The sequence below is a fragment of the Symphalangus syndactylus genome, chromosome 12, assembly GCF_028878055.3.
Source record: "Symphalangus syndactylus isolate Jambi chromosome 12, NHGRI_mSymSyn1-v2.1_pri, whole genome shotgun sequence".
Taxonomy (NCBI): Eukaryota; Metazoa; Chordata; class Mammalia; order Primates; family Hylobatidae; genus Symphalangus; species Symphalangus syndactylus.
Window position 1 is genome coordinate 58585427 of NC_072441.2, and position 72089 is coordinate 58657515.

The 72089-nt window shown below is 33.5% G+C and overlaps 1 long non-coding RNA gene across 1 annotated transcript; it reads right to left on the reverse strand.

The window, feature by feature from the left end:
- Positions 1-21000: 21000 nt before the first annotated feature.
- Positions 21001-53952, reverse strand: LOC134733757 (uncharacterized). Its single transcript, XR_010117363.1, has 4 exons — positions 53831-53952; positions 40497-40651; positions 23113-23218; positions 21001-21274 (listed from the first exon to the last, which is right to left on the reverse strand). It is a non-coding gene; the product is annotated as an uncharacterized lncRNA (long non-coding RNA).
- Positions 53953-72089: the final 18137 nt, after the last annotated feature.

Sequence of the window (72089 nt, forward strand, 5' to 3'; positions counted from 1 at the left end):
ATAATCCATTTCCTGTTTTTCCCAATTTCTGGAAACCACCCACTTTCTTTGACTCAAATCCCTTTCATTCATCTTCAAAGCCAATCACTTCAAAGTGAGTCCTTTCCACACCATCCTGTCTCTGGATCTCTACCTGATTTTCTCTTCCACTTTTAAAGGGCTCTTGTGATTACGTTAGGGCTGCTGAGGTAATCCAGGATTACCTTTCATTATAATAACCTTAACCTAATCACATCAAGAAAGTTCTTCCCCCCAGGTAAGGTAACAAATCCACAGGCATTTTTTACATATTCTTATTTTTATTTATTTATTTATTGAGTTGCAGTCTTGCTCTGTCACCCAGGCTGCAGTGCAATGGCAGGATCTAGGCTCACTGCAATCTCCACCTCCCAGGTTCAAGCTATTCTCCTGCCTCAGCTTCCTGAGTCACTGGGACTATAGATGCACACTACCACTCCCAGCTAATTTTTATAGTTTTAGTAGAGACAGGTTTCACCATGTTGGCTAGGCTGGTCTTGAACTCCTGACCTCAAGTGATCTGCCTGCCGTGGGTTCCCAGAGTGCTAGGTTTACAGGCGTGAGCCACTATGCCCCGCCACATATTGTTACATATTTATAGGTAATTGCTTCAGCAACACTTTGTTTCCTGGTACAAAAGCTGTATTACTTTCCAACTGCTACTATAAAAACTTACCAGACAATTAGTATTACTGTGTTAGAATCAAAGTATCACATGATTACTTCCTTTCTGAGGAATCTAATGGTGTGCATTTGTCAGAGTTCTCTAGTAAAGCAGAACCAATAGAAGATTGTGTACACACACACACGTGCGCGCACACGCACACACGGGGACATCAAAAAGTTTGTGGAAAAATGGAATTAAACCAGAAAACAATAAAATAGAAAAATGATTTCTCAACATAATCTCCGTCAATTTCATGACACATTTCTAAGTAATGACACCAGCCATTTAGTCCATCCCTAAAGAACTGAGGTTCCTTGGGATTTAACCATGTCAATGTAGTCTTTTTTATACTATTAACTGGAAAAAATATTTAAATATGTTTTTAAGATTAGGAAGAAAAATAACTCAGAAGGAGCCAAATCAGTACTATATGGTAGATGCCTAATGATTCTCAAAACTCATAAAATTGCCGTTATTTGATGAAAGGAATGAGCACAAGACTATCATAATGGAAAAGAACTCTCAGGTGAAGATTCCCCGGGCATTTTTTTTTTTTTTTCTGCTAAAGCTTCAATCAACTTTCTCAAAACACTTTCATAATAGTCAAATGTTATTGTTCTTTGGCCTTCCAGAAAGCCAACAAGCAAATTGCGTTAAGCATCTCCAAGGGAGTTTTGCCATGATTTTGCTCCTGACCAGTCCACTTTTGCTTTGACTGGACCACTACCATCTCTTGGTAGCTATTGCTTTGATTATGCTTTGTCACCAGGATATTACTGGTAAAGCGATGTTTCATCTACCGTTATCATTCTTCAAAGAAATACTTCAGGATCTTTATCTCATTGTTTAAAATTTCCACTGAAAGCTCTGCTCTTGTCTGCAGCTGACCTGGGAGCAATAGTTTTGGCACCCATTAAGTGGAAAATTTGTTCAACTGTAATTTTTCAGTCAGAATTATGTAAGCTGAACCAATCGAGATCATCTATGGTGTAGGTTATTGTTTCTGCTGTTAATCATTGGTGCTCTTCAATTAGAGCATGTACAAAATAAATTTTTTTCTTTGCAAATTGATGTGAATTGTTTGCCACTGCAGACCTCATCTTCAACATTATCTTGTTTCTTCTTAAAACGAGGTTGGTATTTGTAAACTGATGATTTCTTTGGGGCATTTCCCACATAAACTTTTGGTAAAGCATTGATGATTTCACCATTCTTCCACTCAAAGTTCACTATACATTTAAGATTTGTTCTTACTTCAATTTTAGCAGAATTCATAATTCATTTGCAGTCAATTAATATTTGTCAAAGTTGGCAAGAAAACATAATAGAGGAAGGAAAGTCTTTTCAATAAATGGTATTGAATAAACTGGATATTTATGTGCAGAAGATTGAAATGAGACCCATATCTTACACCATATAAAAAAGTCAACTCAAAATGGATTAAAAACTTAAATAGAAGACCTGAAACTGCAGAGCTACTAGAAGAAGACAAAGGGAAATCTTTTTGACATTGGTTTTTGCAATGAATTCTGTTTTGGCTATAACCCCAAAAGCACAGGCAACAAAAGCAAAAATAGACAAACAGAACTATGTCAAACTAAAAATCTTCCGCTCAGCAAAGGGACAAATTAAGAGAGTAAAAAGGCAACCTACAAAGATGAGGAAAATCTTTGTAACCATGTATGTAATCAGAAGTTAATATGCAAACTGTAAAAGAAACTCAAATCAATATAAAAAAGACTGAGTTATAAAATGGGTGAAGGAACTGAATAGACATTTCTCAAGAAAAGACATACAAATGACAAACAGGTATAGGGTATAATATACAATGTCACTAATCAACAGAAAAATTAAAATTATAATGAATTATCACCTCTTATATGTCAGAGTAGTTATAAAAAGTCAAAAGATAAACATTGTTGGTAACATTGTGAAGAAAATGGAACTTTTGTACATTGTTTTGATCGTAGTGTAAATTGGTACAGGCATTACAGAAATTTATGGAAGTTCCTCAGAAATTAAAAATAAAGTTATATAATCCAAGAGTCCCATTTTTTGGTGTATATCCAAAATAAGTCAGTATCTCAAAGAGATATCTGGAGTTTCAAACACATTGCAGCATTATTTGTCACAGCAAAGATACAAAGTTAACATAAATGTCTATTTACAGGTAAATTAAGAAAATGTGGCTGGGTGTGGTGGCTCACGCCTTTAATCACAACACTTCGGGAGGCCAAGGAGGGTGGATCATGTGTCAGGAGTTCAAGACCAGCCTGACCAAGATGGTGAAACTCCGTTTCTACTAAAAATACAAAAATTAGGCTGGGCACGGTGGCTCACGCCTGTAATCCCAGTACATCGGGAGGCCGACAGGTGGATCACCAGGTCAGGAGACTGAGACCATTCTGGCTAACACACTGAAACCCTGTCTCTACTAAAAATACAAATAAAATTAGCTAGGCATGGTGGCAGGCACCTGCAGTCCCAGCTACTCAGGAGGCTGGGGCTTGAGAATGGTGTGAACCCGGGAGGCGGTGGTTGCAGCGAGCCGAGATCGCACCACGTCATTCCAGCCTGGGCGACAGAGCGAGACTCTGTCTCAAAAAAAAAAAAAAAAAAAAAAAAAAAAAGAAATAAAATTAGCCGGGCATGGTGGTAGGAGACTGTAATCTCAGTTACTTGGGAGGTGAGGCAGGAGAATCACTTGAACCCAGGAGGCAGAGGTTGCAGTGAGCTGAGATCGCACCACTGCACGCCAGCCTGGGAAATAGAGCGACTCTGTCTCAAAAAAAAAAAAGGAAAAAAGAAAAGAAAATGTATATGTGTTGGTATATCACACATATTTAATGGACTATTTCATGGAATACTTTTTAACCTTAAAATAGGTTAGATGGAATACTATTTAACCTTAAAAAAGAAGGAAATCCTGTTATTTGTTACAAATTGGATGAATGGAGGACAGTATACTAAGTGAAATAAGGCAGGCACAGATACCAAACACTGCATAATCTCACTTGTGTGTGGAATCATCTAAAATTATCTGTCTCACAGAAGCAAAGAGTTGAATGATCATTGTCAGGGTCTGGGATGTAGTGGAAATAGGTAGATGTTGGTCAAAGGACACAAAGTTTCAGTTAGGCAGAATGAATAGTTCTAAAGATCTAATGTACAGCTTGGTGACTAAATTGCATGCTTGTACTTTGCTAAGAAAGTAAAAATCTTAAATGTTTTCACCACACACAGGCAAAATGGTAATTATGTGAGAGATGAACATATTAATTAGCTTGATTGTGGTAATCATCTTAGAACATATACATATCTCAAAATATGGAATACATCATAAATATATACAATTTCAATTTGTTAATTACATCTCAATAAATTGGAGAAAAATGAAAATATAAGGAGATAGAAACATCGAGTTTAGTGTGTGTGAAATCCTTTCTCTCATAATATGGGCCATATTCAGTTAATCTTTCTATTATAAGGTTGTATTAAATTAAGTTGTATTAATAAGAATACTTACATAATTTATATATTTCCTAAGAGTATTAACGATAGAGGCCTTTAAAGTTTTTGCTTACATTTTTGATCTTTGATCTGGTTGCACACTAATGTAGAAGGTAAACATGTATAGCTATATTTTTGTGAGTGATGTTATCAAACGGCTTGATATTTTAAAAATGAGAATATACTACACAATTATTCTGGTTTGTTGTAGTTGTTGTTGCTATTTTAACTTAAGAATACATTCTTGTACTTGCCATAGTTTGCTGAGAATGATGGTTTCCAGCTTCATCCATGTCCCTACAAAGGACATGAACTCATCATTCTTTATGGCTGCATAGTATTCCATGGTGTATATGTGCCAGATTTTCTTAATCCAGTCTATCATTGTTGGACATTTGGCTTGGTTCCAAGTCTTTGCTATTGTGAATACTGCCACAGTAAACATATGTGTGCATTTGTCTTTATAGCAGCAGGATTAATAATCCTTTGTGTATATACACAGTAATGGGATGGCTGGGTCAAATGGTATTTCTAGTTCTAGATCCCTGAGGAATCGCCACACTGACTTCCACAATGGTTGAACTAGTTTACTTTTACACAATAGTGTAAAAGTGTTCCTATTTCTCCACATCCTCTCCAGCACCTGTTGTTTCCTGACTTTTTAATGATCGCCATTCTAACTGATGTGAGATGGTATCTCATTGTGGTTTTGATTTGCATTTCTCTGATGCACGTTGTGCACATGTGCACTAAAACTTAAAGTATAATTAAAAAAAAAGAAACCTCTGCAAAACAAACAAACAAACGAAAGAGTACATTCTTAAAGTCTTTCTAGGCCAGATTGTATTAAGAGTTCCAAATTAGCATGTTACAAATATCACGCTGTTTACCAAAGTCTTCTCTATTATTGAGACTTCAGGTCTCCTGATTTTGCTAACAAAATAACAAGCTTATAAACGTGTTTCTATACAGAGCATATATGACAAATCTTTTTACTGCAAGTGCTTTTACAGCAACCTTAAAATCAAATGTTAAGAGGTAAATTTATTTTTCAATTTGAATATATTATTTCAGATTTCCCTCCTAAAATACTGAAGAAATTGGTCAATCTTTATGCACATTAGAATTATCTGCCTTGTACCTACTAGTGGAAATTATTTTTCTTTGTAAATATTTTGCCATCTAATGGACAATAGTGATAGATCATAATAATTTAACTTGAAGTTCTAATTATTATCAAAGTAGATGCTATATTTTTGGTCTTTATATATTTTGATACTTTTTTACATATTTTTGAATACTTTACCTACTGATAAATAGAGGCTCAAAGCACATTAGGAAAGTGAACTATCTGGTTGCTATTTTGCCATATTTTCCCGTATTATTTTAATTTCACTTATATTGACGTGTCAAAAGTTGTGCATGGTCCAGCTTTCTTGTTATTTATTTTCAGACACAAGAGTAATTGGTGTTTTTTTAAGAAGCATAGTTTTAACCCATATAATAGAATACACTTCTATTTCCATTGAATAGAAATATTGCTCATGGTTATACAATAGTTTGCCAGATAAACATAAATCAATTTATACTGATTGCTGTATTATTTTGTGTTAACATTCAAGACTAACACCTCAAAAAATGTCTCAAAACATCCTGTTGTAAAAAAAAATTTAAGTAAATATTGTATACTTCTCTTTTGTGTCATCATGCTTTACATCTTTAATAATATTTATTTTATATAACAAGTATATATTCTGATAAGTATATTCCAACACCTTTCATAGGTTTTGTCACAATTTTCCAGAGAATAACTTTTCATTTTCTTTGGAACCAACATATTATACTACCATTATTTTAATATATATGCTTTTATCCCTCCATCTTAGTAAGTTATCTTAGTAACTCTAGTAATTTTACAAGGTGTTACTGTTTTTGTCACACAAAATTATATCATTCATAAATCCTGATGATTTGGGTGTTAACACAAGTATGCTAATTATATCATTACAGTAGCTTTAGCTTTCTTCAACCATAGCTAACAGTATTTGTTATAGTAGAAATGTTTATTTTCCTGGAATTTGGATGAAAATTGTTTCAGCATTTTGTTATTTAGTAAAAAATTTCCTGTTGATTTTTGGTAAATTTCCTTTAATATATTTATTTATTTTCATTCTGTTTTACTAACTTACCTACCTCATTGTTATATTCAACAACGAAAACAAAATCCATCGGGCTCTACCTGCCACATTTCTATAATTATTAAATAACTTTATGCATCTATTTGGTGATTAGAATTTCTAATTTTACAGCAGGAAAGCAATATAAAGTAGATAAAATATGCAACATTGCATTTAGGCCTAGAATGTTAGTAATAGAAATACATTAGAAAATATGTAGGTATGTGAACACAAAACATTGTGTCTTTTTGTGTGTATTGGAATAGAAAGTTCTGCACAAACTAATTAGAGGTAAATTTATTTCCACCTCATCAAATGACCTGGAAGGAGAGTCATTATTCCTTCTTTACCCTGCAGAGCAATATATACTGGACGTCAGAAAGATGAAAGATATTTCTATAGGTGTTCTTACTTTTAAATAACTTGTTGAATAAAACTTCACCAAAGACAAATTTTACACATTTTTAATAAAAATAATTTAGTTATTACATCAGTTATTGCATTTTGTTTGTAATACTAACTAAATATGTTTATTTTATACATATAGAACTAGTTTATTCAATAAATATTTCATAAGTGTATACATTATCTTTTCATCTGATTGTAAACCAGTACTGTATATCAGTATTCACAGTCCATTTAACGGCTGAGTGTTTTTGTTTTCTGTTTTGAGATGGAGTTTTGCTCTTTTTGCCCAGGCTGAAGTGAAGTGGAGCGATCTCAGCTCACTGCAACCTCCGCCTTGGGTTCAAGCCATTCTCTTGCCACAGCCTCCCAAGTAGCTGGGATTACAGGTATGCACCATCATGCCTGGCTAATTTTGGTATTTTTAGTAGAGACGAGGCTTCATCATATCGGTCAAGCTGGTCTCGAACTCCTGACCTCAGGTGATCTGCTCACCTCGGCCTCCCAAAGTGCTGAGATTACAGGTGTGAGCCACGGTGCCTGGCCCAGTGTATTTGTTAAACAATGTTAACTTCTTTTATGTTTAACCTAGCAATGTGAATGGCAGTGTCTAAAGCAAGACGACAAGACATTGTCACTGTTACTGGGTAGTTTAGTGATTTTTAATAGTGCAAACCAGTGTAGCTAAATGATAGAATTCTTTACATAATGAGTCTCCGGTTAACAATATGAGTTGGCCTTGGTTTGCTTTAAAATGAAACTTACCCATGCAAAAAGCATTCATTTGCATATAGGCTTGCACACACACTTTTAAGTAACACTTACACTGTATAAAGTGATGTAGATATTGGCCTATTTTCAGATTCAGTTATTTGTGTAAAGAGATGACTTCTATATCTAGATAATGGCAAAGTTTCTTCAATTACAGGCAAGGGAAGAATGGAACATAGAGTTCAGTCGTAATTATTGTAGACATTTCAATGGACTGTCACTATATACAGACTTAAAGTTCATTAGGTTCAAGTGGCAGTAACAATCTAAAATTGTATATAATTCCAAACAATAATCTAACAATGCTGAATAACGTCACTTGACATCAAACATTGACTAAAATTTCTAAAATTATAAGCTTAGTATAGAAAATTTCCACCAAAATACTGCCTTGCAGCAACAATATATTTATATAGTTCTACCACATGTCATCTTGTACTTAAATTAGGTGCATCATGCCCCTAAACAGCCTGTTCTTACAACAATCTTCAAAAGTTATTTTAAGCTCAAACTCCTGTGCACAGTATCAACAAATTTATCACCTACTCTGCTGGTGAATCATGTTGGAAATTGTTTATTTTATTTCATTGAGCTTTGAAAGTGATCATAAATTCTGTTCAATAAAAGGAGAATTCTAAGAATGTAGATTCACATGCCAGGTGGATATAGTAATAAATCTGACAGCTACAATGACTATAATAAAATGAATAGATTTTATTGGCAGGGCAAGACTCTTGTACTAATATGTAAAAGACAATTGCCATAAAATATCTTATATTTCATGATATGGTATGTAAATTTTTTGAAACATGTCATATTCTTTCAGAATCTTGCAATAATTGCTAACCATGAATGTTTACATAAAGTAATTGTATCTTAAGACAAAATTATATGAAAATTACAAAGTTATGTAGCCTCATTGAAGAATATAGAGAATCTGAGTAAATAATTCATTGCTCTGAAATTCCTGATATTAAAATAGTCTAAATAAAGGAAAAGCTTTTTTTTTGTCAACAATTATAAGTTACTGAGAGCCTGAGTATTCTCTCTTGGCCTTTGTTTAACATGTTTTCCCTAGGAAATGAGTTAGATGTAGAGAAAAAGACCTTAGATAATATCTTCCTTTGTTGGGTGAAAGGCTTATCTTGGGCTTTCATTTCGTTTCTGGCATGTACAAAACTTCCAAATAAGCACATGATATCATACCACCAGAAAAGTCTGGACAACTTTAAAATTAATTAATTTTATTGTACCTATCAGAGAACTGCGGTTTCAGAGTAAATTGCAATTCAGAAATTTGGAGAGACGGATGCATATTAGTTCTAGCTGAACTTTGCTTACTTGCAGCCCAGGCCACCAAGTCATAAACTGATATGAACACTTAAATACTAATTTTGATGAGTAGCTGAAGGCTGAGGAAACAGCCGGCATTCATAATACTATAGAGGACCCTTCACTTTCCTGACTTACCTTCAAGAATCCTATCAGATTCTCATGGTGAAGATTCACGAATAACCTTGTCTTACTCTGTTTTCTGTTGCTTATAACAGAGTACCCAAAACTGGATAATTTATACCGAAAATTAATTTATTTCTTACAATTATGTAGACTGGGAAGTCTAAGTTCATGGGGATGCATCTTATGAAAGCCTTCTTGGTAGCAGGGAATCTTCACAGAGTCCTGAGTTGACACAGGGCATCACACGGTAACAAGGCTGTCTGCTAGGTCTGGTCTCTCTTACTCTTCTTGTAAAGCCACCTGTTTCATTCCCTTGATAAACTATTAATCCAATAACCCATTAATCCATAAATGGGAGTATGAAAATTTAATTTCTATAGTTTTCTTTAAAGTAAAACTTTATGAATAGGTTGTGACCATTTTTATCTCTAATAATATATGTGCCATACATTTTAATCTATTAACGTGGTTTAATTAGCATTCTAATGGAAACCATGTGTCTGGCACATTGCTAGTGTTTAGCAAATTTTTTATGTTATTGTGATTAGTTATAATTGGATTTTAATTTACTTTTTAAACATTTTCTTTTGTTATATATTCTTTTCAACGATTTCTCTTTCTCTTGCCTTTCTTAATGTAATGATTTTTTAAACCTTAATCTATGATTATTCTCATCAGATTTAGGAGTTATACACCATGTTACAAATAATTTTAATGGTGAGCATGGAATATAATTCATACAACCTAAGCTTCATGCCTTACACAAAAATTAACTCAAAATGGTTCATGGGCTTAAATGTAAAACACAAAACTATAAAACCTTTAAGAAAATAGAAAATTTGGGGGATCTATGGTTACGCAAAGTTTGGACTGTACAGTTTGGCAAAGAGTTCTTACACTAAACAACAAAGCACCATGAAGAAAAGTTTAAAGTGAAATTCATGAAAATTTTAAAAATTTGTTCCACTAAGGACATTTTTAAGAGAGAATGAAAAGACAAGCTAAAGAGAGAAAGTATTTTAAAAATATTTAGTAAAGAACCAATGTCTAGAATATATAAAGAATACTGATAACAGTAAGAAAACAGTCTCATTAGAAAATGGGCAAAAATGAAATAATAGCTATTTCACCAGAGAATCTATAGTTAGCAAATAAGTTCACAAAAATATGTTCTTTATTATTAGTCCTTAGGGAAATGCAAATTAAAATCACAATGACATGTCATTACCTACCTATCACACTGGCTAAAATGAGAACAAGTGCCAATATCAAATGCTAGGAAAGATGTGGAGAAACTGGATCACTCATATATTGCTAATAGGAATGTAAAATGCTACAACTTTTATTGAAAACAGTTTGGATGGCAGAGCCTTAAAAGTAAACATGCAACCACCATACAATCCAGCAACTGTACTCCTGAACGTTAATATCAGATTAAGTAATGTTCATGAAAAACTTGTGTATGAATAATTATTACAGCATTACTCATTATTGCCAAAATCTGGATAAGTCCAGATGTTCATTAATGGGTCTGTGGTCAAACATTCATAAAACAAGACAATATTTGGGCTGGGCGCGGTGGCTCACGCCTGTAATCTCAGCACTTTGGGAGGCCGAGGTGGGCGGATCACGAGGTCAGGAGATCGAGACCATCCTGGCTAACATAGTGAAACCCCGTCTCTACTAAAAATACAAAAAATTAGCCAGGTGCGGTGACGGGTGCCTGTAGTCCCAGCTACTCAGGGGGCTGAGGCAGGAGAATGGCGTGAACCCGGGAGGCGGAGCTTGCAGTGAGCCGAGATCATGCCCCTGCACTCCAGCCTGGGAGTCAGAGCAATACTCTGTCTCAAACAAACAAAAAACTATTCAGCAATTTAAAAAGAAAATAAAATAATAACCTATTGACACACACAACAATCTGGATGAATCTTGGGGAATTATACAGAATCATAAAAGTTAATTCTGAAAAGTTACATACTACATAAATCCATTCACAAGTTGAAATGGCAAAATTACAGAAATAAAGAACAGATCAGTGGTTTCCAGCATTTTAGAGTGGAGGAATAGGTGTTACTATAAAAAGACATCATGAGGGACCCTGTGGTGCTGGCTCAGCTCCACAGTATCAATGTCATTATTTGTTTATGATGTTGTATTATACATTTCAAGATGTAACCATTGGGGAAAAATAAGTAATGGGTATATGACGATTCTTTTTTTATTTTTAAAACTGCAGGTGAATCTGTTTCTATGTTAAAAAGTTTAACTTTCAGAGGAATCTGTTTATTTCTTTATTAATTTTATATTTTGTTCAACTTTTATTTCGGATTCAGGCACTACATGTGCAGGTTTCTTACCTGTGTATATTACATTACAGGTTTGGAATATGAATGATCCCGTCACCCAGGAACTGAGCACTGTACCCAAATAGATAGTTTTTCTACCCTTGCCCCTCTCCCTCCCTTCTCGTTCTAGTAGTGTCCAGTTTCTATTGTTGCTATCTTTATGTTCAGGAGTACCCAATGTTTAACTCCCACTTATAAGTGACAACATGTAATATTTGGTTATCTATGTTAATTTATACTTAGTTTTCTCTGTTAAATTGTTTGGGATTATGTCTTCCAGATGCATCCATGTTGCTGCAAATGAACATGAGTTTGTTCTTTTTCATGTCTGCTTATTAGTCCATGGTGTATACATACCAAATTTTCTTTATCCAATCCATCACTGATGGACATCTAGGTTGATTCCCTGTATTATTTATTTATTTATATTTTATTTTATTATTATTATTATTTTTTTTTTGAGATGGCATCTCACTCTGTCACCCAGGCTGGAATGCAGTGGTAAGATCTCTGTTCACTGCAACTCCTAAACCAGGCTCTAAACCCTGGGTTTAAGCAATTTTCCTTCCTCAGCCTCCTGAGTAGCTGGGAATACAGGTGTGTGCCACCATGCCCAGTTACTTTTTTGTATTTTCAGTAGAGACAGGTTTTGCCATGTTGGCCAGGCTGGTCTTGAACTGCTGACCTCAGGTGATCTGCTTGCATCGGCCTCCCAAAGTGCTGGGATTACAGGTGTGAGCCACCCCGCCTGGCCAATTCTTTGTCTTTCCTATTGAGAATAGTGGTGTGATGAACATACCAGTGCATGTTGTGGACATTAATCCTAGAGAAGTAAGTAATATTCATGCAAAAACTTGTGTATAAATAATTATATCAGCATTGCTCATTATTGCCAAAATCTGGATAGATCCATAATAATAAATTATACATGATAAATCCGTGATAATAAATTCATAATCCATAAATTCAACCCATTAATGAGTCTATTGTTGAACACCCATAAAACAAAATATTCAACAATTTAAAAAGAAAAGAACAATCTTTTGGTATGATATATATATATTTTTGGGGGAATATATACCTGGTAATGGATTGCTGAGTCAAATAGTAATACTAAGTTCTTTGAACAATCTCCAAATTTCTTTCCTCAGTGGCTGACCTAATTTTCATTCCCACCAATAACATGTAAGTGTCCCCTTTTCTCCATAGCCTCACCAGCATCTATCATTTTTTGACATTTAATAATAGCCATTTAGTATATCATTGTGGTTTCTATTTGCATTTGTCTGATCAATAGAGATGTGGAGCACTTATTGACATATTTGTTGTAAGAAGTGTTTGTTCATGTCTCTTTCCCATTATTTAATGGAGTTATTTCATTTTTTTACCTGTTCAATTGTTTAATTTCCTCATAGATTCTGGATATTAAATCTTTTCTGGAGGCCTAGTTTGCAAATATTTTCTCCTATACTGTAGGCTGTATGTTTTCTCTTTTGATAGTTTATGTTGCTGTGCAGAAGATCTTTGGTTTAACTAGGTCCTACTTGTCAATTTTTGTTTTCCTTGGAATTGCTATTGGGGCCTTAGTCATATATGCTTTCCCATGGCCAATGTATATAATGATGTTTCCTAGGTTTTCTTCTAGGATTTTTATAGTTTGGAGTCTTACATTTAAATCTTTAATCCATCTTGAGTTGATTTGTGTATGTAAGGAAAAGTGGGGGTCTATTTTTATTCTCCATGTGGCTAGCTGCTATTCCAGCCTCTATTTATTGAATAGGTAGTCATTTCTCCATTCCCTACTTTTGTTGACTTTGTCAAAGATCAGATGGCTATAGGTGTGCAGTTTTATTTGTGGGTTCTCTATTCTGTTCCATTGGTCTATGTATCTGTTTTTGTACCACAAGTATCATGGTGTTTTTTGCTAATGTAGCCTTATAGTAGAGTTTGAAGTTGTGTAATGTGATGCTTCAATGTTGGCTTTTTTTTTTTTTTTTTTAGCTATTCTGGTTATTTTGGCCTCTGATATGAATTTTGCTATAGTTTTTTCTAATTCTGTGAAAAGTGATATGGGTAGTTTGATAAAAATAGTGTTGATTCTACAGATTGCTTTGGGAGATTGGCCATTTTAACAGTATTGATTCTTCCAATCCATGAGCATGAAATGTTTTTCCATTTGTTTCTATCATCTATGATTTTCTTTAGGTGTTTTGTCGTACCTGGAGAGATCTTTCACCACCTTGGTTAGATGTATTCCTAGGTATTTTAGTGTTTTGTTAATATCACAAATGGGATTATACTTTTAATTTTGTTCTCAGCATGAATATCTATGTATATCTACTTTGTATTCTGAAACATTACTGAGATCTTTTATCAATTGCAAGAGCCTTTTGGCTTATTAAATTTATACCTAAGGATTTCATCTTTGGGGTGCTAATGTAAAGGGTATTGTGCTTATACTTGTAAATTCCAATTGGTCAGCACTAGGACATAAGAGAGAGTGATGCTGTGTAAGACAGCGATAAACTTTGCATCCTGCAATCTCACTATAATCATTTTATAATTTTTTGGGTTTTTTGTTGGTTCTTTTATATTCTACATAGATGATCATGTCATCTATGAATGAAGGCAACTTTATTTCTTCATTCCCAATGTATGGCTTTTGTTTATTTTTCTTGCATTGCATTAGCTATTTCTTTAAGTACAATGTTGAAAAGGAGTGGTGAGAGAGGGCATTCTTGCCTTTTTTCTGGTCTTAGTGCAAAAACTTCTAGTTTCTCACAATTAAGTATGAGGTTAATATTATTTTAATGTTTTAATTTTTCTATTTTATTGACAGATATTCTTTATCAAGTTAAGGAACTTCCTTTTAGTTCCTAGTTTATTAAGAGTTTTTTTTTTCTTTTTTAAACCAAGAGTAGATGTGGTCTTTCACATTTAAAAGAGATTTATTCTTAAGTATTTTCTATTTTTGATGGTAATTTAATTAGTATTACCTTTAAGTTTCAATTTCTAGTCTTTTTGGTAGTATATACAATATGTAAAAATACAATTGATTATTGTCTGTTGTTCTTGAATATTGTAACCTTGATAAACACAGTTGTAAGTTCTCCTTGGTTTTTGATGCTGTATCATATTTTTTCTTTTTATTTATTTATTTATTTTTAATGTTATTATTACTATACTTTAAGTTTTAGGGTACATGGGCACAATGTGCAGGTTTGTTACATATGTATACATGTGCCATGTTGGTGTGGTGCATGCATTAACTCGTCATTTAGCATTAGGTATCTCCTAATGCTATCCCTCCCCGCTCCCACCACCCCAAAACAGTCCCCGGTGTGTGATGTTCCCCTTCCTGTGTCCATGTGTTCTCATTGTTCAATTTCCACCTATGAGTGAGAACATGCAGTGTTTGGTTTTTTGTCCTTGCAACAGTTTGCTGAGAATGATGGTTTCCAGTTTCATCCATGTCCCTACAAAGGACATGAACTCATCATTTTTTATGGCCGCATAGTATTCCATGGTATATATGTGCCACATTTTCTTACTCCAGTCTATCATTGTTGGACATTTAGGTTGGTTCCAAGTCTTTGCTATTGTTAATAGTGCTGCTATAAACATACGTGTGCATGTGTCTTTATAGCAGCATGACTTATAATCATTTGGGTATATACCCAGTAATGAGATGGCTGGGTCAAATGGTATTTCTAGTTCTAGATCCCTGAGGAATCGCCACACTGACTTCCACAATGGTTGAACTAGCTTACAGTCCCACCAACAGTGTAAAAGTGTTCCTATTTTTCCACATCCTCTCCAGCACCTGTTGCTTCCTGACTTTTTAATGATGGCCATTCTAACTGGTGTGAGATGGTATCTCATTGTGGTTTTGATTTGTATTTCTCTGATGGCCAGTGATGATGAGCATTTTTTCATGTGTTTTTTGGCTGCATAAATGTCTGCTTTTGAGAAGTGTCTGTTCATATCCTTCACCTACTTTTTGATGGGGTTGTTTGTTTTTTTCTTGTAAATTTATTTGAGTTCATTGTAGATTCTGGATATTAGCCCTTTGTCAGATGAGTAGGTTGCAAAAATTTTCTCCCATTCTGTAGGTTGCCTGTTCACTGTGATGGTACTTTCTTTCGCTGTGCAGAAGCTCTTTAGTTTAACTAGATCCCATTTGTCAATTTTGGCTTTTGTTGCCATTGCTTTTGGTGTTTTAGACATGAAGTCCTTGCCCATGCCTATGTCCTGAATGGTATTGCCTAGGTGTTCTTCTAGGGTTTTTACAGTTTTAGGTCTAACATTTAAGTCTTTAATCCATCTTGAATTAATTTTTGTATAAGGTGTAAGGAAGGGATCCAGTTTCAGCTTTCTATATATGGCTAGCCAGTTTTCCCAGCACCATTTATTAAATAGGGAATCCTTTCCCCATTGCTTGTTTTTGTCAGGTTTGTCAAAGATCAGATAGTTGTAGATATGTGGCATTATTTCTGAGGGCTCTGTTCTGTTCCATTGGTCTATATCTCTGTTTTGGTAACAGTACTATGCTGTTTTGGTACCAGTACTATGCTGTTTTGGTTACTGTAGCCTTGTAGTATAGTTTGAAGTCAGGTAGCGTGATGCCTCCAGCTTTGTTCTTTTGGCTTAGGATTGACTTGGCAATGCGGGCTCTTTTTTGGTTCCATATGAACTTTAAAGTAGTTTTTTCCAGTTCTGTGAAGAAAGTCATTGGTTGCTTGATGGGGATGGCATTGAATCTATAAATTACCTTGGGCAGTATGGCCATTTTCACGATATTGATTCTTCCTACCCATGAGCATGGAATGTTCTTCCATTTGTTTGTATCCTCTTTTATTTTATTGAGCAGTGGTTTGTAGTTCTCCTTGAAGAGGTCCTTCATGTCCCTTGTAAGTTGGATTCTTAGGTATTTGATTCTCTTTGAAGCAATTGTGAATGGGAGTTCACTCATGATTTGGCTCTCTGTTTGTCTGTTATTGGTGTATAAGAATGCTTGTGATTTTTGTACATTGATTTTGTATCCTGAGACGTTGCTGAAATTGCTTATCAGCTTGAGGAGATTTTGGGCTGAGACGATGGGGTTTTCTAGATATACAATCATGTCATCTGCAAACAGGCACAATTTGACTCCCTCTTTTCCTAACTGAATATCCTTTATTTCCTTCTCCTGCCTGATTGCCCTGGCCAGAACTTCCAACACTATGTTGAATAGGAGTGGTGAGAGAGGGCATCCCTGTCTTGTGCCTGTTTTCAAAGAGAATGCTTCCAGTTTTTGTCCGTTCAGTATGATATTGGCTGTGGGTTTGTCATAGATAGCTCTTATTATTTTGAGATATGTCCCAACAGTACCTAATTTATTGAGAGTTTTTAGCATGAAAGGCTGTTGAATTTTGTCAAAGGCCTTTTCTGCATCTATTGAGATAATCATGTGGTTTTTGTCTTTGGTTCTGTTTTTATGCTGGATTACATTTATTGATTTTCGTATATTGAACCAGCCTTGCATCCCAGGGATGAAGCCCACTTGATTATGGTGGATAAGCTTTTTGATGTGCTGCTGGATTCGGTTTGCCAGTATTTTATTGAGGATTTTTGCATAGATGTTCATCAAGGATATTGGTCTAAAATTCTCTTTTTTTTGTTGTGTCTCTGCTAGGCTTTGGAATCAGGATGATGCTGGCCTCATAATGAGTTAGGGAGGATTCCCTCTTTTTCTATTGATTGGAATAGTTTCAGGAGGAATGGTACCAGCTCCTCTTTGTACCTCTGGTAGAATTCGGCTGTGAATCCATCTGGTCCTGGACTTTTTTTGGTTGGTAAGCTATTGATTATTGCCTCAATTTCAGAACCCATTATTGGTCTATTCAGAGATCCAACTTCTTCCTGGTTTAGTCTTGGGAGGATGTATGTGTCGAGGAGTTTATCCATTTCTTCTAGATTTTCTAGTTTATTTGCATAGAGGTGTTTATAGTATTCTCTGATGCTACTTTTTATTTCTGTGGGATTGGTGGTGATATCCCCTTTATCATTTTTTATTGTGTCTATTTGATTCTTCTCTCTTCATTAGTCTTGCTAGCGGTCTATCAATTTTGTTGATCTTTTCAAAAAAACAGCTCTTGGATTCATTAATTTTTTGGAGGGATTTTTGTGTCTCTATTTCCTTCAGTTATGCTCTGGTATTTTTTCAATCCACAAATAAAAACAATGTTATTTCTACCTTTCACACTTGATGCCTGCTACTTATTTTCTTGATTACTTCACTAGCTAGTACCTCTACTACAAAGCTGAATAGAAATGCTGAGAAGCTAGAATCCTTGTCTTAATTCTGATGTTAGGAAGAAAATATTTTATTTTTTATTCTTAAGTATATTTTTATCTGTAGGCCTTTCTTAGATGTTCATCATCAGATCAAGACATGCTCTTCTACTATCAATTTGCTAAGATTTTTATTAGAAATGTATTTTGGATGCTATGTAATAATTATATACATTAAGATAAATAGGTATGTTTTTAGATTTTTATATAATGAAGTACATTGTAATTTTGTAATGATAAACCAATCCCACACTATTCAGATAAAACCATGTATCTCCTGATGTATCATTCTTTTAAAATATTCTGGCACTTTCCAACTGGCAAATACTAGCAGTCTTGGTCTACCTGGATGCTCAGGTCTCTCTAACTCAGGCAGTTTGGCAGACTTGCTTGAATCTACCATCATGACTTGGAAACTGGGTCAATGCAGTGAGTTGATAAGGCTCAAGTCCTTTGCTTCCATACTTTGAAGATTTCTCTCCTTTGTTGTCTCAAATTCTGTTTCTTGAGAACTGACATTTATTTTCTTTTTTCCGTATTTGGTTGTTTCAAATTGGAGGCCAAATATTGTCCCTGCTATCTCATTCTAACCAGAAACATATTTTTCACAATCCATTCTTTAATCTCAGAACTACATCTTTAGAAATTCCCCTAGTGACCCTCAGTTGGAAATTAATATAATTTTTTTGTCTCCCCCTTGAATTGATAGTTTTGGTGGATATAGAATTCAATGTTAACATCTATTTCTCAAAGCATGTTGAGAATATTCCTTCCCTTTTTTAAACTTTCATTGCAGCTTTTGTGAAGTATTCTGTAAGTCTATTTATTATTCTTTAAGTGATCTATCTTATCTTTTTTATGCTTTTAAGTTGTTCTCCTTTTTAGATAACCTGATTTTAATTTTATTGGTCTAATTTGTAGTCCTTTATGTTTATACTGTTCAGAATATTATCGTTTTCTTAACTATATGTATGTTTTAAATTCTCTAAGTTTTTTTTAACGTTTCAATTTTTCTCTTCACTTTTAAAAAAGGACATATTTCCAATTAACTGCTCATAAAAAAAGCAAATATTTGTTTCAGTCTTGTATCATTGCCCTTCATCTTCCCTTACGTTGATATTACCTAGAATATTAGTTCCAGGTTATTTTATCTATTATTTCTGTCTTATAAATTTACCTTATGTTGAATGAGTGTTTTTCTTTCCACATGTAAAATACTTTATCAAGATGTGTGATCACATTGATTTCACATGCCCCCTACAGAATTTATAATTTTTTCTCTTATTGATTTGAATTTTCAATCAAATCTACCCTATAGCCTCATTGTTATATTTTATACCCTAATTTTTTCCTATCGTATTTTTCAATTCCTACTTTATTTCTTTATTTCTAATAAATATTGTGTGATATTTAATTTTATGTGAAAATTTGACTGGGACATGGGGTTCCCAGAGATGTTATGAGACATTATTCTGGCTGTATCTGTGAAGGTGTTTCTTAATGAGAATAATATTTGAATCAAAAGACAGTAAAGCAGATTGCCTTCCCCAACATGGGTAGGCCTCATTTAATCTATTGATGGCCTCAACAATAGGTTGAGTAAGGAAGAATTCGCTCTCTTTGCCTGACTGTCCTTGAGATGAGAGTCTTCTCTTGCCTTTGGACTAAGACTCAGACTGGAACTTATGCTTTCAGTGCTCCTTAATCTCAGGGCATCAGACCCAGATAAAACTATACTGTTTTTTATTTTTGGCTCTGCAGCTTTCTGACTCCACATCTTGAGACTTCTCAGCCTCCATAACTACATGAGCTAATTTCTTACAATACATTTCTTTCTGTATATATGTGTATATAAATATAGATCCATTTCTCCTGGGAACCTGAAGACATGTTGCTTTTATTTTTGTATCTGCTGTTCATGTGGGTCTGATTCTGCTATATTCATTTTTACTATCATTCATGGTACTTTGTTTCTTTATGCTTCAGAGACTGATGTTTAGGAAATTTAATTCTAAATAAAATTATTAAATTTTTAAAATAATTTTCTCTAAAAATATTTTTAAATTTTTTGTTTGCCAGTTTTCTGAATGATGACAAAGCAGTAATTTTAAAATTTAAATTATATAGCCATTGTGGAGCTGTTTAGAACATGGTGATAGTGTAAATTAGGTCCTCAAATTCACATGAAGGTAAGATTGCTATTAGAATTTTGTGTGTGTGAGTGTGTGTGTGTATGACACACACACTCAGAATTTAAAGAAAAACTGAGTAAAAGTTGTATTTTCTTCTGTAGAAGAATTATATTTTCCTTACATTTGTTAATCCTGGTTTTATACATACTCTCTGATAAGATCTACTATTCTACATGGTCTCAAATTTTGTCTTCTATTTGTAAGCTGTAGGTATTTTAGAGACTGACAGATGACCCGGAAACAGCATCAACTCCAATGTTTGAAAATCATTTTTAATTTATGATTTCCCATAGTTTCTGGACTCTGACTTTTCTTCGTACTTTTCTGCTCATGAATTCATATAAAAAGTTGTTATTGCTATTTTAATTGTCAAGCGTTTTCAGATATGTTGTACCAGGAGGTTGCTAATGAATATACTAGAAAACAAGTTACCAGAAAAGTAAGGCCAATGACATAAAATTCTTAAGAAGTAAGAAAAAGGCCTGTACTATCCATTTGCTAAATGTTGCAAAAAAATCAATAGCCTAAGAAAACATAATACGTCTACACATATTGAGCTCATTTTAACGTTTACATAAAGTTTAGAATTAACTGGTCTTAATAGTTATTAAGAAGCTCCTTTTATGTGTTAAATATGTATTTTTTGTATTAGATTTTGTGTAAGAAATTATTACGGAAATACTAACATAATCTGTCTCAGAATAGCTAGAAACAAACAAATGAATAAATGTGATGGGTTTAAATAAAATATTTGGGAGGTTGCAGATAATTGATTTATCTTTGAAAAAGGTTGAAAAAAATCTTAGTGAGATTTGAGAAGACAAATAAAAGTTACTGCAACAATAACAACATTATCTGACTGTGGAGGAAAAAAATAATGCCTCTAATCTCTCTCCTACCAGTAGGGGAAGGGTGGTAAATGAAGAAAGGCCTGGAAAAGAAAGAATGAACTATGAAAGAGTATAATGCATCTGGACGGTCCCTAAGGAGGTTTAAGAATCTTCCTTTTTTCAATGACTTGTCTGTATTGCCTTTGATAGTAAATCACAGTTGCTTTTTAATAAAAGTTTATATTAAATTCTCTACTGAGCACTTCTTAAATGACAAAAGCAAGTGGCAGCATATACTCTCTAGACAGGTGATGTCTTTATTTGTGGAAAAATGTAATTTTTGTAATAATGGCTGTGTAACCACTCTTCACCAAGCTAAAAGCAGAAGTTTTACACATGTGCCTCATCTTATTGCCTAGTAGCTGCCTAGTTTATTTTATGGTAGCAGCTCTTGGGTGTTAATCAAATCTGAAGTTCTCAATGCCCCTGGTACCAACAGTAGCCCGTATTAGGTGCTTATATGTATTTGTTGTAAGATTGGATAACTGAAATGTCCTTTGGCTTAGACCTGAGAAATGAAAGAAAAAAATATGTAAAATAAAAACATTACTATTTTCAATTCTTCAAAGATAAATCAGTAAATAAATTATAAGACCACTAAAATGTATTCCTATTATATGAAACCTACCAGTTATTTAAAATTGCTCCTCCATTCTACATTTACTACTTCTTAAGCATAAGAAAAGTCAATAATATCCTTTGAGAATTACTCACAAATGCTTAATATTAAATGTATAGAAAACTTTATTTCTGTGTAAATATAATCTTATAATATTTAAAAAATAAAGTCAAATAATATGTTATATATGAAAAACACTATATGCCTTTGCTTTTTTGGCCCACACTTTAGAAGGTACTAGAAAAACACTTAGAAAGTCACTGCATTAAATGTTTTCTTTTTTTTTTTTTTTTTAAGACAGAGTCTCGCTCTGTCACCCAGGCTGGAGTGCAGTGGCGCAATCTCGGCTCACTGCGAGCTCCGCCTCCCGGGTTCACACCATTCTCTTGCCTCAGCCTCCCAAGTAGCCGGGACTACAGGCGCTGGCCACAACCCCAGCTAATTTTTTGTATTTTTAGTAGAGATGGGGTTTCACCGTGTTAACCAAGATGGTCTCGATCTCCTGACCTCGTGATCCGCCCACCTCAGCCTCCCAAAGTGCTGGGATTACAGGTGTGAGTCACCGTGCCCAGCCTAATGTTTTCTTACCTATTAGAAATGTGTGGATTTGGAAATAATCCAAAATTTTAATTAAATTTATTTTAATTTCTAGGCAAAAAATGTTTAAATTGTGTATCTCCTCATTTTTAATTATCACTGGAGATTGACTTAAAATAAGCTTAGTAACAACTTTGTCTGTAATACATAATTCCAAATTTAAAAAATATCTACCCATGTGTGTCTAATGTGAATGGACCCTTTATGCCATAATTTAAACAATTTTTTATCTCTAAGAACTGTTACACTCATAACTGTAGCATGCAAAGAAAAGGCCAATTTGTGTCATTTGATAAAAGCAAAACAAGTATTTAAATTATGGATATAATATTTTTCACATAAGAATTTTAATATACCATAGTTCAATTGTTACTACTTCTCTCTCAACATTCTACATGCTTGAAATTTGTTTAATCTTCACAAATGGCACTATAAAATGTGCATAGCTGTACATGTACCTTATCTTACTGCCTAGTAGTTGCTTTAGTAGTAATTATTAGTATTTGCCTTATTTTACTGCCTAGTAGCTGCCTTAAAAGTTATTACTATTTTTTACATGAAGAATCTCAGCGCCCATAAGCATTGTGTAGGCATAATCGGAATAATGTGAATTTGAGGTGCCTTTCACATGTTTAACAACACAAAGGGACAATATTGTTTAATACATAGATATTGAACAACACCTTTTTTCAGGATAAGTTGATGTAATATGTTCACTATATGTTCCATGAGAAGCAATTTATAGTCCCAACTATTCTCTTAAAACCAAACTAGAGATACCATAATTAGTAGGTGCATCCAATGTCATCTACGAAGGAGGAATTTCTTCTCCAGTTCTAGAGTACGTGTTTGAATATCCAATGACCTGTTACATAAACTTTATAACTAAATATAAGTCAAATTAGTGGGCTGTTGCTCAACCCTTGGGATTCAAGTCAATTGTCTCTTATGACACATGGAGGCAAAAAGCAATGTAATTGTTTTTCAGTTTCAAAAATGTGCTATAAATGTAGTGAACAAACACTTCAGTTTGCCCAGAAAAGTCTCAATTTATGCCTGCTTCAATGAAGTACCATAAGTGTCCCAGTTTGGATGATAAACTAGGTGGTTAACGCTACTCATAAACTCACTTCTGATAGTGTAGTTGTTATCATACTGGCTTTTATTTGGAGGAGAAAAGTACTGCAAGATCAACACATGTTTCCTCAGATGTAGGAGGTGTCCTGAAATGGCAATCTGCAGAAAATTGAAGGGTAAAAACATAGAAGTTTGAAAATGGTGACCAAAATTAATAAAGGGATGTATGATCTCCTAAATACCCCATACAATGTTCTTGAAGTAAAATTTCACAGAACTGACCAACTATATAGGCAGGCACTATTGTTTACAAATTGATTCACAAATTGTAAATGGCAATGGATGAATGAGCTCTCAGAGCATTTCACAGTGCTAAGATTAAAATACATGCTACTTCTCTGATTGCTGTAAACAGTAGTCTTTATTTTATTGCAGATCTTTAACACTACTATTCCAGAAATGACAGTTTTAAAAGTGTGATAAAAATGAAATTTCAATACACTGTCAATCGTCCTGATTCCATATTGACTGAAGAAGAATAAAACCCACTTCTCAAGAATTTGCTTATTGTATGCTCATGTCTTATAATTATTGTCTCATTGATTCTGCCAAAAGAGAGTTAATTGAATTTTAAGCATATTGAAATGATGTTTTTATTCTGACAGTATCTTGATTCCTTACAAATAAATTTAGAGCATAAACAAGAATATATAATATTAGTTATTATCATACTTCCCATGAAATATGAATATTTGATTACCTCTGTGAATTAGATGATTTATACAACATATGTATTGATTGAGATTAAAAATTAGACTGCTTAAATCTATTACCTGTTTTCTTATTCCTTATCAACATTACTGATCATAATTTCTGGTGTTGAAATACTACTTAGAAAATTTTTAAAATGCAGTCACTTTAAAATCCTATGCTTGAGGATAGGAATATGTTCTAAGAAATTCATTGTTAAGAGATTTTTATCTCTGTGTGAACATCATAGGATGTACTTGCACAAACCTAGATGGTGTAGCCTACTGCACTCCTAAGATATATGAATAGCTTACTTCTCCTAGTTTGTAACCCTGTACATTATGTTACTATATTGACTACTGTGAGCAGTTGTAGTAAGACGATGGTATTTACCATTGTGTATATAAGCATAGAAAAGGTCCAATAAAAACATAGTATTATAACTTTATGAAACCACAGTCCTATACGCAGTCCATCATTGACTGAAACATTCTTATACAGTGCACGGCTGTAGCACACTTATAATAAAAATATTGTGATTAATATTAACATAATTTTTTTAATGTTTTTGGCTTTAATTACTACAATATCACTTGACTTATTTTTCTATATACTCTTATGTCAAGGCTAGCCTGTTAATTAAACAGTTTTAAGTTCCAGAAAAACTGCAAATGCAAATTCTATCATTTTATTCACTAAATTATCAAATAATTTATTCCAATAACACATTTACTTGATCTTCTCTTTAGATGACATTATAGTTATTAAGGTTAAGGTGTGCATTAAGTTTCTATTTTATAATTATAAACATATTTAATCTACTGATGTATTTTAAACAATACAAATTATACTAATATTAATTGCTTCTGAAAGACTCTAATAACATATTCTCATCATTACATTTACAAAATACTTTGCTAAATTTATTTTTTTATAATACATATACATACACACACATGCTGTGAAATTTTGGCAATGTAAAAGTATAAAGACAGAAATTAAACTGTCCTATAATGCCATTTATTCATAAATAACTAACAAACATTTGCATGTTTTCTGTCACTGTTTTTTCGTAACTGTTGATGTATTTTATACTGTAGACCTTTTGTGTGATAGCTTTTCTGTGATCATATGTTTTTTTAAGTAGATGTCAATGTCTCTAGTGTCTTATAATTAGGAGCCTATGTCATAGACAATAAGGGTGGTATTTCTACACAGTTTTTCCTCTATCAATAAGCCTGCCACTTATTGAACTTGAACCTGAGCTCATTTTCCATTTTGACATGCCAATTACGAGCCTAAAACAAGTAACTGTAAATAATACCATTTAACATTTAGAACAGTACAGAGTACAGCTCTCCAAATGAGTTTAGGAATACTTAGAGCCAGACTTGTTTGTGACAATGTAAGTTGATACTATTGACATTTAGGATGTGAACTCAGACGAGCTAAACATCCTGCAATGTTCTGGTTATTTCCTACCAAAAAGACATACTGCTAACATTGAGACACAGATGGGCATTTAAGAACAAATGTTTTTACTTAAAAACAAAGCAAAAACTTGCCTTGCTCAAGATATAAGAATATATTCCTAGGAAAATATATGTTGGCTCTAAGTATCTTTCCTCTTTTGGATGGTGTTTCAAATTATTTCTCAGCTATGCTTCATGGATCATGATTGGAGTTATGACATTTTTCCTAACTGCAAAGAAGGAGAAACATTTCTCCTCCATTTTCTTGTTGGCTTCGATGTTGTCAGTGGATGCAAGGAACAGACGTAAAACAACTGATTTTTTTTTTTTTTTAACCAGAAGCTTTAATCTCTACCAGAGAAATCTTTTTAATACATGAGAAAAAGTAAGTGGAAAAAATGGCACAATAATTACTCTGAAGAGTGGGGATAGAGTGCCAGGCATATTGGAAATAATAGGCTATATTCAGGGAAGGGTCATGCCATTCGTTACGAAAGAAAAGGATGGATGTTACTGCCAGTAAATGATGATAACAGGGAATTATATTACTCCTGCTTATTCATGCTATTTTCTCAAACTCAAATCTCTCTACCAAAATCTAGGCTGTTATATGCAACTACGTTATTAACTTTTCTATTTGAATGGCTATTTTATTACCTAAATATTAATAAATCAATAGCTGACTTTTTGACTATCACCCCCTATCAGGGAACCTGCCCTGATATTCACGTAGGTTCTTTTCTATTTTCCTTAAGCATTGGCCAGCTTGAGAAATAAAGGGACTGAGTACAAAAGAGAGAAATTTTAAAGCTGGGCATTCAGGGGAGACATCACATGTCGGTAGGTTCCGTGATGCCCCACAAGCCACAAAAACCAGCAAGTTTTTATTAGGGATTTTCAAAAGGGGAGGGAGTGTGCAAATCGTTGTGGGTCATAGACATCAAGTACTTTACAAAGTAATAGAATATCACAAGGCAAGTGGAGGCCGGGCGAGATCACAGGACCACAGGACCGGGGCGAAATTAAAATTGCTAATGAAGTTTTGGGCACCACTGTCATTGATAACATCTTATCAGGAGACAGGGTTTTGAGAGCTACCGGTCTGACCAAAATTATTAGGCGGGAATTTCCTCTTCCTAATGAGCCTGGGAGCGCTATGAGAGACTGGGGTCTATTTCAACCCTACAACCTTGACCATAAAAGACAGGCACACCTGGTGCGGGGGCGTTTATAGGCCTTTACCTCCAGGCACGTATTCTTTTTCCCAGGGATGTTCCTTGCTGAGAAAAATAATTCAGTGATATTTCTCCCATTTGCTTTTGAAAGAAGAGAAATATGGTTCTGTCCTGCCCAGCTCACCGGCTATTAGAGTTTAAGGTTATCTCTCTTATTCCCTGAACAATTGCTGTTATCCTGTTCTTTTTTCAAGGTGCCCAGATTTCATATTGCTCAAACACACATGCTGTACAATTTGTGCAGTTAATGCAGTTATTATAGGGTCCTGAGGCGACATACATACACCTCAGCTGACAGGATTAAGAGATTAAAGTAAAGACAGGCATAGGAAATCACAAGGGTATTGACTGGGGAAGTGATAAGTGTCCATGAAATCTTTACAATTTATGTTTAGAGATTGCAGTAAAGACAGGCATAAGAAATTATAAAAGTATTAATTTGGGGAACTAATAAATGTCCATGAAATCTTCACAATCCACGTTCTTCTGCCATGGCTTCAGCCGGTCCCTCTGTTTGGGGTCCCTGACTTCCTGCAACAACCCCCAAACCTGCTCCATCCACAGGCCCCACCTCAGTTTACTAAAACTGCCTTTACAGTTGTATAGATTAAGAACAATGGAGCCATTCTTGACTCCCTTTGCAATCCATGTTCAGTCCATCAGGAAATTGTATTGAGTTTGTTTTTAAGAACATAAACAAAATATGACCCTTCTTTATCTCTTCCACTGTGATAATCCTGGAACAAACCACCATAAATTATTACTTGGATTACTGTAATAAGCTGCCAATTAATTAATGCTCTTTGTTTTAATTCTTACCCCAGAAAACTTGATTCTATTGCAGATGGTCTTTGAAAAATAAATGTGATATTGTCATTCCGCTCAAAATGTTGCAATGTTTTTTTGTGTCACGAAGAGTAAATACCAGATCTTGTGATTGTCTTCTCTGAGACCTGTCTTGGTAATTTCCCCTTTCACTCTCTTCTGAGCACATTGGTATCCTTACTCCTCCCCCAGTACTGCAGGCACACTTTCACCTTACGATGTATGCACTAGAAATATTCCTGGAACACACTTAGACTTTATATTTTGATGAATAACTTCTTCATCTCTTTCAAGTCTTTACTCACATGTTATACTTTCATTGAAGGTTATAACTGATCACATTAGGGGTATTACTCTTTACTTATACTTCTGATTTATATTACTTTTTATTTTATTAATGTAGTTGTACTTCTTTCTTTTACTTATATAGTTATCTTTTATAACAAGGTACTTTATTCAGTGATATAGCCTAAGTGCCTAGACAGGGTTCTACACAGGACAGGAGCTCAGAAAATAATTGTTGAATGGGTGAATGAATATGAACTTGAGAGGGAAGGTTATCCACAGAGAGTGATTTAATGGCTGCTTTTCAATCTTCGACATGTTTTTTACCTCAGAGCTTTTGACATAGTTAGTCTTGCCCTCTACTTGGAAATATTTCTCCATATAATCAAGGTTTCTCTCCCACCACTTTGGAAACTCCACTTAAATATGTTTCTTGCCTTTAAAATGTTGAAGAACTTCACTTCTTATTACTGAACATGCTCCGCAATCACTCTGGATGCTTTCTAAAAATAATCGTATGCATTTTAATATAATTATATGGTAAGTATTCTCACATATACATCTCTATTGACATATGTGAAATTACAGAGTCTTGCAAGTTGCAGCTGTAACTGTAGCTGGATATCTTCATTTAAATTTTGTTGTCTTTTTAATCTCCATACTGCTAACCAGTTCTCTCTTTTTATTTTATCCTATACAGAGAAGCCATAATCATATATTTAACATGTAAATTAACTTTTGTTACTTTCATCATACATATACAACAAAGAATGGCTTTTATACTCAGCTACGTCCTCCATGATTGGCCTATACCTACCTCTCTAAACGTATTTTCTACAAATCTGATTCTTACTAAATCTGCTTAAGCCACAATGGCTTTTTCAATATCCTCATCTCAGAGTTGTTTCAGTTATTGTTCTTATGTCTTACTGTCCCCATAATTTATCCTAGTACCTATTCACATGATACTTTCCTAAATGTTTCCTGCCTACCTAAAATTACATCAACTTCTGTTTTTCTCAGCCAGCACTAACAAAGTTGAAAATAATACCACATTTTTGTTAATGTGATTGTTTACCCCAATTTTCTGTTTTCTCATCAGGCTTCATGTGGGTAAGGATCATGGCTGTTGCATTTTTCTATTAAAAAAAAGTTTGGTAAAGGCCAGGCATGGTGGCTAATGCCCGTAATCCCAGCATGTTGGGAGGCCGAGGTGGACAGATCACCTGAGGTCTGGAGTTCAAGACCACCCTGACCAATATGGAGAAACTCCGTCTCTACTAAAAATACAAAAATTAGCCAGGCATGGTTGCTCATGCCTCCAATACCAGCTACTCAGTAGGCTGAGGCAGGAGAATCACTCGAACCCGGGAGGCAGAGGTTGTGGTGAGCTGAGATGGCACCATTGCACTCCAGCCTGGGCAACAAGAACAAAACTCCGTCTCAAAAAAATAAAAAAGAAAAAAAAATTGGCAGCCATTATCCTAATTCACTTATAAGACAGAACATGCAGTATTTGGTTTTCTTTTCTTATAAGTGACAGCTAAACTTGCATATGTTTGGACATAAAGAAAAAGAGAAGAACAATAGACGCCAGAACCTACTTGAGTTTGCAGGGTGGGAAGAGAGTGAGGGTTAAAAACCCTTCTATCAGGTACAATGCTTACTACATGGGTGATGAAGTCATTTGTGCACCAAACTCCAGAGAAATGCAATTTACCCATGTAACAAACCTGAGTACCTGCGTATGTACCCGCAGAACCCACAATAAAAGTTGAAAAAGAAAAACTATATAAAATATATATTCACAGTTTTCTTAAGTCTTATGTATATGTATTTACATATACATAAAAAATATATATGACTATATATAGTCTTCTTAAGTCTTATGTGTATATATAGTATATACATAAAGTACATATCTATTGTGTATATACACATAAAGTGTATATATATATTTTATACATATACACATAGTGTATATATATATTTTATACATATACACATAGTGTATATATATATTTTATACATATACACATAGTGTATATATATATTTTATACATATACACATAGTGTATATATATATTTTATACATATACACATAGTGTATATATATATTTTATACATATACACATAGTGTATATATATATTTTATACATATACACATAGTGTATATATATATTTTATACATATACACATGAAGTGTATATATATATTTTATACATATACACATGAAGTGTATATATATATTTTATACATATACACATGAAGTGTATATATATATTTTATACATATACACATGAAGTGTATATATATATTTTATACATATACACATGAAGTGTATATATATATTTTATACATATACACATGAAGTGTATATATATATTTTATACATATACACATGAAGTGTATATATATATTTTATACATATACACATGAAGTGTATATATATATTTTATACATATACACATGAAGTGTATATATATATTTTATACATATACACATGAAGTGTATATATATTTTATATATATACATGAAGTGTATATATATACATAAAGTGTATAGGTATTTTATATATATACATAAAGTGTATAGGTATTTTATATATACATAAAGTGTATAGGTATTTTATATATATACATAAAGTGTATAGGTATTTTATATATATACATAAAGTGTATAGGTATTTTATATATATACATAAAGCGTATAGGTATTTTATATATATACATAAAGCGTATAGGTATTTTATATATATACATAAAGTGTATAGGTATTTTATATACATAAAGTCTGTATTTTATATATATACATAGAGTGTATATGTATTTTATATATATACATAGAGTGTATATGTATTTTATATATATACATAGAGTGTATATGTATTTATTCTCATATAAAATAAAGAACGCTTAAGAAGAGGATGGAATGACATAAGACGGTAGATAAACAGGTATGTCAAGGGTCTCCAAGATCACCTTCAGGCTTAATGATTCACTAGAGGCACTCAGGAAAGTTGTTATACTCATGTTTACATTTTTAAGAGTGAACGAATACAGATTACAATCAGCAAAAGGAAGAGGTCTGTGGGACCAGGTCCAAGTAAAACCAGACTCAAGCTTTTAGGTGTCTTCTGTTGGTAGAGTTTCAAGGACCTGTTTAGATCTCTCAGCAACAACTTGTGACAACACATGGAAAGCTAAAGTGTTATCAATCTAAGAAACTCATGCAGCTTTAGGGGTCCAAAGTTTAAATTGGAGGCTGACATGTTTTGACTATGTTCCCGCCCAAATCTCATCTTGAATTGTAATTCCCATAATCCCCACATATAGTGGGAGGGATCTAGTCTGAGGCAATTGAATCATGGGGCTAGTTACCCCCATGCTGCTCTTCTTGTGATAGAGAGTGAGGTGCTTTTATAAGGTTACCCCCAAATTTGGAAGCAACTTTGGACTTGGGTAACAGGCAGAGCTTGGAAGTTTAGAGGGCTCAGAAGAAGACAGAAAAATGTGGAAAAGTTTGGAACTTCCTAGAGGCTTAATGAACAGCTTGGACCACAATGCTGATACTGATATGGACAATGAAGTCCAAACTGAGGTGGTCTCAGACAGATATGAGGAATTTTTTGGGAACTGAAGTAAAGATCATTCTTACTATGTGAAGAGACTGGTGGCATTTTATTCCTGCCCTAGCTATCTGTGGCACTTTGAACTTGAGATAATTTATGGGATTTGGCAGAAGAAATTTCTAAGTGGCAAAGCATTCAAGAGAAAACAGAGCATAAAAGTTTGAAAAATTTGCAGCCTGACAATGGGATAGAAAAGAAAACCCACTTTCTGGGTAGAAATTCAAGGCTGCTGCAGAAATTTGCATAAGTAACATGGAGCTGAATGTTAATCACCAAGACAATGGGGAAAATGTCCCCAGGGCATATCAGATACCTTCACAATAGCCCCTTCCATTACAGGCTCAGAGGCCTATGAGGAAAAAATGGTTTCCTGGGCTGGGCCCAGGGCCCCCCTGCTGTTGCAACCCAGAGACTTGGTGCCCCATGTCCCAGCCACTCCAGCCACTCAAGCCATGGCTAAAAGGGGTAAAGGTACAACTCAGGCTGTGGCTTTAGAGGGTTCAAGTCCCAAGCCTTGGCAGCTTTCACATGGTGTTGAGCATGCAGATACACAGAAGTCAAGAATTGATGTTTGGGAACCTCTACCTAGATTTCAAAGGATGTATGGAAATGCCTGGATGTCAATGCAGATGTTTGCTACAGGGATGAAGCCCTCATGGAGAACCTCTGTGACAGCAGTGGAGAAAGAAAATGTGGGGTCATAACCCCAGACAGAGTTAGGTCATAATCCCTGACAGAGTCTCCACTTGCATGGCCTTGTGGAGCTGTGAGAAGAGAGACATCATCCTCCAAAACCCAGAACAGTAGATCCACCAACAGCTGGCACTGTGCACCTGGAAAAGCCTCAGGTACTCAATGCCAGCTTGTGAAAGTAACTGGGAGTGGGGCTGTACCCTGCAAAACCACAAGGGAGCCAAAGCTCAAGGCCATAGGAGCCCACCTCTAGCATTCACCAGACCTGAATATGAGACGTGGAATCAAAGAAGATTATTTTGGAACTTTAAGGTTTAATGACTACCCTATTGGATTTCAAACTTGCTTGGGCGCTGTAGCCTCTTTGTTTTGGCCAATTTCTTCCATTTCAAATGGGTATATTTACCCAATACCTGCTAACTCATTGTATCTAGGAAGTGATGAACTTGCTTTTGATTTTACAGTCTCATAGGTGGAAGAGACTTGCCATGTCTCAGATGACATTTTGGACTTGGACTTTTGAGTTAATGCTGGAATGAGTTACTACTTTGGAGGACTGTTGGGAAGGCACAATTGTGTTTTAAATTATGAGGATATGAAATTTGGGAGGAGCCAGGGATAAAATGGTATGGTTTGGCTGTATCCTCACCCAAATCTCATCTTAAATTGTAGTCCCCTAATCCCATGTGTGGAGGGAGGGGCACAGTAAGAGGTAATTGAATCATGGGGTGGTTACCCTCATGCTTCTGTTCTTCTGATAGTGAGTGAGTTCTCATGAGATCTAATGGTTTTATAAGGGGCTTTTTTCTCTTTGCTCTTCACTTCTCCTTGCTGTTGCTATGTGAAGAAGGATGTGTTCGCTTCTCCTTTTGCCATGATTGTAAGTTTCCTGAGGCTTCTCCATGCCATGCTTGTAAGTTTCCTGAGGCTTCTCCAGCCATGCTAAACTGTGAGTCAATTAAAGCTCTTTTCTTTACAAATTACCCAGTTTTGGGTATGTCTTTATTAGCCGCATAAGAATGGACTAATATAGGGGCCTACCACATAGGCATGTAGTCTCTGCATGACTGACCTCAGCTACTCAGGTTCCAGTCCCTTAGGATGAATACATTCAGACACCACAAATCACAGTGTAAGCATAAACTACCTGATCACACTGGTCCTTCAGGACCAAAGCTTTAGGGATACATAAACTCTCTTATCAAACAAACAAAATATTCTAAGGTCTCAGAGATTATCTTTCTTCCTAAACTGTCAAACCACTCACTCTGTTTTTCTGAGTATGTAGAGTCTGAGCAACCTGCACATGCTGATTTAACCACTTCCTCCAGAAAATTAAGTTTAAATAGAAGGAGTTACTATTTTTTTTAGGCTTTGATGTTCTCAAAGTACAGATTTTAAATAAATAAAACCTCACTCTTCATGGAACTGATATGTGCAAATTTCAGTTTCCATGATTTAGAGAAAATAACACCAGTCCCCAAACAACAAAGTGAAATTTTTAACTACCACAAAATGTAAACTGAAATTGCATAAAGTATAAACTTTGCTGCTGGTTCTGCAGCCCACAAATTACCATGTATACAACAGACTCATGTCCTGATCAATGACTAATCACAGCTTTTCTTGTGATTCAGTTTACACACAGATAACAAATGTGTAGTGTTGTTTCTTTATCTCCTAGTGATAAACTTACATGACATCTTATAAAAATGAAACCATATATTATATATAATACCATTATATATTAATATAGTATTTTAACAGAGTATAGTATATATTAGTTGTATAATATCATTATTGTATTATATATACTACTGCCTATGTAAATGAAAAAGTATCTGAGAAACGTCTCAATCAATTTAGAACGTTTATTTAATATTTTGCTAAGGTTAAGGACATGCCTGTGACACAGCTGCAGGAGGTCCTGATGACATGTGCCCAAGGTAGGGGGATACAGCTTGCTTTTATACATTTTAGGGAGACAAGAGACATTAATCAATATGTGTAAGATGTATATTCTTTTGGTCTAGTAAGGTGGGACAACTCTAAGTGGGGGCTTCCAAGTTAGAAGTAGATGAGAGTCAAAAGGTTGGATTATTTTCAGTCCTTGCTTATCCTTCCACTGAATACACAATTTGAGCTCTTTATCAGCCTTCCACTGAACACACAGTTTAGTCTGGCTCAGTGAATCTGCATTTTTACATAAACAATAGGGCAGAGGAAGTAATCAGATATGCATTTGTCTCACGTGAGCCTCAGAGGGATGACTTTGAGTTCTGTCTGTCCTTTGCCCAAAAGGAATTTCCTTGTGGGCAAATTGTGAAAGAGATATGTAGCTTTTTATATTTTAGCAATCATGTTTAGAAATATAATGGAAAGTATGCCTGTCTGACATAGTTCCCAGCTTGACTTTTCCTTTGGCTTAGTGATTTGGGGGTCCTGAGGTTTATTTTCCTTTCACATATATAATATATTATAATATTATATATATAATCTCTATATAATATATAATAATATTATATATAATCTCTATATAATATATAATAATATTATATATAATCTCTATATAATATATAATAATATATATAATCTCTATATAATATATAATACTTGTGTAACACTATATGGATTTTACAGGTGAAATGGCAGATTGTGGCAGTGTCAACACTGCCATTGCTTGAAAGGCTCTAAATAAGCAGCCAGAGTAATTTAGTGAAGGTGAACTTATCAATGTAAATAAAGAAGCTGATTACGGTAAAAGGCTAGAGATGACATACAGGAAGTAAAAACAACACAAAACTTCACATTCCTGTAACTCTCAGAGATATTTCTTAATGTTGAAAGTGTAAAGAATAAAATATTGGCGGCTGATCCAAATTTAGAAAGGAATATAACAATTCTCCAAGGCATACAAAAAGATGCTTGCTTAGTGGTGTAAGTTATACAACCACAAGGCAATCGATGTTGAAAATATTCTTGATAAGATTTTTTTTACAAAGAAAACAATTTTTTAATTTTAAAAATTACGGTGCACTAAATAAATATTAGTTTTACTATTTTTTATTTCCCTATATATTTTTATCACCCACAGTAAGAGCATTTTAAAATTTTTAACAAATATTTCACAGGTCATGGAACAATCATAATTTTCCCCATTGATTATTAAGGTTTATTTCCACAGTTTCAGCTTCCATAGTAATTTTTATGGTCTCACACTCTCATGCAAAGCAAAGTCTGTTTGTATCTTAAATTATCATGAAATTCTACTCATTTTTGTCTTTCTTCTCCTTTACCTTATTGATTGCTGAAGGACAGGACTTTGATTTGCATATTCTATATAATAAGTATCAGATAACAAAATTTAAATAAAAGTAAAATAATCCAATGAGCATAATTAATTTGACATAGATGAGTAGTTAACACTGAAATAAAATATGGGATAATCGAATAAAAAATATAAATGCCTGTGCCATCCTGGACCTTTAAAATGTATTTATCTAATTAAAGCAAATATGTACCTAAAAGACTCAAACAGTTTAACTATATTCACAGGCCCCAATTCCCTAATTACTTTCCACCTGTGCATGCCATTCTGCAGTTTCTCACTGTATCTCTATAAAATTGCATTTTTTCCTTAAGCTCCATATATCCTAAAAACAGGTAGATTATATCAGTTATCTGTTGCTACATAACAATTTACTCCAAATTGATCAACTTAAAACAAAAGTTTCTAATGACAGAATGCTGAATATGGCTCAGCTGAATACCTCTGGCTAAAGTTTCTTGTTTTTTCAATCACACTTTTGGCCAGGGCTGGAGTTTTATCTGAAGGGCAACCTGGTGAGGGTGGAATGTCAAGTTCATTTATTTGGTTCATGGCAATATTTACGTCCTCAAAGATGTCAGATGAAAAGCCCAGTTTCTACCTGGCTATTGTCTGGAGCCTCTCACTTCTTGCAATTTGAGACTTTTCATAGGGTATCTCACAGTATGACAAATGTCTTCCCAGAAAGTGAGCAAGCCAGAGAGTGAGGAAGAGCACCTCAGATGAAAGTCAACAGTCAATTTTGTAAAATAGTCTTCCAAGTAATGTCTCATTATATATGCAGTGTTTTATTAGCTAGTAGCATTTCAAAGAGTCCAGGTCACACTCAAAAAGAGAACATTTCACAAGGTACAAATACCAGAAATAGAGATATTTCGGAGCCAATTTAGAGACATCTTATCACAAAGGCTTTTCAGATCTCAATTTCAACCTATTAATATTTGGGACAGCATCTGTTTATTTATAGGATTTGTGATCTGAGGAATAAGATCTGATTTTTTTTGGCAAGCTTCTTGCCTATCCATTACCAACAGTCAAAGGGGAAAATATTGGCCTGTGTATCATCTTCCGTTGCACACAGGCCCATGAAGAGTTTATGGGGAGACTTTGAGCTTGCCAGTGTTGGTACAGCCAACTGAAAAATACAATTTGAAAATATAAATTCTATAAATTATCCAAAGAAAAATCAGTTTCTAATATGTAGAGGTTATCAGAGAATATTGTTTTTCAGCTTCTTTTGATTTACTACACACACATGCATACACACAAACACACACATATATGAAGAGATAATCCACAATTTATTTTATGATTAAAGTAAAAGTATTAATGACTTCCCCAAATCAGAGGTTATTCAGTCCAGGCAAGGAAAAAAACATGATAAACTTTCAGGATATCAAAACTATCAAAGATATTTTTCTTTATTCTCTGATCAAAACAATATTAAAGAATCATGAAATGTAATGCATAGTAGATTCAGTATTATGCTTATTCTTTTATATTAAAATATTAAGTATAATTTCAAAATGAATATGGATGAAGAGGTTGTTTAAGTCATTTATCAAACTAGCAAAAGTTACTGAAAAAAATCACACCTCCATTATCTTATGGGATGCTAGGTAGAAAAGGATTAACATAAAAGAGTGAATTAATTATCTCAATTAGGCATTCCTGTAAAGTTATAATGACCTAATAATACCAAATATAAATACCATGATAAAAGTGTTAATGGTATAAACTAGGGAAAGGCTGTTGTTTGGAGCAGGTGATAATATCACGGTCTAGATTTGTTATAATTTAAAATAAAATATATGAATTTAGGATGTCTGGCTGGCTTGAAAATAGGGAGAAGCCTATAAATAATTTTTTTCTCAATGCAATCAACAGTATATATAAAAAAAATCCAAAACCATAATAGTTTCCTTTTGTGAATTGTGTTTCTGCATACATCATCAAAACTTCTTAATCCAAAATTGAAATACATGTTAATATAGGAGGAAAATGATAGTTTTGGTTGCTCCATCTGTTGGTTTTGGGATCCTCCAGGAAAAGAATGCTTTATCTGTGCCCAATGCTTGCTTACGCCCTTTGAATATGTAAATTTTGATTCTGGGTAAAAATTATTATTTGCTTGAAGCTGCTTTTATAATTCAAAACTTTGCATTTGATATTTTTCGATTGAAAGATATCTTTTTGTTTTATAGTAACAAAATTAATCAATATACAGCAAAGGTTTTGACAGAGGCCATTCTCACTAGAAACTTGTAAGCTTTTGTACTTGTAGCAATTTGAGTACTTTATCTATTAAGGAATGTATACATGCATTAATACAACTTGTTTGGATATGGTGGAACCATTTCAGAATTGACCAAAATTCTATTTTTTTCATTCTAACTGTACATTCATCAACTATAGGTGAATAATGGTGCTTTAAAATGTAAACCCTTAATTTTGTTGTTTCATAGATTTTTTATAAAATCATATACATCTTCAAGCTGTTTTAGCATATGATGAAAGATAATAGATGTTGGATGAAATTTTAGGTGCACTCAAAGCTTTGAGCAGAGCTATAACTGATTGACTCACTTAAGAATTAAACTTAAGGCCAGGTGCAGTGGCTCATGCCTGCAATCCCAGCACTTTGGGAGGCCGAGGTGGACCGATGGACTGAGGTCAGGAGTTTGAGACCAGCCTGGCCGACATGGTGAAACCCCCTCTCTCCTAAAAATACAAAAATAGCTGGGCCTGGTGGCAGGTGCCTGTAATCCCAGCTACTAAGGAGCCTGAGGTGGGAGAATTGCTTGAACTTGGGAGGTGGAAGTTGCAGTGAGTGGAGATAGTGCCATTGTACTCCAGCCTGGGAGGAAAACAGCCTCAAAAAAAAAAAATTTAAACTTGGGGCTTTAATGGTGCCCCACCCTGCTGCAATAGACTATTTAATATATTTTTCACCAAATAAATGTATTCTTTAATATTTTGTTCTCACTTACACTTTAAAAAATTACAAAAACTGCTTCCTGTGGCTATTATTTTTGTCATATTTAATATAATTTCAACATTTTAGAATAAATATATAAATATATGTTTATTTTTGATAGCAGAAAGCAATGAACTGTTTTCTACATTTATTTAGGTATATTCTTTAGTATGCTTATATTATAATTTAAAAAAATTATTTTTTAAATATTTAGTTTCAAGCAACAATTATTAGAAAATGTTTTGTACACTCTATTTGGAGATATATTTTCTAAAAATTCTTCATGAATTTAATATGCTGATTATTCTTACAGTATTTTTTATACTTATGGCTGATCTGCAAAATATTAACATAATTTATCTTAGATTATCTTAATATATGATTAAGGACAAAGAAAATTTAACTTGATCAAAAATGTAGGAACTGATTTAAACTTTTTTAAAAATTGACTTTATTGGATCTTTGGAATCTTACTTTTTTCCTCTACTCTGAGTGGTTTAGTTATGCAGACTTTTGCATTGCATAGGTATTTTGTTCCCATATATTTTCTCATTATAACTCTTTTCTTCAGCATGTTCTATCCTTATTTAAAAAGGGGATTTTAGAATGTTAGCAGTTTGAATTTCAATAATGTGGTTGCTAGGAGAGGGGAAGGTATTCTAAGATACAAGGTCTCTCTTTTTTTGAATTTAAACTTTGAGTATAAAGGCTGAATAGGAGACCTACATGTCTTCGTTATTACCTTTTTGGTAGGGTAAAAATCGATATCCTGAATATGACTACATTATGTCACTAAGCAAAATTTGAATTTTATTTCTGCATCTATCAGCAGGAAAATAAAATTTTTATAAAGAAATAACTTTTTAAATGGAGAGAGATTTCTGAACTTATTACCCTTTTAAGTTTTTCATTATCCTCTTACTGAGGTGCTTTGTGGTGCTAACATTTTAAAGTCAAAAGATTTTGCTGAACCCAAATAAAAACATATAAAGATTTCAAGAATCTATTTTGGATTTTTAAATAGTGATATTTAGTTGAAGTGATTGAAATGACCTATTTCTACCTAATCTTTTCATGTAGCCACCATAAACTATGTCTGTGTGTGTGCAAATGTATACATATATATAAAGTTTGTGAAAAGTATTCCATATTCATTTAATATTTATCTTCTTTCTATTACTTGCTTTTATTTAATTCAGGTGAATAATGTGTGTGTATGATATGGTTTGGCTGTGTCCCCACCCAAATCTCATCTTGAATTGTAGCTCCCATAATTCCCACATGTTGTGGAAGGGACCTGGTGGGAAGTAACTGAATCCTGGAGGCGGGTCTTTCCCATTCAGTTATTGTGATAGTGTATAAGTCTCACAAGATCTGATAGTTTTACAAAGGGGGTTCCCCTGCACAAGCTTTCTTGCCTGCTGCTGTATAAGATGTGTCTTGCTTCCGCTTTACCTTCTGCCATGATTGTGAAGCTTCCCTAGCCATGCGGAACTGTGAGTCATTTAAACCTCTTTCCTTTATAAATTACTCAGTCTTGGATATGTCTTTATTAGCAGTGTGAGAACAGACCAATACAGTATATTTGTATGTCCATACACATACATATATATATTACTATTTAAACTTATGTCCATAACTTTATATAAAATTACATTTTATAACCAGGTGCAGTGCCTCACACCTGTAATTCCAGCACTCTGGGAGGCTAAGATGGGCAGGTTACAAGGTCAGGAGTTTGAGACCAGCCTGGCCAACATGGTGAAACCTCATCTTTACTAAAAATACAAAAATTAGCCAGTCGTGGTGGCAGACACCTGTAATCCAAGCTACTCAGGAGGTTGAGGCAGGAGAATTGCTTGAACTCCGGAGATGGAGGTTGCAGTGAACCAAGATTGTGTCACTGCACTCCAGCCTGGGCAACAGAGCAAGACTCCCTCTCAAAATAAAAAGAAAAATTACATTTTATTATGCATTTGGAAAGATAGAATAACTCATAAATAAAAAGACTAAAATTATTAGTATATGCCAAATTACAATCTGTCTTTCTTTTGTCACACACAATATGTACTGAACAATTGAGAAAATTATTTTATTCAGGCTATTGCAATACAGCGAACATTCATTAATGACAAACATCTTAAAAAAATAAAGGAGGCTTAGAGTAGTATAGCTTCAGGTACAAGGGAGTCAACCCCAAAACGCAGGGGAGTCATGGGACAGAGTGACAGTAAGTCTTACCTGAAGAGTGGAGGTGAGTAGTTCTTGTCATATGTAAAAAGTAGGTGGTCCTTCGACACACAAAATGGTGAACAGATATCTCAACTTTTGTTATTTTCCAGAAGCACGATGATCAGCTAAAGTCCAGCATTGCCATATATTTGATAATTATTAACCTGAAAGGAAAAGAAAGTGAAATTACATTAAAAGTTTCATTAATTAAATGAATCTTGGTTATGGCACTTGGAAAAAATAGCAAACTTTTTACCAAAAGTGTTTTATTGGACAAATGTTTCGCTGAAGGTATTACAGTTTAGCTTGAGTATACTTTATTTACTTGACTTTTAACATATATAAATAAAAGAGTATTTGGTTATTGTTGTGTCTATATAACGTCTTCTTTGAAAAAATATTAATTTAAGAGCTAATCAAGCTTACCATTTCAATGAAATGAGCCAAAAGACACAACTTAGGACCAAACTATCTCTTTAAAAATAATTTTTCTTTACAAACAAAAACTGAGTTACTTCTCATGTATTAATCTATGTAAATTTCCAGGCTTTGTATTAATATCTTTTAAAAATACATTAATGCCGGCGAGGCGCGGTGGCTCACGCTTGTAATCCCAGCACTTTGGGAGGCCGAGGCGGGCGGATCATGAGGTCAGGAGATCGAGACCATGGTGAAACCCCGACTCTACTAAAAAATACAAAAAATTAGCCGGGCGTGGTGGCGGGCGCCTGTAGTCCCAGCTACTCGGAGAGGCTGAGGCAGGAGAATGGCGTGAACCTGGGAGGCGGAGCTTGCAGTGAGCCGAGACTGTGCCACTGCACTCCAGCCTGGGCGACAGAGCGAGACTCCATCTCAAAAAAAAAAAAAAAAAAATACATTAATGCCATTTTTATTGAATGTTTTATGAAACATTGAATACATCTAAAATCAACTAGTTTGCACTTAAGGACTTCATTATATTCTTTCAACTATATTGCTTCTAGAAATGTTAGTAACTTATTCTAAAGAAGTATATAAAATGTTTATTCTGTATGTAAAATGTTAATATAAAATACAATGTATTTTGTAGCCTACTCAGTATTAATCAGAGGAGTAAAATGTAACAATATTAGAATGCTAAAAGATTCATACTAATACGATAAGCATGTTTTAAATTCATACAAGAAAGCTGAAGATTAAAAGTATATTTCAGGCAGTAAGATCAACACACTAAGTTAATATAATAAGATATTCAACATTATGAGAATCACTCCCCATTACATCAATGAATATATTAGACACGATGGAGTACAGAAGTTATTGGCTAAGACGTTTAAAAGGATGAAAGCCCAGAAAGTATAGATTTATGATAAATTCTGAAAACAGTAATTTACTGGAAGATGGGAAATGCATTTACTTTTATATTTTTATTTATTTATTTTGAGACAGAGTCTCTCTGTCGCGCAGGCTGGAGTACAGTGACCTGATCTTATCTCACTGTAAACTTCGCCTGTGTTCAAACGATTCTCCTGTCTCAGCCTCCTGAGTAGGTAGGATTACAGGTGTGTGCCACCACGCCGAGTAATTTTGTATTTTTATTAAAGACAAGAGTTTCGCCATGTTGGCCAGGCTGGTCTCAAACACCTGACCTCAAATGATCCACCTGCCTTGGCCTCCCAAAGTGCTGGGATTACAGGCATGACCCACTGAGCCAGGCCAGAAGATGGGAAAAGAACATTTAGTGAATAAGAATTCAACAGACTGCTTAAATATATTAAAGTATAATCGGTGTAAGGCAGTATACAGTGTTTCCAGTATAGGATTCCTAGTTCCAGAACTGTCTGTCTATGACACCTATGATGTTGTGCAAAAGGAATATTAATAACTGCTAAACGTAAGATTAGAATTAATGCACTTACTGGATAAACACACAAAATATCTAAATGTGTATATGTAAGTATTTTTATCAGAAGAGAAATTTTAGAGATACTTGCCTATATGCATAGACTTAAAAATACATAAATACAGTTTATTTGGTACAATAAAATCTGAATAAGAATTTTAAAAGTACAAAAATAAAATTTCAAAAATGTATACACCTGAAAAACACTAGTCTTCTAAACTCTAGGGAACATTATTGCTTCATTTTGAATTTCTTCAAGATTTTATAAATTCTTATCTCACTGGCTGTGGGCGCTGGCTCATCTGCACTAGATTTAATTTCAGAATAATAAAATATGATGCATTTTTTGCTTTTAAGGTTTAGTACATTTTTAAATTAAATGTAGCCGCTGTTTTTTCTTCATTGAAATACTTTTAATTCTTCTCTTTATATAGAGGTTTTTGATTTATTCATTTTTATTCAAATATATTTTTATTTAATGCCTACAATTTATCAAGCTCTATACTTAGACTATGATGATGAACAAGACTAACACAAGTGCTGTGCTAAAGGAAAGCTTCAATATCATATCAAATACATATTTATCATGTAATAAATTTCAATTAAAATAAAGAATTGATTTCAGCATTCTATGTGAAGAATTAACAGAAGAATCTATATAGGTTTGTGTTCTCATGCAAATACCCCTATAAAGGAATAGCAAGAGTTAAATGTCTTTTCAGGTACAGAAAAACTGACCTAGAGCTTGAAGTAACCATGACAAATAAAGGAACCACATGAAAGTCAATATAGCTAAGGTATGGAGAGTTAAGGGAATAGATATGTGAAAAGATCCTAGAAAGTTAGACAGAAAGAAACCCCTGGATGGTATTATTGGCTAGATTTTGGGTCTGTTCAAATATCACTAGGATGGCCTTGAATTGTTTTATACATCAGATGACCATCAGTTTTACACTTACAAAAGGAGATCTTAAAGAATGAAGAACAAATAACAAAGTAGGAAGAGTTAATTTTGAAATATCACTTAAGAGAATATTACAATAATCCAGAGGAGAAACGATGGCCACTTGACAATGAGGAACAAAATGGTGGGTGGGTTTCAGAGGTATGTATGATATAGAATAAATTGGATTTGTAATATAATTGATGACAAGAGAATCAAGAATAATTCCAGATTTGGGGCTGAGGGAAAACCATTATGTAAACCATGGTGTAATTTTCTGATTTAGGGAACACAGAAAATATATAAGTTTGGAGAGGAGATTTGTGTTAAATAAGTAGTGCTGGTGAGACAGTTCAAGGTGGATGTCCATAAGAAGCTCCATATTTAGGCCCTAGAGCAATCCCTACTGGATACACAAATATGAGAGCTCTCACAAAGAGATTGTAACTGAAATAATGACAGTAGATGCACACTAAAATTTTTTAAACGTCCACTATAAATTTCAGAAAAACTTTAATCATTAATGAATGTATACATGAAGAGAAGCTGACAAGAGACTACAAAAGAATGTCCAGAAAAATAGCAGGAAAATGTAAAATGGCATTTTATGGAAATAGAAATAGATAATTCAAGATAATATTTTTAGAGAAAAACAAGGCCAACCCTATAAGGTACTAAAGTCAGGGCAAGGCAAATTAGGATTAAGGTATGTTCATTGCATTCAGGATATGAGGTCTTTAATAAACTTACTCCAGATAAGTTCTGGAAGAATTATTCAGACAGCCCCTTGAAGTGTGTTAAGGAATGGGTGGGTGATGAAGATTTGCAAATAGCTTGTGTAAAAAACTTCATAGAAAAGTTTGCTTATGTTAACCCCATAATAGCAGTGTCTACTTAAATCCTGAGAAGAGTTATCAGATATTTACTAACACTATTTTATTCTTCTTTTATTAAATATATTAAGAACATATATGATGATGAAAGCTCTGACATTTCATAGTCGTTCCTTCTCTGACTTTAAAAACGTATTTTTTGCCTTTGTTCGGTTTTTAGGCTTGCTTAATATTTACCAGTATTGATTTATACTAAATTTGATGAAGTCTTCTAAAAATGACCCTTCACAAATTTTTCACAAAATGATCTTCAAGTCTAGACAAAAAGAAGGATGGAGGAAAAAAATCACCAGAATCAATGTGCAATTCAGAAATTCAGTAGCTTTGGGATGTTGGGAATCTCTAATGATTATTGTAAAAACTGGAGATATGAATAAGCACCCAAGTAAAGCAGCCATTGCACATCTTCTTCCTATTTCCCACTTCTCAACTTTGTCTGTAAAACTCTTCCAGTAATAAACTGGTAATTACATCCAACATGATCTTTTTCTTATTCCTCCCTCTCCTTCGTACTCCTATAAAATCTTTTCTGCAGTAGCAACACTTCTTTGAGGGACAGAAAATGTGTAAGACTGAATATCAAGTAAACTGTCAAGAGAGTGAATATGCCTTATCTAAATTGCTCTATTATAATCTTGAAGTATAAAGCAGATCAAGAATAAAAGTCCAACAAGCAGAATAAACAAATAACTTAAGGCTCCCTTAATCCGGTGGGAATTGATTGATCGCCAATATTAAATTTACAATTCACATTAATATATAAATTAGCTATTTATTTCATTGGTAAACTTGTTTACTAATTTATCTAAATTCACAAGCACAAATGTTTTATCTAAAAATCTAACTTCCGTACAAGGGACTGTAATTGGAAATATAATATATAATATTTTAATTCAAATATCTCATAGTTATAATTACTTTTTATTTTTCCTCACCACAAACAACTGCTACATATATCTGAAAATTTTGCTTTCTTTCTACCTTTCCCTTTGAGATCCTAAGTGTTCTGTTACTAAAATTTACATTTCCCATATTGATAAATATTTGATAGATTTCTAAGTTTTTGCTGTTATAAACATTGTTAATATGAGCAACTTTAAACATTTTTGGTGTGCATATATGAGTATCTCTAATGAAAATACATAAAACTGGAATAAGGAGTTATCGAGTAAACATATCCAACTGTCCAAGATCAAGAATAATTATTTTCCAATGTGGCTAAGAAATTTAAACTCTTAAATATTAGTATTTCACAACTTCCCACTATATTTTACTTGCTAATTTTTGGTACTTTCAAGCTATAAGTTTCATTAACATAGTGGCTATAAAATTATATTTATGTAGTAATTTTTTGCATTTTATCACAATTAAGGTTCAACATTTTCATATTGTTATTTAATAGTAATCTACTCTCTGAATTTAATTTATTTTTTAAACCTGGGTCTTGCTAGATTTCAAAAATAACATTGTTTAATTGTCATAATTCTATCTTTTATCACTTGTTTAGGTTGCAAGTCAGTCCAATGAAATGAATCCAATGTTTACTCTGTATAATTGATTTCTAAGTCTTCATGAATAAGAGACACAAGTTATGTGCTATTTTTATGCTAGTATTATACACTTTTTCTCTTTGTGTGTTTGTATACACATGAGATGATATATTTGGGTACAAAAATTAGGATTATAAAGGGCTTCCAAGGATGCAATTAAGCATTTTGTGTGCTGAGCATCTTTGTTGATGCTAGTGGTTTCATTAGCAGTGTCCTTCCAAGTTAAGAAAACATTTTTTTAAAAGGCAATGATTTGTTTACAAGATACACAGAGCTGGGGGCTTTGTGGAAACAAATGAGGTCAGGAATTTGAGACTGGCCTGACCAACATGGTGAAACCCCATCTCTACTAAAAACACAAAAATTAGCTGGGCGAGGTGGCGGGCCCCTGTAATCCCAGCTACTTGGGAGGCTGAGGGAGGAGAATAGCTTGAACTCGGGAGGCGGAGGTTGCAGTGAGCTGAGATTGTGTCATTGCACTTCAGCCTGGGTGACAGAATGAGACTCCATCTTAAAAAAAAAATCAAATTAATGTAGTTCTGTATGACAAAGTGCAGTCTATACACAGATAAAGATAGGTGCTGTGCTCTCTAGAGAAAACGGAAAATAAAAAAAAGGACAGTATGTAATCCATCAATGAAGAAGCTGGAAAAATAACCACAAATGTCTAAAACACATGGAAAAGAAGAACTAAAAGGCTTATTCCAGACGTGCAATGTTGTACCAGGAAAATAGGAATCGAAAGCCCCAGAAATGTAGAAATACTTAAAAGAACTGTTCATTTTCTGTTGTTCAAGGTTGTTTTCTCAACTAAGGCAGCATTTTATATGCTGGTTTCATAGGCTGTGGATTATCCCTATGACGTGTTTGAAGCACTTTAAACCTTGGCAGATTCATGGATTTTTACTACTTTAATGTGTGTAACTCTGTTTTGTCTTATCACTTATCTTAGTCTTCTGCATTCATATAAGAAGATAAAATTATGCTTATATGAAATTGTAATGTTACCTAATTAAATGCTTCCTTCACGAGATCAGGGCCAATGTCTGCTTGCTTACTAGTCTATGTTCTATGTCTTCCTGGATAATTACCACGTTAGAAAACTTAATAAATATTCACTGAGAAAATAAAAACTAAAGTAATTATTACCCATCATTTATTATCAAATTATATTTATATATAAATGAGAATAAAAATTAAATTGTATTAAAAATAAAATAATCTATAGCCTGTATAGTGTAAACTCCATGTGATTTTCTGGCTGTAGAGTAAATAAAATAGGTAGAATCCCTAAGGAATAAATAATTGTGAAGGCAAATGTGAATGAATATATTTTACCAATGGAAACAATGTCTTTGAAATATCAATTATATCTGGAAATAATTGGTTTAATTTAGTTTTAAATTATCAATTATGTAACACAGGGTGCAAGCATGTCTCTGTGTGTCTGTCGATATTTCTCAGAGAGAAAATAAAGAGAAACATCTATTCTAAATAGATGATCTTTACTTTTGTTCTTCAAATTAAGTCCTTCCAAGAAAAAATAAACATAAAAGTCCCTTAGGGTTAATAGAATGACTCAAAACGTAATCCCAATGATACAGCACCTCCAAAGCTATTATTTACTGAAAACTTTTACTAGATGCTATGGAAATAATCCTTATTAAGTTCATGTGTAGAGATAACATTTAGTGTAATTTAACCAGAAATGGTGTAGAATAACACAGAAGAAAAATAAAAATTGAATTATGATGTGAAAATTTAACTAAGTAAGGTGTATTAATTCTAATAACATGCATTATCCATTGTCAGTGTATGGTAATCAGATTATTTCTTCATTAGAAAGAGCTGATAAAATTGAAGGAAGCTTAGAGTAATTTTGTAAGTTCACTATGTTCTTGAAAACAAGACTTATAGGGGAAAATATTCAACAACTTACTTAAGACTATCAGTTATCCTTCCATAATAACTGTGTCATCAACTCCTGCAGAATGTCATAGAATTTTATTTAGAATGTTTCATTTTATAATTTGTTTTATCCATATATTGCAAGATATTAAAATATTAACAAATATAGATGGTTTAGATGAATACCAGCATACATTTTCAATTTGCAAATTATACTTCATTTAGAGTTTGTAAGGGATTATTTTCTATGGATAAATAATATCATTTATAATAAAGTTTCAAATTGTTTTCCTCAGAAAGGTTGAAGTAACTTTTTGTTAATTAACTGTTATATCAGAAATGATTTAGCTAAAAAGCATGAATAATTTATTAATGTCACAAATAATTATAATTTATATGATTTACAATTATGAATTTCTTATAATTTATTCTACATTTTCAATTTATGTCATTCTTAGGTACTTTCTTAAATAACTATGAATCAAAACATACTGAGAAAGCATTAAACATATTTTTATTACATTCCTAGGCATTAACTATCTTCCTTATGTATTCCTTGACATACTTTACTACTTAAATAAAACATATAACTCTATTTAAATAAAAAATGTAAAATTATGTTTTAAAACATGGATATTGTTTTGAAATTATGTATATATCATTTAGATATAATATTTAACTATATTCATTTCAATAAATTATTTGATTTTGATTTTCTCTATAGTCTTTTGTGGTCACATATTTAATCACAAAATGCCTGTGATTTACATAATCTTATTCATAAAAATTATAGACAGGAACCTAAGCAGAAGAGGTTATTGCCAATTGAACTATGGATGCTTTGTTGTATGACTGTATTTACAAGTTATTTGACCTCCTTTAGATTTGGCCTTATGTTGAATACAGGAAGCCTATCTTAAAATAGCCTTCTTCACATTTGTTTTCTAATCAGCACAAAACCATCAACTTCTACCTGGAGAATTGCTGTGAATTTAGAATTTGCAATAAGTGTTAAGTTCTTCATAGTGAGAGAAGCAATTTGTATTCATTTAGCCTATTTATATAGAAAAATGTTTGGTCTTGATTCAATAATATTATTCAGAATGATTTATAAAACATTTTCAATTTTTAGCTCTTTAGTTTGTCTTGGATGAAATTTGAAAACATACTTTAACTTTGTTCAAAATTATTTTATTCCACTGTCTAGGAAGGTAAAATAATTACAATTTTTGTGTGAATCTTGATGATTACACATGGCTTAAAAATTATTAGCACAATTATTCTTTGAAGGAATGTTACTAACCTTAAATTATTAGACAACATTATACTACGATAATCAGTTTAAAGCTTTTTTCTGGAAAAAAAAAGGGGGGGGGGCATGTTACCAACTCTAATTTTGGAAATTGTGACAATGTTTAAATGTATATTATTTAAACACAAAGTTTTGTAGCTTTCTCAGCCTTCTATGAATGAATGCACACATTTTAACCTCTCATTCTATAACTGTATATATATATATATATACATATTTTGAAAGAGTAAGTACAATTTATTTTTTCCCTATGTTTTTAATAAATTTTTTTGTTGTTGTTTTGTTTTTGTTTTTTGTTTTGAGACAGAGTCTCGCTCTGTTGCCGAGGCTGGAGTGCAGTGGCGCAATCTCGGCTGACCGCAAGCTCCGACTCCTAGGTTCATGCCATTCTGCTGCCTCAGCCTCCCGAGCAGCTGGACCCACAGGCGCCCGCCACCATGCCTGGCTAATTTTTGTATTTTTAGTAGAGACGGGGTTTCACCCTCTTAGCCAGGATAGTCTCTATCTCCTGACCTCGTAATCTGCCCGCCTCGGCCTCCTAAAGTGCTGGGATTAATAAATCTTTATATCACTAATTTAACATTGTTATTAGTTGTCCTAGCATATCTAAAACAATTTTTGTATAAATGTTATCCAGCTCTCATGGATATTTGATTTTTAAACACTTTATTTTATAAAAGCAGTCTTATGGGACAAATGTTCATTTTATATTAGTGTTTCATTGATGATGATTCTATTTGATAAGTTAAGTTCATCTCCCATGTAAAGCAGAATATTCGTATACAATTTTAGTTACTGACATTTTTTTCTATTTTTTTGCTTCTGATTTTATGAAAAACAAGACCAAATTTGAATGATACAAGTAAAATAACCCAAACTAACATCAACACAGGAATACCTACTAAATGTACTTTTAAATATATGCATAAATTGCTAACTAGTTTTTAATTTAAGACTATAAACTTGAATGATGGCAGAGTATGAATATATAGCCTCACAATTGCCAACTTATAAGATGGATCACGAGGTCAGGAGATCGAGACCACGGTGAAACCCCATCTCTACTAAAAATACAAAAAAAAAAAATTAGCCGGGCATGGTGGCGGGCGCCTGTAGTCCCAGCTACTGGGAGAGGCTGAGGCAGGAGAATGGCGTGAACCCGGGAGGCGGAGCTTGCAGTGAGCCGAGATTGCGCCACTGCACTCCAGCCTGGGCGACAGAGCGAGACTCCGTCTCAAAAAAAGAAAAAAAGACACAATATTATATTTATTTAAGTGAACAAAATTTTCCATATTCTTATTTTCTATTATGTGTAATCATCTGGATAAGTACTTAATGCTGAAACTATGTTTTCCCGGTGTAATTAAGACAGGGAAATCCTAGAACAAACTCTAGGAAGGAACTTATGACTAAGTCTTCAAAAACAACTGTAACAAAAACAAAACTTGAAAAGTTTTAATCTAGTTAAACTAAAGAGCTACTGCAAGGCAGGAGAAACTATGAACAGAGTAAACACACCACTTACAAAATGGGAGAAAATATTCACAAACTATACATCTGACAAAGACCTAATAGAATCCACAAGGAATTTAAACAAATCAATCAAGAAACAAACAATACCATTAAAAAGTAGGCAAAGGCCATGAACAGACACTTCTCAAAAGAAGATATATAAGCGACCAAGAAACATGGAAAAATGCTCATTATCACTAATCAGAGAAATGAAAATCAAAACACGAGATACCATTTCACACCACTCAGAATGGCTTTTGTTAAAAAGTCAAAAAGTAACAGATGTTGACTGGATTGCAGAAAAAAGGGGAGGCTTATACACTGTTGGTAGGAACATAAATTAGTTCAGCCACTGTGAAGGGCAGTTTGGAGATTTCTCAAAGAACTGAGGGTTGAACTACCATTCAATCCAGCAATCACACTACTGAATACATATACGCAAAGAAAAATGAATATTCTACCAAAAGATACATGCACCTGTGTGTGTATCACATCAGTATTCATAACAGCAAAGACATGGAATCAACCTATATGACCATCAACTGTGGAACGGATAAAGCAAATGTGGTCCACATACACTATGGAATACTATGCAGCCATAAGAAGACAAAAATCATGTCCTTTACAGCAATGTGGATGCAGCTGGAGGCCATTAGCCCAAGCAAATTAATGCAGAAACAGAAAACCAAGTATTGCATGTTCTCACTTATAAGTGGGAGCTAATCCCTGGACACACATGGACACAAAGAGGGCAACAATGGATGCTGGGGAGTACTTGACGGTGGACGGTGAGAGGAGGAAGAGGATAGAAAAACTACCTATAGGGTACTATGGTTATTATCTGGGTGACAAAATAATCTGTACACCAAACCCCTGCGACACACAATTTATCTATATAACAAACTTGTACATATACCCCTGAAACTAAAATAAAAGTTAAAAAATAAAGAAAAATACAGTGTTTCAGATCCCATCCTGAAACTACTGAAACAGAGACTCTGGAGGCATGGTCCAGCAATTTACATTTGAAGTAATAATTGATGGTATATTTTTTCCATCCTTTAAATCTATGCATGTTGTAGAATTTGAAGTAAATTTTCCAGTAAACAGCATATGGGTAGGCTGTGTATTTTATCCTCTCTGTCAATTGCTTCTTTAAATTGACAAGTTTAACCATGTACAATTAAAAAAACAATGCTATATCAGAGAAACATTTCCCATTTTATTGTTTATCTTCTGCTTGTTTCCTCTGCTTCTTATTCCATTGTTTCTCTTTATTTTGCCTTAGTCTAGGATACTTGAACATGATTTTAGAATTCTATCTTAATTTTTTCATAATGCTTTGAGTGTCTGTATATTTTTCTTAGTGGTTGCTCTGTGTATTACATTATTCATATGTGTCTTAGCACAGTCTAATGGTATCAGCATTTTAATGTTTCAAGTGCAGTGTAGAAGACTGTCTTTCATTCAAATATTTTACTTTCTGACTTTTAATTATGATTTTCTTTTTTATCTGATGGTGTCATTTTCAATCATCAATATGAATTATACAACTCATGAAGATAGTCTATTGCATGAATTATACAATGAATGAATTACCCAACTTGTGAAGGTAGTCTATTCTATGTATCCACATATCTATTCTTTCAGTTGTATTTCCTTTCTGGTGATCCATGAGTTGTTCTTTTATAATTTATTTGCTTTATGAAGAACTTCCTTCTGCCATTTTTCAATGATGTCCTCAAGATCTGCTACCCAAATTCTTTTACTATGTCTTTGATATAGAATGTCTTTGCGTCCCCTTCATTCATGATAAAAATTTCACTGGATATAGATTTCATAGTTAATAGTTATCTTATTTCTGCACTTAAAAATATTCTGCAATGTTTTTCTAGACACCGTCATATCAGTTGAGAAGTACACTGTCATTTGTATTGGTAGGTAATGTATCATTTCTCTCTGGCTATTTTCAAGTTTTGCTTTGTCTTCAGTGTTCAGAAATTTCACTGTGACATGTCTTGTTGGGTTTTGAGGGGTCTTTATTATACGTAGGATTTCTTTGAATTTATCCTATTTACAGTTCACTCAGTTTCCTAACTCTGTATATTTATGTATTTTACCACATTTAGAACATTTCTAGTAATTATTTCATTGAATGATTTTGCAGCTCTATTCTCACTTCCCTATTATTTGATTTTAATGATACAAAAGTTGGATCTTTTTTTTTGTCCCATTTATGTAAATACTGCAAGATATATAGATGGACCGTGACTTATGATGGTTTAATTTAACATATTTTTGACTTTATAACAGTGCAAAATAGATACGCATTCATTTAAAATAATACTTTGAAAACCTACACAACTCTTGTGTTTTTCATTCTCACTACAGTATTTAATAAATTACATGAGATATTTAACAGTTTAGTACAAAATAGACTATTTGTTAGTTGCTTCTGCCCAACTGTAGGCTAATGTAAGTGTTGTGAGCACATTCAAGCCAGGCTAGGCTAAGCTATGATGTTCTGCATGTTGGGTGTATTACAAGCCTTTTTTACTTATAACGTTTTCAATTTATAACAGATTTATTGAGTTGTAACTCCATTGTAAGTCAAGCTGCATCTGAATTTATAATTTTAATGGAGCTTAATAAACGTAAAAATTAACAAAATTGATTGGAAAATATCTGAGTTGTGATTCAAAGTCTATTTTTAAATAAAAGTTGTTAATTTAATAAACTATATATATATATATATCTTAAAATTAACCAATAATACATTACTTGTGGTTTATTAGTAGGGTCATAAATGGCATAATAACATATAAATATAAAATATTTAATATAAAATAATGTTAAAACTAACAGTTTAAAATGTAACATATTTTGAGAACATGTATAATTGGAAATATACTTATTATATTATATTTGAAGTATTTTGTTTAGACACTATATATCAATAGAATACTTCCACTTATGAATCTTTATATCGTTACTCCAATTTTGCCAAATAATTTATAATATTCATAATAAAATATTTTTAAGATAATGATTCTTGGGGAACTCTTAAGGAACTCTAATGATACTGCTGAAACTTTTCATTACAATAAAAAGCTCTCAAAATTATCATAAAATAATCAATGTTCACTTTATACTTGTATAGTATAAACTAAAATAATGGAGTTATTATAAAATTTAGCAAATGCATTCTCATTATTTCTGTTTGTACTATTTACATTCCATACTATACAGAGAATGATACAGTAGGAAATTTAGATCATATATCCCTTTTATTAAAAAGCTTCTAAAGCCATCTCATTTCACTGAGAATATAATACAAATCTACCTCATGTCTTTTTCCTCTTGCTGTCAATCACTCAGCTCCTGAATGTGTCTCAACCCAACCATAAACACTCCTGTCTTAGGATTCTTGTTAGCTGCTCCTAGAAGATTTTTTCACCAGATTCTGAATGCCTATGATGTCACATTCAGTGTAATAATAAAATGGCCCCATATCAAAGATGCCTGCCCTGGATCTCTTGTCTGAAACAGCCCATCTTTTAATCTTATTCTGCTTTCTTTTTCGAAAGATTATAAATGGGTAAAAAAGGATATAAATCCTATGACACAGCACTAAATGTGGGGAACCAGAAAGCCTTGACAATAAAATTTGTAATTAAGATATTTTATGGGCAAAGTCCTCAATTTTATGATTAACATTAACTAGTGTGTGTGTATATATATATATGTACCTAGGGCCTACCTTCATGCAGGCAGTTGACTACCAGAGTGTAACTTGAAAAATGCTAAAACATTTTCCATTTTTACTACGATGTTTGCCAAGTGCATTGCTTTGTTTTAAAGGTATGCTCTTTACTTTTTCTGACTTCATTCAGTTCACATAAAGAGTATATTATCAATATTATCTCTTATTGCCCTTGAGAGATACTGAAAATGGGGAAAGGGGCATTTCTTCATTATTGTGTAGAATTGTGTCTAGAGTGGACTAAATTAATTATATATAGGCTGGAAAAGGATTATGAATATTTTAAAACCTTCTTTATTGTTGTGAGTGACATAGTTAGAACACTGATCTGAATGAAAATCTTTGTTAAACACATTTGTTGAGCCAGTAACTGCCAGAAACAATACAATATGAATAAATATGTACATAAACTTATAAGAGAAAAGTCAATTTTGGAATTTTGGGAATGGATTAAGCAAATATATTTGTATAAAGAGTAGAGATGTTTGAGAGGAGACTGCTAGATTTATAGACTGGAGTAATAGAGGAAGTCAAAAAGGATTGAACATAAAGAGAGAAATATACCAGTACCAGCTTTCAAACGTTCTACATAGAGGTCTAAGTCCCAAATAAAGTAATTTAAAATAAGTCTATGAGCATATATAAATGCTTGGACTAACATCATTCATTTTTGTTTCCCAAAAGCTGATTCCTTTATTCTCAGCTTTATTGGGGATATATTGATAAATATAAATTTTATATAGTTAAAGTGTATAATTTGATTTTTTGATACACTATATATTGTGAGTCACCACAATCATCCTAGTTAACATGTTTTTCACCTCACATGTTAAACTTTTGGTGAGAAGACTTAAGATCTACACTTAACCAATTTCAAATATACAACACAGAATGATTACCTATAGTCAGCATTCTGTATATTAGATCTCCAGAACTTATTCATAGTGCATAACTGGAGAAATTCTACAGCATCAATCAGAAAAAATATAGTCATACATATTTATTTTCTAGGTTTGTGTGAGCAAAGATCAAAGATAAAAGAGTAGAATACTTAAAAATCTCTATCATTAGTAATCTTAGGACATAGTTACACTAGTTAAGTATTCTTATTAATACCTAGTTGAATATTCCCTCAATAAAGGAAACATTAAGTGAATATGACGTATCACTGTAGAAAAGACCTCACAGAGACTCAATTATTTCTTTCTATTTATTTTTTCCCAAATTTATTGAAGTATCATTGACAAATAAAAAGCTGAATATATTCAATTTGTGATATATTTGATATTGGGTACACATATACTTATCATTGCTATATCTGCCTATTCAAGAGACAATTTATCATCATATAATGACCTGCTTCGTTTCTTGAGACAAGTTATTACTTAAAGTCTATTTTGTATGATAGAAGAATAGCTATCCCTGTTCTCCTTTTGTGATTATTTTTTATGAAATATCTTTGTCTTTTCTCTTTCAGCCTATGTGTGTCCCATAAATCTAGAAAATATCTTGTAGATAACATACATATATATGTAATATTTATATATATAAATTTATTCAGCCAATGTTTCATTTGGTTGGTAAGTTTAATTCATTTACATTTAAAATTTATTAAATTGATTTGATTTATAATAGATTAAATGGATCACATTAAGTGTAACCCGTTTAATCCATACACATTTAAAATAATTATTGATAGGTAAGGAATTACTTTTGCCATTTCGTTGTTTTCTGTCTCTTTGTAATTTTTTAATCTTCGTTTCTGTTTCTTTTTGTAGTTTGGTAATTTTTTTGTATGATGTGCTTTGATTCTTTCCCCTTTACCTTTTGTGTATCTACTGTACAATTTGTTGTCCAATAGACTCACATTGAACATTTTCTAGATAAAGAAGTCTGCTTTAAGCTGATAACATAACTTCAATTGCATAGAGATACTCTACACTTTTATGTCTTTTCTTGTATATGCAGTTTATGTACATGATGTTACATTTTCTTTCTACAATGTATTGATATTAAAAAAAAATCCTGTGGTTATGGTTATTCTTTCTACTTTTGTCTTCTAGTTTATATACTGCTTTTAATAATGATTTATGTCCTACTATTACCGTATTAAAATCTTCTGTGTTTCTTTATCTTTTAAATTATATTTATACTTTTATACACTTTTATGTTGTCATTTAGCATCTGTACTTTAAAACTTGAAAATCTTCCTTTAGCACTTCCTGTAAGACAGGTTTAGTGGTTAAAGAACTTCCTTATTTTTTGTTTGTCTTGGAAAGTCTTATCTTTTCTTTATTCTTAATGCACAGTCTCACCCTGAAAGTATTCTTTGTTGGCAAGTTTTTTTCCTTTTGTTCTTCTAGTACTTTGGATGTATCATTTCATTCCTGGCCTGCAAAATTTCTGCTGACAAATACATTGATAATCTTAAGAGGGCTCTATTGTATGTGGTATGTCTTTTTACTCTTGCTGCTTATAAAATTATCTCATTGTCTTCGATTTTTGTCAGTTTAATTATATCTATTTGGAAATTTGGGCTTTATGAATCAAGATGTTCATTTCCCCTTCTAGATTTGGAAAGTTTTCACCTGTTGTTTCTTTAAATATACTTTCTGCTGTTTCTCTCCCTTTTTTCCTTCACAGATTCTTGTAATGAATACATTGTTATTCTTGATGGTGTCCCATAAATCCTTTATAGTTTTTGGTGCTTTTTCTTTTTTATTTTTTTCCCTAATTGGATAATTTCGAATGATCTATTTTATAGTTAGCTGATTCTTACTTCTGAACTATTGAGTCTGTTGTTGAAGCTACCTGTTAAATTTTTAAGTTCAGTCATTGTATTATTTAGTTCCAGGATTTCTTTATTTTGTATGGTTTCATTTCTTTGTTACACATTTAATATTACTTGTGTATTGATTTTCTGATTTTTGTTCTGTTATCTACATGGTTTTTTTGTAGCTCATTGAGTTTCCTTAAGATGATTATTTTGAGTTCTCTGTCAAGCAGTTTATGAAACTCCATTTTTTTAGAGTCAATTACTGGGACTTTATTAGTTTCTTTTGATGGTGTCATGTTTTTCTGATTCTTGGTATTCCTTGTAGACTTGCATTAGTGTCTGTACATTTGAAGGAGCAAATAATTTTATCAGTGTTTACAGACTGATTTTGGCAGATATAGACCTTCTTCTGCTGGATACCCAGACTGGTGGGAATAACTCTGTGACTGTAAGTGAGCAGGAATAGAGTTGAGTTGTGGGGCAACTTTTGGGTCTACAGTTGAGTCTGAATATGATAGTCCTTTTAATCAGTGTCTTATATAGGTACAGCTCCTGCCAAAAAGGCTCTTATTGATAAGGTCCCCAGTGGACCCCTGGGTGGGCAGGACTGCCTTCAGGAACCCAGTAGAGCAAGACAGCATCCAGATCGTTAGGCTATTTCTGGGTCTACAGGCAAGTCTGAGGTCAGCAGGCTTCTACTGGGAATGCCAATTTGCATGGCTCCTGCCAGAGTTTTGAGAGGGTAACAATGCCTCTAGACCATGATAGCATGGGGCTAGAGTGGGCCATTGAGCTTCTTCAAGGGGCTACTGTCCAGTCCAATGTCAGTGGGCCTGTTAACATGGGCATAAAGAGGCATATCTCTCATTAGGTACCAGAGCAGGCAGACTGTCCCTGGACTGTGGTAGTGTGGGGCTGGAGCCAAATTACAGGGCTGCTGCAGGATCTGTAGTCAGGTTCAATGTCAGAGGGCGTTTTACCCGGGGTAGATATGGGCATGAGTCCTCCCAGGTTGCTGAGCTAATGAGGCTGGTGTGAAAACCATGGCAAAGCAGGACAAGAGCTGATCTTCCAGAAGTATATGGCTGCCTCTAGTCTAAAGCTAGGACTATGGTTGGTAAGCCTGCCACTCAGGCACAAGCCTGCCCTTTTATAGTGGACGTTTTGGTTTTAAACTCCACTGGGGATTCACAATTTCCTATCTGGACTCCAATACTCCTGCAAAGGCACTTTTGACTGTGCATGGCTGCTAAATCTTTGTTTCCACTGGGGAATGTGAACTGGGAAATTTCTGTTCTGACATCTTGCTGACGTAGGCTAACATGATTTGTATCTTTCTGGATATCATTTTTTCAGGTATCAAATTCTATTTTTCATATTTACATATCTTTATAATTAAGAATTAACAGCACTATTAATAATTGATAAAAATCAGACTTAACTTTAGTAATTTATGCTTCCAATGAATGTAAAACAGGTACTTTAAAAATTTTTATTAAAATAGTTGGGGGTTGTAAAAAAATGAGTTAGACAATGAGAGAGTTTAAGACTTTTACTAAAGAGCCTTTATTAAATCAAATGCTTCTACGTTGATAGAATTGGCAGTTGTCATAATAAAGCCTCCTATACTTTTATGCTATTTTGAAAATATATAATGTAAAACTAACTTTTTACAAAAATGTTTTTTAACAAAAACTATGCATTTTTAATTCAGTTTCGTTGTTTTTTAAATTTTTCCAGTGAATGTTAATATATGTTCTTTGAATAAATATTCATTGTGTTCATAGTTCTATCTGAATGAAGGTTATATCTAGCCATGACAGAAGAATCTCATGGTATCATTATAGGTTTTGATATACATTGATATGCTGAAAATTACTTTACATTAAAAAACATGATGTTATGAAAGAAAAAAATAGAAGAATTTGGACTCCAAAATTGTTTTAGCTCAAATATAGTTTATCTCTGTTCAAAGAGACGAGAGTCTAACATTTACAAATTCCAAAATCACCTTTGTCATTGGCATCCAGTTAGTGAAAGAGGAGAAAATACAAATTATCACTTGTTGGATATACTTATGAATTGTGCCAGAGAGAGACAAATATTACTTCTGCCCACATCCCATCGACTATAACATTATTATTATGGTCACCTAACCCCAAGGGATACTTGGAATATAATCTATCTCCATCTGCACAATATATTGCCGATATATAATCTGCAGATATATATCTGCAGATATATATTCTGCAGGCATATATCTGCAGATATATATATCTGCAGGCATATATTCGCAGATATATATATCTGTGGATATATATAGATATATATATATATCTGCAAAAGGGAAAATAAACTGTGATAGTCAGGTATCAACATCTTACACATCCGTTTTTTTTCTTACCTCACACTCATGCTTTACACTACATAAATACTGTAACTACTCTTGTTATCACTACTAGCACTAAATAATAGCAATAATGATGATGAGAACTACTGACATTAAGCATTATGTGCTTAACACTGTTTTGTATAACATTATCTATTCCTCCCAACAATCCTATTTTTAGATCATATTATCATCATTAACTTGCAAATGTAAAAACAGAGGCACAGAAAAGGAGATAAATTGCCCATTTTTACACGAATACTAACAAAGTCTATGTCTACATGGAGGAAATATAAGGCAAGATCATCTATTCTTAGGTATACACAATCGGAGATTAACACTGTGCTTTGGGGAAACACCTTAAACTCTCCAAATCTGGTTTTCTCATCTAAAAAATGTGGGTAATACGTATATTCTAGGGTTGGTGGAAAATATAAATTATACCATGTCTAAAAATGGCCTCAGCTACTCGGGAGGCTGAGGCAGGATAATCGCTTGAACCCAGGAGGCAGAGGTTGCAGTGAGCCAAGATCGCGCCACTGCACTCCAGCCTGGGTGACAGAGAGAGACACCATTGCAAAAAAGAAAAAAAACAGGCAAAGTCAGTTCTTGATACAGACTTTCAAGCTAAAAACTAAAATTTTAACCACAATGTCATCATTTTTTAAATTCATCATGCAAGAGAAGATATGCCCATACTGGATTAACCTCCACTTTTACTTTTGTGAAAAAAAAAAAAAAAAAAATGACTGTGAAATTCTTTCCTACCATAATTACCACCATCAAAATTTTGATATTATAAACTCATTTATAAGCATGAAATGTTGATTTTAATATTTAATGTTTTAACATGTGGAATTTGAAATAACATGATGAATTTTAGGAGATTATCATTTAATCATGTTTTGTTGTAAATACAGTTAAAAGATTAGCTCTCCTCATAGTTAGCTGTCACTCTCATTCTGAAAATATAAAAACTTTAACTGATACTCAGAATAAGAAATTATCTTAGCAGATATGGACCTTGCTCAGGATGAGTAAATATATATAAACTAAAATGTCACACGAGAAATAAGAAAAAGTGGCATATTAGGAAACTGATGAAGTGTCCAGAAAGATTGGTCTTTTTAAGCTTTATTCAACCCTCTGTTAAAAAATTGAATTGGTTACCATTACTCTTCAGGTAAATATCTAAATCTTCAATTCGATTGTATGTCCTACTTCAGTTCTACTCTATCTCTAGAGTGATATGATGTTATTACAATTTTATTTGTTCCCTGTTCTACATTCATGTGAAATTTCATTTCTTATTGTTCCAAGCTCATTTCAGTATAAAATATTTATGGAATGTTTGTCAAAAGCGACCCCATATGCATGTTTCCATTAACTGATTTATTCACTTTTCAGCCCAACTGCCACTTTATAAAAAGAAGCTTTCATTTATTTATCATTTTTAAAATTTCCATTATACATACATTTTCTGTAATTCTTCTCTTTAGAAATTATTAGAGCAGAAAGTTATATATGTTTAAGATTATTTAATTAACTATTTAATTCTATAAGTTAATTCCATAAAGGTCCATGAAAGTAAGAATTATGTATGATTTTCTCAAAATTAATTTCTAGCACATACCACAAATGGTATGTGGTAGAATTTTGTAAATAATTGCTGAATAGATAAATGGTTCTCAAAAATAGTTATGATATAAATTGAATTAGATTTCATTTTTACATAGTTTTTCCCATTGTATTATAATGCCCTTTTCCAACAATATTCACAAAAACAAAGACACTATTATTGTAGTTACACTGTATTTATATTTATTTATTTATTTATTTAGAGACGATATCTCTCTGTCACCCAGGCCGGAGTGCAGTGGAGCGATCTTGGCTCACTGGCAACCTCCACCTTCTGTGTTCAAGCGATTCTCCTGCCTCAGCCTCTGAAGTAGCTAAGATTACAGGCACATGACCATCACGCCCTGCTAATGTTTGTACTTTCAGTAGAGCCAGTTTCACCAGGTTGGCCAGGCTGGTCAGGAACTCCTGATCTTAGGTGATCCACCGCCTCGGCCTCCCAAATTGCTGGGATTACAGGTGTGAGGCACCACGCCAGGCTCCATTATTGTAGTTACACTTTATGATGCTATTGACATTAGATCATAGACTAATGTTGCTCCTAAAAGTTGGGCAGCATGATGCAACTGAGTGAGCAGTATGTAAACTACCAAGAATATTAAATTATAATTTGTATTGACATAAAAAAGTAGAAATGTGAGATGTCAGGAAAGCTGGAATAATTCTATATTTTTAAAACATAAGGATTCTAACAGACCAAAACAAATTACGTATAAAACAGAAATATTTACTGGCTAACTCTAATTTCCAAAGCAATGGTGAAGAAAAAAACCAAAAACAAATCTCATAAACCAACTCTTCCTTAGGCTAATGATTTCTAAAATGTAATGCAAGTTACATAAAACTTCTGAAATATTTCCATAGTCATAAAATGCTTCTGTGGGTTAACTTAAAATCAATTCTCTAGCTAATTGGTACAAAAGCCAATGAAAGCTGCTACTGATTTTTGAGAAGACTCAAATAGAAAACAGTCATTTGCCAAGTCTTCTGATAGTGAGATTCACGAGCATAATTATGTGCCAGGTTTTCATCTCTAATCTAAACCCCAGTGAACATTTACTTTGAGGGAATCAATAATAAATTCAAAGAGAGGACAGAATCCATAGGGAGAGAATAAAAGATCAACAAACATCTGGCTTCAAGTCTTCTAGTATGCATGCATCCAAGCAATTACACAGACTGAGCAACTGAGAATTGAGTTTACAATCTTATTGCAAATTTTTAAAGAACTTCATACTTTAGTCCTTTCATTTTCATGTGACTTAATCTATGTTCACGTTCCAACCTGTCCTCTGAATTCCTCAGAGCCGATTTATTTTTCTAATGTCATATGTGCCTTAGGCAGCATCCAGCTATCAGGTGTCTGCACACCTAGGAGCTAATTGGTGGAACTGCTTTCCATAAAATATTCATACCAGTAACTATTTTTAAAGTTAATTTAAAAACTATTTCTCTTTCATTTTAATCTCAAATATTGCTAGTGAAATTTTATGTGATATCTTTACTTACAGACAATCCCAAAAGGTATTGAAAGTTATGAACTTTCCCTTAGAGGAAAAGATGGTATGACTTCATAGTCAGTGCCTCATTAGCCTATACCGCAGTTTGGCTTTGAACCACCAATCCCAGAAGACACTACAATAAGTTATATATGCATTTTCTTGAAAGAAATATGATATTGACAAGTAAAATATATTTAATTTTCTGTAAGTTCCTTGACTCTGAAAACGATAAAACAAAATGTAATACTGTTATACAAAAATTAGCACATCTCTATTCCTTAATTTTCATTTTGTATTTTTAAGTAATTATACCTGTTTATACTTCTAAGAATTATTACAAAAAGATAACACGGCATTTCAGAGGGCCCTGAAATTTACTGTAAATAATTTATTTTACTTGAGAATGAATGTAAGCACGCACCCAAATTCTAGCTGGAACAGAATTTACTTAATATTTTAATGTTCAATTTTCATCAACACAATTAGAATAATAATACATCATATTATTAATAGAATGATTAAATTTGGTAATATATTTAAAATTCCTCCAAAACTTGAAAATTAAATAAATGCTACCAATCGCAACATTAGTTTCTTGTGATTATGAGCCTCAGTGATTATATGTGTGCCTATATTAGAATTATTTTTACTGCAATAAAGAAATATATTATGAAAGAACTGTTCAAGTCTTATGTGTTTATTGGCACCTATTAAAAAAGTAATTAATAAAATTTAATATAAATGTATTCCAAACATTTGGTTTTCTAAATATGTTTAAAGCCCTCTTTCGTAGAAAAACCATAAAGCATGTTGTTTTTATGAAAAAGAAAGTAGAAACTGAGAGGAAATATAGGTATGATCAAATATAACTTGTAAAGCTAAATATTGGCTCTAACTGGCAGCGATTTAAGTCCTGAAAGTAGATATTTCATGCCATACTGATGAGCATAATATCAAAAAATAATGTTTCCTGGATAGGTTTTTACTGTGTTTATGTCTTATGCCTTGTATGAAAAGAACATATGAACTATAAACAGAATTATGTTGTCTCCAAAGAGATCAGGGAACACACATTAGACACCACTCTCCGTAAACCTACTTAAACTGAACTAAAAATATTTAGCCTGTGAGGCTATTGACTTTGACTAATAATTCTAATAACAATTAGAATCACTCTTTTTTTAGATATATGAATTTCACAACTGAAATGCATTTGCTAATGATAATATTATCTTTATCCTACAGCTATCATTTGCAGCAACAATAAATGTAGATGGTTTCTCATAATACATTAGATAGATAGATAATATTGACACACACATATATATATACACACACACAGAGACATATATACACACACATATGAAATTATGAAATTCTGGAATTGAGCTCAGAAATTTACATTTTTAACAAGCCCTATTTTAACAAGATGTTTCTGATGCATATCAAAATTTGAGAAGTACTGGTCTAAACAGGTGTCTTTTTTATTTACTCATTTATTTACCTTTTTGAAAATCTTAATTCTTCTTATACCTTCTTTAGACCTCCTGAGATAATTTTTATTCAGCCTGAAGAATTTCCTATAGTATTTTGGTAGCATTGCTCTACAGGGGACTAATACTATTAGCTGTTGTTTGTCTAAGAACATTTTTATTATGACTTTTATTTTGAAGGTTATTTTTAGTTGGGTATAAAATTCTAGATTTGCATATTAGGGGTGGGAAGGCTTCAAGTCAGTTCCCAAACTCAATCAGCAAATTCTGTACATAAGAAGGCAATCAGTGATCAAATTATAAATGAAACCACTGTCATATATATATATATATATATACACACACATATATATATAATTTTGTTCCTACAAATGTGATTCTTGAGATTTTTTATTTTTTTAAAAAATTATTACAACAGTTTTAGAACAAGTATTCTGTTTCTTAACCATTCCAACCAACAAATTAAATTTCATTTATAGTGATAATAATAACAGGTAAATTCTCTTCTATTATAAGCCAGTATTTTGAGAATGAAAGTAACAGTTTAGAAACAAAATTTTTAAGTCTTCTATAGTTTCTACTATGGAAGGATGCAACAATCATGCCTCATTCATTGCACTAAAGAGGAGAATTTAAGAAGATGCAAAATCTATAAAATAAAGACAATTTAACTACTAAACCAAGTAAACAATGAAAAATAATAATTCAGAAATTGATTAAGAAAAAATTATTTGATAGAGGATAAACTGGAGTCTACACGTCAAAATGCCTCTTCAAGAGCCAGAATAATTTACATATTTAAGTACCTACAAAACATTAGTTTGTGTTATCATTACAAAACAACAAAACAGAAACCATCAAAAACACGCATTAGCTAAGTTTGCCAAAATATGAAAATGTCAAATTGCCATTATAACTATTTGTAATACAAAGAAGTAAAGAAAGGGCCAGAAGAAAAGAAAGGAATGGAAGGGAGAAAATAAGTCAGGCTTTACAGAAAAGAAGAGGAAAATGAAGGACAGGAGGGGAGACACGGGAGCCTTCCAGCCACTGCACCTTGTAGGGTTAATTCCCCCATCACCCTCATTTTTCTCCTGCCAGGGAGAGCCTCAGCACTCCAGACCTACACCTTGTGTGGGACAAATCCCTCCCACCTCTGCAAGTAACCTGTCAAGGTGAACTGTTTTCAGGCAGAGGGAGCTTTTGGCTAAGTTGGAAAAGGGGGAAAGAGAGAGAGATACAGAGAGAGACAGAATGAATTAAGGCCCACATACAAAAGGCACACACACATATTCACACTCACATGTACAAATAAATGACGCACCTCCAAAGAAACTCCCGTTTAAGAGACTGGGTAGAGTCTCAAATCCATCACCTCAGATTCAAATGCCTTCCCTCCCCACCTTCCCCACGGGCGACTAAGTCCAAACCGAGCAAAGCCCCACAGGTGCCACAAATACAAACACATAAAATGCTCAAATGGTTTCACTAGCGGCCAAGTCTAAATAGAGTAGAGCCCCAGCAACGGTTCAAAGGGGGCAGAGGGTGTTCAGGTGCACTCCAACTGAGTCACTCAGTTCTGAAGTGCAAAGTTCCAAAATTCTAGTTTCAAAGTTCATCCACTTCTCTAAAGGTCACTTTGTTTGAACCAACGAAGCACTGAAGGCAACAGACACTGCAACAGGAAGAGAGGATCCCCCTAAGACAGCCTCAAGGAAACTCCCCACCATTCCAGCTAAGGGATCAGCTAGCCGCAAGCAGCTATTTTCACAAGCAGCAGGCAGCCCCATGCTTTGTCTGATGGAAACCAGACCCTCGGGCTCAGCCCCCGTAGCACACAGGGTATGTCACCAACTGAACAAATCAGTTCCGGACGCTCATTGCTTGCAGAGTCCAATTAACAAGACTGAGGTCTGGTAGAAAGTAATTTATTACTAACCAAACCTAGCAAAGGAGAAGCAGCTGGATTGCCATCCAAAGTAACTACTTCGACTTTTTAGGGGCGTAGGGGGAAAGGCAGGGGTTTAAAAAGGAAAACTTGATAAGGAAGGCGTGTAAGAATGGGGATGAGTATAATGGCTGTGTGTCTTGTTCAGCTGCCTATCTTGAGTTGCAGTCCACTTGGACCTCAGGCTGACAGCATGTCGACAATGGCTGGGTTGTTAATTAGCCAGCTTGAAGCAATCTCTGGAACTTTGCAGCTGGGTCTGCAGAATTGGTCTACCTGTCTCAAGATTAGTCCCTGGAACATTTAAGAAGACGTGTAATTAGATACTAACACACAGTTAGATAAATGTAAAGGGAGTATATATGATGAAAAGGGGAGGGATATGGAGTCTATTTTAAAGTTCATAAAAAGGTTCTGCATTTTGCCTCAAGGTTATATCTTTAAATGCAAGAGAAGGAAAAAAAATAAATGCATTTCAAAGTCAAGTGGCTGGGCTACAAGCAAAGAGCCCCCTGTTTTTAGTTCCATACTTTAGTTGCAAAGACCCACTTAAAATGACATATGATAACCAGGGCAGCCCATATTCAATGACTAATTGAGGTGGAGGCACAAAGATCCTTATATTTTGGCCAATGTGGGATTATTCTAACTGGATTTTTGTGTTCCAGTTCTCACAATATAAGGTTGACCAAGGCTTTGTTGAGCTTGCATCATAGTTTAACTTCTTTCTCTGCCCAACCACATAACTTCATCCCCATCTTTTTCACAAATACTTATCACTTATAAACATTATGCATGCTAAATTCCATCTCAGTGTCTACTTGTGAAAAACACAACCTGTGGCATATACAGCCCACTGTGACACTAAAGAAATGAAAAGACAAAAAGGAAGAGTCCAGGTAGAGATGCATGCTAGATATTGAAACTTCCTGTGTATAATACTTATATAGAAAACAATGTGATATTTTATCTACTTACATTATTACAAAACTTGATACAGAATTTCTCACACAACAAAAAATCCTGGAGAGTGTTTATAAATACTTGCAATTGTCTTATTTATATGCTTGCTAATTTACTTGTTACAAATTGTATGCTCTATGAGAGCAGGGAAACTTTAAATTATACACATGATTATATCTTCAAATAGCAATGAATAAAAACGTGTCAAGCACACAGTAGATTGCAGATCCTTCAGTATACTAAAGATAGAGAAAATCTTAAAAGACCAACAGAAGACTGAAGAAAAAACACAAATGACTGTACACATATCAAAAGACACCCAATTTTATTAATAATCAAGAACGTTTAATTGTAAATGTTAAACCTTACTGTTAAGGAAAAGAATGCATCAGTGGGAATGCTCAGACTTTGATGATGTAAGTATACACCATCAGATGTATAATGACACACTTCATTAGAAGGCAGTTTGGCATTATCAGAACAATTGAATTTGTGCTTACTTCGTGATCCTGGGATCCCCCTTTTAGGCCTAAACTCTAAATACATTCTTGCATATTTGCTCAAGGAGACATGTAAAATTATATCCATAAAAACAATGTATATAAGTTTAATAATGTAAGGAACTCAAATGACCATCAACAGGATAGTGGACAATTTTTGTACGTTCATTCATGCAATAACTGACAGAAGTAAAAATCAATGACAAATAATTTTATGAATAAGCAAGAATTATTCTGACAAATATAACACTGAGTGAAAAAAATGTCAGAGAAGGATATATATACTGTATTATTAAAAATATATATTGTTGGCCAGGTGTGGTGGCTCACTCCTATAATCCCAGCACTTTGGGAGGCCGAGGGGGATGGATCACGAGGTCAGGAGATACAGACAATCCTGGCTAACACTGCAAAACCCTGTCTCTTCTAAAAGGACAAAAAATTAGCTGGGCGTGGTGGTGGGCACCTGTACTCCCAGTTACTTGGGAGGCTGAGGTAGGAGAATGGTGTGAACCCAGTAGGTGGAGCTTGCAGTGAGCCAAGATCGCGCCACCGCACTCCAGCCTGGGTGACGGAGCGAGACTCCGTCTCAAAAAATAAAAATAAATAAAAATATATATATATACACACACACACATATATATACACATACATACACACACACATATATATATATATATACACACACATATATATAGTTAAAAATTGTGAAAAGTATCTTAAGCTTTCACTGATAAGCAGATCTCCAAGGAGATGTGTCTGGGCACATAGGCAGAGGAGCATGGCCAGGTAGGAGAACGCCAGTTTTTGACATCAACTCGCTTCAGAGACTGAAATGCACTGGCCATGCACTAAGTCTGATGTAGGGTAGACAACCTCTACCCTCCCACCTGCTAGGAAATCCTTTAATTGCCTGTGGTCAGACCTGAAAAACTAATCATAGAGTTTGGACTAAAATTGAAGTTCTCAACATTAATTTTAGCAAATTCTCAGCCATTATTTTTCCATATATGTATTTTCCCTCTTTCTCTCTTTTTGCTCCTCCAATTACAATTACATATGTTAGAACATTTGCTGTTGTTTCACAGCTGTTGGATATCCTCCTTTTTGTTCCCTCACTAGATATTTTTTTCTTTGTGTTTCAGCTTGGGTATTTCCCATTGAATAGGCATTAAGTTCACTGAGACTTTCTTTTGCTGTGTTGATTATGTTGAGGAGCCTAGAGAAGGGGTTGTTTCCCATTATGTATTTTAAGTTCTATAAATTTCTTTTAATTCTTTCTTATGATTGCCAATGGTTTGCTAAAATAACCAATTGGATCATGCACACTATCCTATTTTTGAAGGTTTTAGAATTTTACATGTATTAATTATTATTTTAAATTTCCTGCTTGATAGTCACATAGTTTCAACATCTGTGTCACATCTGAATCTGGTTATTAATTGTTCTTTCTCTTGAAGATATTTTTTGTTTGTTTGTTTTTATTTTGCTGTGCCTTTTTTCTTTGCCTTTTTAAGCTCTCTTATAAATTTTTGTTAAAAACTGACATGTTGTGTAGAGCAATAAATAATAGTAAAACTGAGGTAATAATTACATGCTGCGAAATCATCACAACTTTTCTTTTGCTTAAGCCTTTAGTTCAGGAGTTTTTAACCTTGTATCTAGGGTGGTTGGTACTTTATAGGAGCACAATTCATTAACATAAGATTTAGAATTTCAGGTTTTCCTTTTTACTGTAACTCAGAAACAGTATTGTTTTATGTTCTTTCCCTTTTGGCCATCTCCTAACAGTGTGCTGCTGTCATTGTAACTCAAGTAATCTGGTTTGGTTGTAGTGTGAGGGTAATATAGTATCTGTTCTTCTGTTTAAGACTCAGCCTCAGGCATGCACAATGTCTCTGCCCTTGTGCATGTGTATAGCTTTCTCAGTTCTCCTTTCTTCTACTGCTTGAAGTTCTGAGCTCAGTGCTTAATCCTTACCCTCTTCCAGATGTAAGCTTTATCTCTCCCTCCTCCTTGCTATCCCTCAGCTGAAATGAGGGTTCACCAATGCATTTGGTCTAGCTGCTAGCAGCATTATTCTTCCTTCTACGCATTGTTTTTTGTGTAGAGTTAGAAGGGTAGGTTCTTGGAGGAGTTGTTTGTCCCTTCTGTGTGGCTACTGTTAATCTCCTCCAGGTCTGCACCACAATCAACACAGCTCAGGGCTTTTTGGTTCTGTTCTGTGAGGTGTGGTAGGGTTTGTGGAGAAATGACAGATAAGAGGGTACAAACTCTGCCACATTTCTGCAGCCCAAAAAAGTTCCACAGTGTCTCCACAATTTCTTAGTGGTGTGTGATTGCATCTAACACTGTTGACTGCGTGAGCACCTCCTCTTTCCTGCAGGCAGTGTCTTTCTTTAGAATTTGGATCAGTTCAGTTGGTGACCACAGATTTTTAATGAGCTCACAAAGTCATGAAGTTAGTTCAGCTTTTTTACTGCTGTTGTAAAAGCAGGAATTCCTTCTAGCTTTCTACATTCTGAAGAGGAACATAGATGTGCAATAATTAATTTTAGGTCAATAAAAGTTATCGTGTTTCTGTGAATGTGTAGGATTTCATATTACATATAATGCAGATGGAAATTGAATTCAGTTATTAGAGGCATTTTCTAAAATCTTTCATAAAATGGTTAACATTGTTTATTTTCCTTTGGGAAAAAGCAATTCTTAGTGCCATTTGTAGGACCAATTATTGATTTGACAAGTTAAATAATTAAGAACTCAGAAAGTGTCTGAAATGCAAAGCTAATGCAAATCACTTACTGATAACAATTTAGAAAATATCAGTGGTTTTCCATCAACAATTAAATAGATTATACCGCATTCTGAGGCCACTGTGAAATAATTTGAGAAATTTTCATTTGATCCAGGATGTAATCAATGTTAATTGGTTGAAATAGCAATGTAAATTTAATCAATAATAATATTTCAATTTTGTGATCCCTTTTAATGAATACAACTCTGTCATTAGTAAGTGAAACCTTGGCTATACAAATTACAGGATAATACAAATTGACTCAAAAGAGCTCAAATCTATTGCAAGATAATGACATTTACTCAAAAAAGGTTCAAATTCATTAACCCTACAACTCAAATGATATCAACTTATGTCAGGTGAAAATAGCAGGTGTCACAGAGAATTTCCTTAGGAAGCTATATAGAAATCAGAGAACAACTCATGCTGAGAGCTCTCTTTCCTATTCTCAATTACTTTAAAATATTTTACCTATTTTCAAAGAACCCCGGTAAACACGGTAAGCACATACACATCAATTTAACCAATATTTAATATTCTATTTTTCATATATCTCAATTTGAAGTGCTGCTTTTGTGTTGACTATTAAGTAATTATATATAGAAACTGATTCATTCCTTTGCAGAAGCTATGTCATTGCTAACTTCAGACTGTGATGTTAGGCTATATGACAAGAAGAATGAATCATCATTCTAGAGATCAAAGAACTAATTAATAGGAGAAATACAGGGGATAAAATAGGATTCAGTGGATTAATGCCATAATAGAAGAATGGCCAATTTAATTTGGGTATGTCTTATAAGAATTATTGAACTCTGCCTAATAATGACTAAAGAAAGACCAAGGTGGAGAGGTAAAGGAGTCAGACTGTACAATCCTCATAGTTTAATAGCAAATGCAAGAGGTTAAGGAAGGCCCTTGACTCAGATTTGGGGAGCATAAATTAAACTCCCCCACATTTGGGGTAATATTTCTTTAAAACAAATAGCAATTCGGCCACATGAAATATTCATGGAGGTATTCCATATGCAATAAAACGTAACAGCCCCAAGTGAGTTATGGTTTTGACATAAAAACGAGGTGTCAGTCTAAGATTTGTCTGCTACTAGCCCAGACCATGTACCCACCTTAGAAAATCTCTGCTACCCACTACGTTTTTTCAATAATTTTTTCTTTGTATTTCTTCAACATGTATTGTTTAATTGCTTTGATACTCTTCACAAATATATTCATCTGGCTAAAAATACATATTGTTATGTAATTATTTAATAGTGGGTAAGTGTTTGATTAACACTATTGTGGGAGGCAGAATAATAATCTCAAGAAAGATGGTCATGTCTTAATCCCTGGAAACTGTGACTACGTTAAGTTACATGACAAGGAGAATTAACGTAGCAAATGAAAATAAGGCAGCTACTAAAATAACCTTAAATCAAGGAGATTATCCTGAATTATTCAGGTAGGACCAGTGTAAACACTAAGGCCCTTAGTGAGAAAGTGTGAGGCAAAAAAAAAAATCAGAGTAAGACAAGGAGATACGATGATGGGAAACAACGTCAGAAGGAAAACAATTTCTGGGTTTGAAGATGAACATGAGGGCCATGAGCCTCAGCTCATAGACTTTGAAAAAGAGAGTGGAATAGATTCTCCCCCAAGAGCATCCAGAAAGAAACACAGCACTGCAGATACCTTGATTTTAGCTTAGTGAGACCCATCTTCGATGCTAAAATACAGAACTGTAGGATAAGAAATTTGTGATGTTTTAAGCTATTGGGTTTTTGGTAATTAGATTTCAAGCACAAAACTGATACAAACAATTTTAAAAATGAATAC